At 39.5% G+C, this 72,089-nt stretch overlaps 1 protein-coding gene across 1 annotated transcript; it reads left to right on the forward strand.

Annotated features, from left to right (window-relative positions):
- Positions 1 to 27,503: 27,503 nt before the first annotated feature.
- On the forward strand, positions 27,504 to 58,237 carry LOC149187985 (uncharacterized). Its single transcript, XM_089411529.1, has 8 exons — positions 27,504 to 28,022; positions 54,486 to 54,539; positions 54,649 to 54,883; positions 55,140 to 55,231; positions 55,335 to 55,398; positions 57,519 to 57,635; positions 57,766 to 57,840; positions 57,945 to 58,237. The coding sequence occupies exons 1-8, from the start codon at positions 27,580 to 27,582 to the stop codon at positions 58,215 to 58,217; spliced, it is 1,353 nt and encodes a 450-aa protein (XP_089267655.1). The 5' UTR covers positions 27,504 to 27,579; the 3' UTR covers positions 58,218 to 58,237.
- Positions 58,238 to 72,089: the final 13,852 nt, after the last annotated feature.

Raw genomic sequence — 72,089 nt, forward strand, 5'->3', positions numbered from 1 at the left:
GGGGTTTAAGATTGTAATGAGTGTTTACTTAAAGAGTTTTTTCCAATCCATCGACTTCTTCACCCATCCCAGGGCTTCAGTTTAGATTTAATTTGGGGATTGAGGTGATTAACTATCCAATTGTTCACATACAGTGCTAACATGAGTATTATCATAGTACTTTATCCTAGAAGCACTAGACTATGATAATGACATATCAAAGATTGAATAAGAGAAAGGATGGAAGGGTTAGGTTCTGTTATCACTCAGGTTGTCCTTAAAGCTCCTTAAAGGATACGGCCGAGGTAACCACAAACCAATCTTTGGACTGCAGGTCCTAGCCTACTAGCAGTTAGAGAGGGCTCTCTCTTTATGATTTAGCTTTGTTGATGGTGATTTTAGGCTAGTTATTGAGTTCAAGGGGTTTTGTTTGATTTTGGTGGGATGGATGAGGCTTCCAAATAGAGAGGTAAGTATAGTGTGAGAGTTTCAAACCATTGGGCGTGGAGTCAGGGAGTGGGACTGCTGGTGCATTTTCTTGGTCACAAGAGGAATATGGAGCAAGATAGCTACACATGAAACAATTTTCAAGCTAAATGGAGATGGATTGAATGCTAAGAAAAGAGAGGCAATTAAGAATCTCTCTTTCAGCTTAACAGAGGGAGGGTGAATGAGCTCTATCTAGGAGCAATAAAGAATCCCTAGATAACCGTCAAACATGAATGAAACAGAGCAAATACGAGCCATGAGGAATTCATATTTATGCCTGAATCAGAAGAAAACATATAGAAGTCACAGAAACTGAGCATAGAGTGCAGCCACGCAAATTCTAAGCTAATCTTTCTTTCTGTAACTTAGATGGTGATATGTGGATGATAAAAACATGTATGAATTTAAACAGAGATAAGAGACACTTATTGGATTATGTTGCAGCACAAGAATTCCATATTCATTCTTCAGAACAGTAACAACACATCGGACAGTCCATCCTCCAATCTTTTCAGCAGTCTTTGATTAAAGAAAACATATCAGATACACAGAGTGAGTCTCTCCTGGGGCAACTCAACCAACCAACCCTTTAAACCATGAATTCGGGTCGTTTATATAGGGAAAATATCTAACAATATTCATTACAGAAGATCTTAAACAGATATGAGGGAAATGAGTTTTTTAATCTAATCTTGTCGTGGAATTAATACAAGAAGATATCTAAGTGTGGCGCTGGGCAGCTACCTCAAAAATATGATTTGAAATTTGTCCTTATGGCTCTGTGCGGTTCATTCAGCCATAATTGTGCTTTGGGCTTTGATCCCCTACTCTTGAGTGGCTTTGATGTGTATTAACTGTGATCTGAGAGCCTTTAAATGGCTGTACCGCTTTCTTTGACTTTGTTTGGGGGCTTTTAATGTTCACCCGCTTCAAACTGATACTCTTTGATTTAATCCGGGCTTCATCTTTCCTCTGATACTCTTTGACACTTGAATCGGGCCATTTTCTCTCCCTCGGCGTGTTTGAAACTGTCAAATCGCCCCTTTTCTGCCCTTTCGAGGCAAGAATGGCTGCTGCAAATGATTTACGTGGCTTCTGGAATGCTACTGGTGCTGGTCGATTTGAATAGGAATCATAAATGAAGAAATCCTATTAAAACTGCGAATTTTCGGGCCTCTTGGAAGCCGAACGATATGAGGCTTTCCATTTTGGTCATTTTTCCTTAGCGATGGCGCTAATCGCGCATCGAAAACTGCCTCAGATTTTCATTCCGGGCTCTCTTTGCTGCGATTTGCACCCTTCGCGCCTTCCTTTAGTGATGATGTCGGCATGACGTCAGTATGACGTCAGCAGGGGGTCCCAGTACGGTAGTGACGTGGCAGGGTGATGTGGCAGGGTGACGTGGCAGTACGGCGGGGTTTTAACTCGGAGATCGGCAATCGGCAAGGACAGAGGGCAATGGTTTTTATATATATGATGCGATGGGAGCGATCGCCGATTTCGGAAAGGCGACATGGCATGCGGCTGTGTGATAATGGAAAATATTGTGAAAATGAATGGATCACGATGCGATATGCTTTCGGATGCGATAGCAATATCGCATCGGCGAACGAGAGGGGGCGTATGTATATAGGTAAAAAAACCTTGCGACTGCCGATCGCGAAATCGCATCGGCGAAGTGATATCGGGAGAGTATAAAGGGGCGGGCCGATGAATGAATGTTGTGACCTCTGACAGCGATATCGCGTCGGAGGAGAGGAAGACTTATCGGAGGAGAGTTAATGAGATCGGAAAGGCCGTTTACAGCTTTGGAAGGGATCTTGCTGCATTGGAGTGAGTCTGATGGCATTTGAAGGGGGTTTTTGTGTTTTGGAAGGAGTCCAAACATCTTAGGAAGATGGTTTTTTGAGTGAAATGAGGGTTCTTACTAAGTTTCAAGTAAACTTAGTAATTCCCAAGCGATACTTATGGTTATATTTCGACCAGAGGAAGGGATAAGTATATAGGGGAATTTATTAACATAGCGTTAGTCGGGGGAGGGGAAAAATATGAGTTACATAATAAAGTTAGCAGTTAATATGGAATGTGATGAGAGAGCACTAAGTATGCAAATCTTAGGCTATTAAGGGGAAAATGACTCGTATAAGAAATATAAGAATCCTTAAGCAAGGCAGATCTTTACTTAGGCAATGATATGGCAAATGATGAAACCTAAGAGAAATCAAGCAGATCTTGACCTCTTTGGGGAGCTTAGTAAATGATTTGGGGAATAAGAAGAAAGGGGAGTTAGTCATGTCTCGCTTGAAGTCCTCCAAGGGAAAATTGCATTGCATTTGTGATCTTAAAAGGTATAACACTTGGAAGCATGAAATGGATGACACAGCTTGATTCTGCAACCACAAAACTACTTACCCAGCCTACTTGCCTAACATTTTCTCTTCTTTTGGTTTGGGTGCACTTGAACTAGCATACCCAGCTTTTCATTCTTTTCTTCTTGCTGTCCTCCTATCTACATCTACACTTATTTCATCCAGGGGCTCAGATTAAGCAGTTGAGCACCCTTGTTTCTCTACCTATCTATAAATCTGCCAAGATTAAGCTGTTTGGACAGATGCTGATTCTCTATATTCTACAACAGGAAATTGAAACCTAGGGAGGCCAAGATTAAGTTGTTTGGCCCTCCCTTAACTGAAAAAACTTATCAAAAATGGAACAACTCATCAAAAAGGAACATAGCAGTGGCATTTAGACTAGCACACTCTCATGGGCAATTCTCTGGCCTTTGTAGCAAATATGGAACGTTGCAGCATGCAGAGTATGACATATTTGGCATGTAAAAATGTCGATCATGAAAGATGAATACCTGCTGCAGCAGGAGGCTAACAGTGGCTCCACTTGGGGATGGATTTTCCTTGTGAAAAGCCAAGAACAACAGGTCAGACTGCCTTGATCTTCTATTGTTGCTGTGGACTGAAAAATGTCTTTGTGCTGGCTACTAAAGTGTGAAACTTTGAAATATGAGCAGCACTTTCCCTCAACTGAATCACTGCGAATATGAAGCACTGCCTGCTTTCTTCTGCGTGCTTGATATTACATACACTTTTGCTTGAGAACTGCCTTTTGAAATAAACACAAAAAGGGAACAAACTGGAGCAACTACTCTTAATTTTGTTTTTGAACAGGCTGTAGATGTAACACTAAAAACGCTCCTCTGTTTTGATATTATTGACTGAAGAGCTGGAAACCTGAATGCAGCATTTTTAATTGAATTCGTTGTTATAAACAATAGTGCTGCCCCTTTACCATTGAGTACATTTAAAATATATCTAAACCTGCCTTGCGCACCCTTTGAAGTAACTTGATAACCGGGAGCAAATTTGAGGTGCTTCTCTTTGAAATTAACTTCAAACGAATAGAGGCTTCGAATGTTGCGCTCCTTTGGCTCTTTTCTTCAGAACTGTGCTCTTTTCCCAAAATCAACGCAAAGACAGAGCTTTGAAATGGAGGACTTGCGCTACTCTGTCTCCATACTATGCTGCGTGGCTACTAGCAATCGAATTGCTTATGAAAAATAAAAGGAAAGCTCTGATATATACAAACACTAATGTACAGATATATACAGGGGCACCGTATCCCTTAAAAGGGGTCTCGATAATGTTTCAACATTCGGCCATTTACGGGGCCGTCTTCCACTGTGCTGTTATCTATAGTTTTGAGAAAATACGTGTTATTGCCTTGCACAACACTGATAACAAATGGGCCTTTCCAAAGAAAATCAAATTTTGCATGCTTTCCCTTGTCTTCTCTTCGTGAGTCCCACCTTAACACTTTATCGCCAATAAAGAAATCCTCAGCTTTAGTCCTTTTGTCAAATGCTTTCTTTAGCCTTTCTTGCACAATTTGAGCTCTGTCATACACATGCTCTCTGGTTTGCTGGAGATGAATGGTCTGATTTATTCTTCTTTGAATATTATTTGGTTCTGCTTGGATCTCTTGTAACAACTTGATGATAGGAATGCTCATGGAAGATGGAAATATGGCCTCCATGCCATATACCAGCTCATAAGGGCTCATCCCAATGGATTTCTTTGTTGAAAGTCTGTCTGCCCACAGGGCATTTGTGAGCTTTCTATGCCAGTTCTTCTTGTTTTCTTCTAAGATCTTCTTGATAATATTGATCAGACTCTTGTTGGATGATTTTGCTAGGCCATTACCTTGAGGGTAATAGGCTGTAGAGTGGCCTAAGGTGATATGAAATTTACGTCAAAAATTGATCATCTTTTTGGATTTGAAAGCAGCAGCGTTGTTAGTGATTATCTTCTCAGAGCAGCCAAATCTGGAAAGGATATTGCACTCAAGGAATTGGATAATTGTGGAGTAATTGGCTTGCCTACATGGGATGGCCTCAATCCACTTGGTGAAATAGTCGGTGGCTGTTAAAATCCACTTATGTTGGCCTGAGGAAGAGGGATGGATTTCTCCAATGAAGTCGAGACCCCATTGTTGAAAAGGCTTTTCGGTTGAAATGGGCTTAAGAGGCAAAGGCAACAGCTTTCTTTTGCCCTCAAAGATTTGCCATTTATGGCACGAGGTAGTAAACTTCTTTATATCTGCAAACAACGAGGGCCAATAGAAACCAGCCCTTAGAATTTTATCAGCAGTGGACTTCCAATATAGATGTCCTCCACAGTCCCCTGCATGGAATTCTTTCATGACATTGTTAGTCTCATTCATGGTTAAAAAATTGAGCAATATGACTTCATGATTTTCCCAAAATAATGCAGTATCTATGACACAAAGCTTTGAAGCCTTCATCTTTAAAAATCTTTTCTTGGTTCTAGACAATCCTGGGGGAGCAAACAGGTTTAACAATACAAAGCATATATCAGCATACCATGGAGATTGCAAAAAGGTTTCACTAATCTGTGGAGTCGCCAGCTCTTGTTCATTGTCCAGTTGGTTAATGTCTAAGGCTTGAAAGTTTGTTTCGGACATCAATTTGGCTAAACCTTGTCCCTTTATCAGCTTGGTTGGTTTTATTTCAATGTCATACTCAAGGATACTAGCAATCCACTTGCCTCTTTTGCCCTCTAATCCCTCTTGGGTTAATATGTCTTTTACAACAACATTTGGGACATAGGCAATCACATGTGAATATAAAATGTAAACTCGAAAATCTTTGATTGCTTTAACAAGGGCATAGGCCTGCTTTTCCATGATTTGGTATTTGAAGGGAGCATCTCTTAAGGCTCAGCTAAAAAATGCAATTGGCTTTTCAGCTCCTTGATCATCCTTTTGCAAAAGGACAGCAGCTATGGTGTGCTCAGATGCAAATGAGAATATGATGAAGTCCCTATCAAATTGAGGACTTGTGAGGACAGGGGCTTGGGTTAAGGCAGATTTGATACTCTCAAAGGCTTGTTTGGTTTCAAGAGACCATCTTACCTTGGCATCCTTTTTTAACATGTTGCTTAACAGCCTTGTCAGTTCAGCTAGATTTGGGATAAATCTCCTTAGGAAATTGATCTTTCCTAGGAATGCTTGCAATTCTTTTATATTCCTTGGATATGGGATTTGCAAAATGGCCTAGATCCTTTCAGGATCTATTCTAATCCCATCTTTTGAGATGATATGGCATAGTAGTTTACCTTCTTCAAGGCCAAAGAGAGACTTCTTGGGGTTCAAGGAAATGCCGTATTTCCTACATGCCATGAATATTTGCCTCAAATGTTTTAGGTGCTCTTGATCAGATTTGGAGAAAGGGGTTAAGTCATCGAGGTAGAAAACTAGGAAATCATGTATTTCCTTGGCAAATGCAATATCCATTGTCCTTTGAAAGGTAGCACCAGCGTTTTTAAGTCCGAAAGGCATTTTCACATACTTAAATGTTCCCCATGGTGTGGTAAAGGTTGTCTTGTCTTGGTCATCCGGGTGAACCAGTATTTGATTGAAACTTGAAAATCCATCTAGCAAAGAGATTCTTGATGACCCCACTACTCTTTGTAGGATGTGGTCCATTTTTGGCAATGGGTAGTGGTCTTTTAGGGAGACTTGGTTTAAATTTCTTAGATCTACACATAGCCTAATCTCACCTGTCTTCTTTCTTGTGGGAACAAGATTGGATACCCATTCAGAAAATCTGATGGGTGTTATGATACCTGCTTCAAACATCCTTTTCACTTCCTTTTCAATCAAAGGAAGGAGTACGAGATTGATTCTTCTAAGTTTCTGTTTGAAGGGCTTTTGATTTGGTTTCAAGGGAATGGTGTGTTGGATCACTGAGGTGTCATAGGACTTCAAATCCTCATAACTCCAAGCAAATACATCTTGGAATTCTTTGAACAAATCAACATATTTGGGCTTTTTATCAGTTGGCAAAGATTTAGATAGTTTGATCATTTTGGGCTTCTCTGCTATCCCAATGTTATGTTCTTCTATAGCAGTGTTTAGGGGCTGTATTTTTGGCTTTTTGGGAACATCATTAGCATCAAACATATCTTCTAATGGAGTAAGGCCAGCAGGGAGAAAGTTATCCTTTAGATCGATGATCTCGGCCTCTATTTTGGCTATTTCCTCCAAATGCATCTGTTTCAGCTCTTCTATGTTTGCATTGTCAAAAACAGTTGGGTTCAACATTTGTTTGGCTGTTACAGCTGTTACAGCTTGTTGACTTTCATTTGTTTGTTGTTGTTCATCCGTCATGGTATCCATGTCAATGTTAGTATTTGAAAACTCATCCTCGAGAGTGAGGAAATTGTTAATTTGTTTATCGCTTTCAAACACTTGCCAATCTTTAACATTATTTGGGATAGCAAGCCTATGTTTTATCTTGGCTGTGAAATGGTGATTTGGCTCAAAGGGAAGCTTGCATGTAATAGCAAAAGTGGCTAGACTATGTGCGTGAATGTTATGATCTCTTGAGATCTTGGCAAGCGTGGATTCAGTGAATGTATTGAGTATATTAGTGGCAGCAGTCCTATAGGCCCTCATTCTATTGTCATTAGTAACAAAGTTGCCTTTCATTTGTTGGATTACTAGGTCAGAGTCACCTAGAATAAACACTTTGGCAGCTCCTAAAGCTCTGAGCAGCTTAAGGCCTAAAAGGAGTGCCTCATACTCGGCCATGTTGTTGGTGCATTTGAAATTTAGTCTATATGCATGACCTTGTGCATGATTGTTATGTGTGTTGTGAATCCATATTCCAGCCCCTGCTCCTAACTTGTTTACTGAATCATCAAACTCTAAATACCATGTGATTTCTTGCTTGTGGTTAGTATTGAGAGTTTCAGTCATTTTAGGATTGGGCGAACCTGAGTCTCATGTTTGGCAAGGTTCTTCTTGTGTGCTGGTTGCATTGGCTATTGTGACAGTCTCATGGGTATGTGCAACCGATTCTTCATTGATGTGTGCTTGTTGTTCTAAAGCCAACGGCTTGACATCAGTTAAAGGACGGCTATCATTATTAAACAAAATAAATGAATCCATATCAGTATGGATCGAGTAGATGGGGAAGTTTTGTGGCTCATCCTCGCTACTCACCATATATTTCATGAGTGTTTCTCTATATAGTCTTTTTGGTTGCCCAAAGACTGATATAGTGGCGTAAGAGAGGTCTAATTGAAGCGATCCTTGGAGTTTTGCTCCCCAAGATCTTGATAGGAGCATGCCGTATTTTGGTGGAATGTCAGCAACCACCACATCCATGAGGATTGTCTTGTTAGGATATTGGACTAAGGAGACACACAAGTCTTTGATTAAGCCTAAACACTTGACTTGACTTGAGTCAAAGGAGAATAAATCTTTGTATGGCCTGGTTATGTCAAGGTTTAGTCTTTCCATTACCGCCTTTGGCATAAGATTGTGCGATGCACCTGAGTCAAACATTGCGTTATGTAAAATTTTATCATGGATATGCAAACTGATATAAAATGGCAAAACTGCTCCATTGACTGTTTTTCCATTGACTTCTGGGCCAAAGAGTAGCTCTAGGGTATCATCTAAAACATTTACATCATCCTTAACCTCTGGAATTTGTAACGATCTTTGTATTTGCTGCCTATAAACATCATGCTTGGCAAGCTCTGAGAGGGGGATGGATATCTTAAGTTTTCCAATCTCTGCCTCTAAATTAAATGGCTTTTCCAGTGGAGTCTTGGTGTTGATGATGGAAGATTTCTCTTTTTCATTGGAATTATCAGCGATTTGCTCAGTTATGGGCAGGCTTTTTGGAACGCTGTGCACGTCTTCCTTTGAGGCAAAAGGCACGACAGGCTGTTTTTTAGAAGGTTGTTCGATAGTTATATCATCTATGGTTACGGGCTGTGGGTTTGGGACAGATTGTTCAACGTGTTCTGTTATAACAGCCTTGCCTTTGATTTTATCGGGATGTTGTTTTTCCTTTGGTTTGATGGGCTTGGGCACATCAATCGTTCTGGTTCTTAGCTTATATTGCTTGTTTAGCTCATAAACGGCTGGGTCATAGGCTTGTTCAAAGTCGAAAGATTCTTGGGTTTGAGTTTGGCATTGATGCATGTTATCGTTATTTTGGTCTTCTTTAGTTAAGAAGACGTGTTGCTCGTTCTTCAAACCCATTAGGTTTATGTGAGTGTCTTCCATGGGCTCATTAGCTGTTGATGTCTCAGCGTAATTTTCTTGGAAAGGAGGCCTTATTTCACGGTCTGGGCTCGCCCTTCCGGCATTTGGGTTTTGATTCCTTCTGAAGTTCGGGTTCCTAACAGCGTTGGTTTGCTGCCCGTCCCAAGATGATTTTTTCTCAACATTGTCCACTCTGTCTACTAGCCTATGCATGCCATTGATAAGGGCATCCAGCTTTTGGTCTATGGCTGAGGGTTCTTCCTTAAAGGTTGTTCTCCTCTCTGTTCTGGCTCTGTTTCTTTTGGCAATTAAATTTTCCTCCAAAGTGACCGCCACATTTTGCATTTCAGCAAGGCTGTTAGGGGCTCTTTATTTTAACTGGTAGGCCATATCTGGGTCGAAACCATCAGGGAATTTATACAAGGAAAGGTCAGGTGGAGGTCTTAAGTTCTGTGGTATTGCATTGTAGACATTATTGAATTTTGCACAATAGTCCAAAACAGTTTCTTGAGGGCCTCTTTTAATTGTATCGTATTCGGCTAGTATGTGCAAGGGGTCTTTCTTTTTCTCCCATCTGTTGATAAATGACTGGTACAAGGCTTTTGGGTCTGCTATGGAATTAGCTGGGAGTGCTCTAAACCAAGTCCTGACATCGCCTGTCAAACTTTGGACAAAAATCTTCATTCTCACCCCATCATCATCAATCTCATAGCTTTCAAAGTAATCCTGCATTTTCTTTGTATGCTGAAGGGCTGTGCAGGCACTTGTGCCATCAAAATATGTTATTTTAGTCTGGTAATCCTGAGGCATAGCCCCGAGGTTAGCAGGCAGCTGTAGGGGTGCATATCTATTAGCCATATTAACAGGTGTGAGTGGAACAGCTGGAACAACTGGGATAACAGGAGTAGTGGTAGTAGTGTGCGTAGTGAACGAAGGTGTGGAAAAGGTGCTTGGAGAGGTGGATAAAGAACAAGGGGAACTAGGAGTTGAACGAAATAAAACTTTGACAGGGGTGGGAACACCGCTTGGCCGAACTATGTCAGGACTAGAATCAGCAAAGTCTTCTTTTCGCTCTAATTTCCTGAGGTTTCTTGGGATTAAATTCGGATTTTCAAAAACAGCTGGTGGATTTGGGTCTGGGTTTGACCTGGTATTATGTATTTTCTTCTTAGGAGCCAGCTTCTAACTTGTTTTTTGGGGATTTTTCTAAGAAAAGTGGGTTAGAAAGAAACTTTTGGAGGTCAGATTCTTTCCCAGTGGAGCTTTCCAACTTGATTTGTGAAATTATCTGAAGAAGTCCCCAGTGGAGTCGCCATTATGTTATCACTCAGGTTGTCCTTAAAGCTCCTTAAAGGATACGGCCGAGGTAACCACAAACCAATCTTTGGACTGCAGGTCCTAGCCTACCAACAGTCAGAGAGGGCTCTCTCTTTATGATTTAGCTTTGTTGATGGTGATTTTAGGCTAGTTATTGAGTTCAAGGGGTTTTGTTTGATTTTGGTGGGATGGATGAGGCTTCCAAATAGAGAGGTAAGTATAGTGTGAGAGTTTCAAACCATTGGGCGTGGAGTCAGGGAGTGGAACTGCTGGTGCGTTTTCTTGGTCACAAGAGGAATATGGAGCAAGATAGCTACACATGAAACAATTTTCAAGCTAAATGGAGATGGATTGAACACTAAGAAAAGAGAGGCAATTAAGAATCTCTCTTTCAGCTTAACAGAGGGAAGGTGAATGAGCTCTATCTAGGAGCAATAAAGAATCCCTAGATAACTGTCAAACATGAATGAAACAGAGCAAATACGAGCCATGAGGAATTCATATTTATGCCTGAATCAGAAGAAAACATATAGAAGTCACAGAAACTGAGCATAGAGTGCAGCCACGCAAATTCTAAGCTAATCTTTCTTTTTGTAACTTAGATGGTGATATGTGGATGATAAAAACATGTATGAATTTAAACAGAGATAAGAGACACTTATTGGATTATGTTGCAGCACAAGAATTCCATATTCATTCTTCAGAACAGTAACAACACATCGGACAGTCCATCCTCCAAGCTTTTCAATAGTCTTTGATTAAAGAAAACATATCAGATACACAGAGCGAGTCTCTCCTGGGGAAACTCAACCAACCAACCCTTTAAACCATGAATTCGGGTTGTTTATATAGGGAAAATATCTAACAATATTCATTACAGCATATCTTAAACAGATCTGAGGGAAATGAGTTTTTTTAATCTAATCTTGTCGTGGAATTAATGCAAGAAGATATCTAGGTGCCGCGCTAGGCAGCTGCCTCAAAAATGTGATTTGAAATCTGTCCTTATAGCTCTGTGCGGTTCATTCAGCCATAACTGTGCTTTGGGCTTTGATCCCCTACTCTTGAGTGGCTTTGATGTGTATTAACTGTGATCTGAGAGCCTTTAAATGGTTGTATCGCTTTCTTTGACTTTGTTTGGGGGCTTTTAATGTTCACTCGCTTTGAACTGATACTCTTTGATTTAATCTGGGCTTCATCTTTGCTCTGATACTCTTTGACACTTGAATCGGGCCATTTTCTCTCCCTCTGCGTGTTTGAAACTGTCAAATCGCCCCTTTTCTGCCCTTTCGAGGCAAGAATGGCTGCTGCAAATTCTTTCTGTGGCTTCTGGAATGCTACTGGCGCTGGCCGATTTGAATAGGAATCATAAATGAAGAAATCCTGTTAAAACTGCAAATTTTCGGGCCTCTTGGAAGCCGAACGATATGAGGCTTTCCATTTTGGTCATTTTTCCTTAGCGATGCGCGATTAGCACTAAGCGCTAATCGCGCATCGAAAACTGCCTCAGATTTTCATTCCGGGCTCTCTTTGCTGCGATTTGCGCCCTTCGCGCCTTCCTTTAGTGATGACGTCGGCATGACGTCAGTATGACGTCAGCAGGGGGTCCCAGTACGGTAGTGACGTGGCAGGGTGACGTGGCAGTACGGTGGGGTTTTAACTCGGAGATCGGCAATCGGCAAGGACAGAGGGCAATGGTTTTTATATATATGATGCGATGGGAGCGATCGCCGATTTCGGAAAGGCGACATGGCATGCGGCTGTGTGATAATGGAAAATATTGCGAAAATGAATGGATCACGATGCGATAGCAATATCGCATCGGCGGACGAGAGGGGGCGTATGTATATAGGTAAAAAACCTTGCGACTGCCGATCGCAAAATCGCATTGGCGAAGCGATATCGGGAGAGTATAAAGGGGCGGGCCGATGAATGAATGTTGCGACCTCTGACAACGATATCGCGTCGGAGGAGAGGAAGACTTATCGGAGGAGAGTTAATGAGATCGGAAAGGCCGTTTATAGCTTTGGAAGGGATCTTGCTGCATCGGAGTGAGTCCGATGGCATTTGAAGGGGGGTTTTGTGTTTTGGAAGGAGTCCAAACATCTTAGGAAGATGGTTTTTTGAGTGAAATGAGGGTTCTTACTAAGTTTCAAGTAAACTTAGTAATTCCCAAGCGATACTTATGGTTATATTTCGACCAGAGGAAGGGATAAGTATATAGGGGAATTTATTAACATAGTGTTAGTCGGGGGATAGGAAAAAGATAAGGAGTTACATAATAAAGTTAACAGTTAATATGAAATGTGATGAGAGAGCGCTAAGTATGCAAATCTTAGGCTATTAAGGGGAAAATGACTCGTATAAGAAATATAAGCATCCTTAAGCAAGGCAGATCTTTACTTAGGCAATGATATGGCAAATGATGAAACCTAAGAGAAATCAAGCAGATCTTGACCTCTTTGGGGAGCTTAGTAAATGATTTGGGGAATAAGAAGAAGGGGGAGTTAGTCATGTCTCGCTTGAAGTCCTCCAAGGGAAAATTGCATCGCATTTGTGATATGAAAATGTATAACACTTGGAGCATGAAATGGATCACACAACTTGATTCTGCAACCACAAAACTACTTACCCAGCCTACTTGCCTAACATTTTCTCTTCTTTTGGTTTGGGTGCACTTGAACTAGCATACCCAGCTTTTCATTCTTTTCTTCTTACTGTCCTCCTATCTACATCTACACTTATTTCATCCAGGGGCTCAAATTAAGCAGTTGAGCAGCCTTGTTTCTCTACCTATCTATAAATCTACCAAGGTTAAGCTATTTGGATAGATGCTGATTCTCTACATTCTACAACAAGAAATTGAAACCTAGGGAGGCCAAGATTAAGTTGTTTGGCCCTCCCTTAACTGAAAATTTTTATCAAAAATGGAACAACTCATCAAAAAGGAACATAGCAGTGGCATTTAGACTAGCACACTCTCATGGGCAATTCTCTGGCCTTTGTAGCAAATATGGAACGTTGCAGCATGCAGAGTATGACATATTTGGCATGTAAAAATGTCGATCATGAAAGATGAATACCTGTTGCAACAGGAGGCTAACAGGTTCTAGAACCATACCCTCTGGCTGATGAGCGGGTTCACTGCCAGCCTCTTCTACTGGAACTGTTCTGTTCACTTCCTCCTATTTCTGATGCATGTCGATAGGATGATCTTCCTCCTGTACTTCCATTTTATCCATTGGGTCCTCCTGAATCCTGTCAACTTCCATCTGATCCTCACCCGAGCCCAGAGTCACTTTGTTCCATTTGTTCTCCTCATCTGCTCCTTCCCCACCCCCCTTTCTCTACCTCCTTCTTCGCCTAAATACCAGGGGGCATTCCTTTGCCAGGTTTATGTATTTATGACATCTGTGACATCTAAAGGGCAGGTGTTCGTAATCTAGCATCTGGGTGTAGGGGAAATCCTTATATTGAAAATTAATTTCTTCCACTAATCCTTCCAGGGTGTTTAAACTTACCAGTATTCTAGCCATCCCTTGATCTCTGGTTTTCAAGAATGACATATCAGTGTCCAATGAATCGGCCCAGATGGTTCCCAATTGCCTTGAAAACATAATCGAACCACAAAAACGATGGTAGCCTAGGCATTCAAACCCACATAGGAGATTCATCCACCTTTTCTCGTTGTGCATCAAACAAATGGTTCCATCTTCTGAAGAAGATCAGGTGTCTCCCGAAACTCCAATTCCTTCCCAGAACCCATTCCACAGTTTCAATATTCTCGAATTTTATCATAAACCATCTTTTTGCAAAAGATGTGACCACAAAAGACTTATCTGGCGCCTCCTGCTAGTTTTTCACTGTCCATTCTTGAATATAGTTGGTTGAATATTTCTTCCCTCTTGCTCGGCCAACCAGGGTTAATTATGAGACCTCCATGGCCTCATCGATTTGTACATCCATCCCAAGGATCAAATTTGCGACTACTTATGTCCTCTTTATTATCTTGTGTTTTTTCCTCTTTTCCCCGGTCTGTCGATGCCGAACCCCTTCCCCCTGTCCTGTGTGGTTTCTTCCACATTGAATGCAGCTTCTGGGACCATTCCAGAATGCCCCTCCTTCCTGAAAATTCTAAGTCCGTCGAATAACCTTTCCTTCCTCTTGGACTATTTCCCCAACCCCTAGAAAAGTGTCCCTTCCTCCTGTTAATCCTTCCGCCTCTGGGTAGCCCTCCCTTCCTTCCTCAGGCGATTGTTATTCCCTCCACCAAGCTTCTTAGACCCTTCCTTCCCTGATTCTACCGCCTTCCAGACTCCTGTATGTTCCTTTCCTTGTCCTAGTAGCCCTGCTATACCCGCCGAAACATGTGAGCATTCCAAAAAAAATTCTCTGCTTCCCACATTTAGAGGGCTTCTGCATGAACAAATATTGTTCAGTCAAAGCCCTTTCCCTCCCTCTTTCGGCTTCGAATCTTCCACTAGGAAAGAACGCAGGCCTTCCTGCCCCTTAAATCCACAACTAATGACTATGCCCTCTAAACCCCCGAAGTAAAAATCTTTAGGCGAGAGGTACAATGTTACTTACTTGAAAAACTGTGTTTTCCATCACACAATGCATAGAAGGTAAAGATGTTTGCCTCCCTTGCAGCTCCTATCCCTCCCAGTTCTCCAAATAGGTCAGGCCTAGGCTCTCCTCCAGAAGTCTTAGGATTTTCTCTGTTTCTGATCCGCACCCGCCCCACCTTTCTTCCTTCCTAGTTGTCCAGCTGGACGATACCTCTCTATGTTTTAATTCGTTACCTCCAGCACCTAGACCGAAAAAAATTCCTCAGGATCGAGATCCAGATCAATCGCTTCTCTTTATTTGACCATCTTCCACCCTATAGATTGTTGTTAACATGTTACCACAGAAACCGGTTGCCTGATCTTCAGCCATGGGCGCGTGTTGAAGGATGGAGATGGCAGTGCAGTGTAATAATGAAATGTTCTTTGTTACTATGTTCGCCATCCTCTGGTCTCCCCTAAGTTTCGTTGGCATGGTTCCCGAGACATCAACCTCTGTGCATGGCGACCTCCACTTGCCTTTCCATTCCTGACAGAAACGTACCTCCCTGCACCAGCTGTGATCGCCTCACAATATCATTTTTGTATTATTTAACTCATACTTATTATTAAAACGAGTTAAATTTAAACCAATACAATAACAAATAAAGAACCAAAATATCACCAAAATGTTATATCATTATTACTAGAAAAGAGTTCCCTTGCCCCTTTAAGGGGGAACTTCCGAAAGAGCAAATCCCCAACTACAAGTAACTTCACAAACCTTATTTTACATTTCTTGATCCTCATCTTTAGAAAGAGAAATTTCTAATTTAAAATGGCAAGAGTTGCTATAAATATTAAATTTTATTTGCTTGAAAATCTCATAACTTTAGTAAAAATTAAATTTTATAAAAATAAACATTTTTAAAGTTTTAAGTTATATTAAATCTAAATTAATTATAAAAAAAAATACTTAAGTTTTTTAAATTTAGCAACAGATTGAATTTTATAAATCAATAATGAATTGGTTAAATTGTATTTTTAAATAATTTATTATTATTATTATTTGATATTAAAAATTGAATGAGTTACACATTTTCGTCTTATTAAGAACTAACTAAATTATTTTACCTTTAATTATTTTTTCCTTGTGAATATTGAAATATTTTATTAATTAAGTTAGATTGAATATCATTGAACTATCTAAGCAATAGAATATTATTTATTGTAATTTTACAATCATAGTTTCGACCATACTAAACTTTGTAATTTATAAAAATATCTTTGCATTTTTTTTAAAGTAAGTTGTTTTGCATGCAATTATATATATATAATTTTGATATATGTTCACCAATACATAATCTATAATAAATATTATTTCATAAACATAAATATCATATTGATAACCATCTAAAAAACATAAACATCATCTAAGATACACATTTGAATTCACTACCATCATCTAATTATATACACCTCTAGCACATATAAACGTCATTAGCTAGCACACAAATCTAATAATCTAATAGGGCATCATCATCATGATCACATCTAATAAAACACAAACATTGTAATCTAACATCATCACCACACACATCCTCAAATTAATATACATCTCATGTCAAATAATTGTTATCACATACACATCTATCTGCAAGCACATTAATTGAACATATTTAACATGATCAAAAAATATACACATCAACACCAACACCAACATATAAATTAAGTACATAAACATGAACTAAAAAATGCCATCTATATATATATATAGACAAGTTAAACAACTACAATCAAATATAGTAGAAGACAATGGATGGTCAACTACTGCCTCAACGCCTATCGAACTTTGAGGTGGAGGAAGAGGTGGCTGGTCCATAGCATAAGACGATGGATGGTCAACTACTGCCTCAATGCAATCTGGTGAACTCTGAAGTGGAGGAGAAGGTGACCAGTCTTCTCTATCGAGAGAAACATAAGGCATGTCCTCTAGCTCTGACATCTCATGATCAGGTGACTGACGACCATGATCCGATGGGGTAATACTACCAAAAGCATCATGATCACCACCCTCATCATCATGATCATGATCACCACTCTCATCATCTTGATCATGATCACTGCCCTCATCATCATGATCACCACCCTCATCTGACGTATCTATCGTTGCATGCCGTACATCCCTCATCGCTGCTAGTACCCTACTAGCTTTGACGATATAATGCATAAGAGACATCATCTCATGTGGACAGTCCCTGTAGAGATCCACAAACCTAGGATCTGCACTGATATCTCGAGCTCTCGCAGGGTGGACTCCCTCCTCAACTAAAACTCTAACCAATTTGTCATAGTAGTCCATCTGAAATCGCAGACCAACCCTACGGCCCTGGACGCCCACGCCTCCCTGAGGATGTGCCTCACCCTCTTGGGCCTCGCCCATCTCCTCATCTCCTCCATCCGGTGGGGGAGGAGGCATGTCCCCATCAAATGTGCCGATGTCTACAAAATATATAGTACACAACAATAATTAGACAATTTCATTAAACAATTTAATAAAACAAATTAAAGAATGTGCTAGAATAAATTTTATTCTAATTAATTAAAACAATAAAATGAAACTAGATTAATTTAAAGAAAACACTAATATTACCTCTATCATCTGGAGGCTTAGTTGGCTTGAAGAGGATGTTGAGTCACTGTCTCCAATCAATCCCCATGTATGAAAATGCCAATGCGAGAAACACATGGTCATCCTCACTGGCCAATAGTGTCTGTGCCTTGACAGAAATCTTGGTCAGATACTTCGACAGGCCCCTCTTGGGCATCATCTGCCCCCACATGCGCATCTGAACCTCAATGATCAACCTAGGATGGCAACGATCAAACGTAGGCCTTGTCTCTAGAAACCTCTAAAAAAATAAACAAAAAAACTCTAAAGTGAAAGGGAAGGTCACCCTCCCATGTCTCAAAATACATCTATCTAAATCCATACAAAACTGCCTAAAAAAATGGCAGACCATCTGATACATCGTTGTGCCTAAATCAAAGAATCAACATAATACAAAAGTGGGCAACTAATGCACTACCCGTCACTACTAGAGTGTGAATGGTGGTGACTAATAATGAGAGGCACCTAACCTCTTGTGCAACAAAAGAAGAAATTCATAGTTGTCCACCATGCATCTAAAAATCTGTTGTACATACTGCATGAGTGTAGGTAAGTGGAGTCTCAGTTGCAAACCCATGGGGGACATCATGAAATTGGCGAAAAGCATCCCCTCTCTTGGATAGGCCAGTGATAAAGTATTTGTCTTCCTCAAAGGGCATATACCACGCCCTAGGATTGACACAGAAACCCTGCTCCTGGGCACTTCAACGACGGATCAAATGTACCAATAAGACATAGTGCACCTTTAGGGATGTAGCCTCCTCATAGTACCTGAGGAGTCCTACATTCCTTAAGAGTGCTCGGGTTGCTATAGTAATAGGGTGAGAGTATAAATCCCTCCCCCTCTCCTTAGCCTCCCATGGTCATACCATATTGTATAGTTATGAAATTTTCTCCTACTCTTGCTGCTGCTCCATCTGCTGATGTCTTTACTACATGATTGACCTATAAAATACATAAGCTTCATACATAAAATATAAGTTTTTGTTTTTGTTTTTTGTTTTTTGTTTTTTGTTTTTTGTTTTTTGTTTTTTTTTGTTTTGTTTTGTTTTGTTTTTTTGTTTTGTTTTTTTTTTTGTTTTGTTTTGTTTTGTTTTGTTTTTTTTTTTAATGAAAAATGTATTTATAAATATGGAGACATAAATTTCAATTAAAAAAAGAGTCATCGGTGTGCCCAAACCACAGTCATGCACCAGCTCAAGTGCATTGTTAATCACAACTTCACCAACATTAGTGCATACATAGTATGATACACCGTTGTTGGTTCACAAATTTAAATTTTCATTGTGGTGTGTCACACTTCTGCACCAGTGCGCACGTGTAACCTTTTCGCACTGGTATGGAACGTTCAGGTTATCGAACACACCAATCTATAGCTATAATTTTAAATATTAACTTTGCGGTGCGTTTAGTAAATATAAATGCACGGGCATAATGTAGTGATGTAAATTTTTTACCTTTCCCAAATTGTTTTCGTTTACGAAATGCACTAGAACAACAACTATGCGTTATGTTCACGCACCGAACTATGGTGCACCCTTTAAGTTTATAGTGTGCACCGCTATCGGTGCAAGCCGAACATATCAAGCACACCATGCAAGTAATTTTTTTTTTCAAAAACAATGAAAATTTTAAGTGAATTTGCAATTATAATCTGCTAAAAAATCAAATTAGAGAGAAACATAGACATTACCTACACATTTGGTTGTCGGGGAGGCATTGTTGACACATAACAGAGAAAAAACAAAATTTACCACAGTTTGAAAAAATTGGAAAGTCAAGCAGTGAGCAGGGTACAGAAGGATGGTGAGCAAGAGAAGCACCAACGTTAGGGAACTTTCATGAGGCAAGAGTGGCACCAGTGCTTCAGAGCTCTCCAGCATTGTAGATGGTAAAAATGAAATTTAGGATCGGGAGGGTTTTTTTTATTTAACCCTCCTCTGGTGCCTTACTATAACTGCATCGGTGTGGAAGATATCCAAGAGCACCACAATTTTTTTTTTTAAATTAAAAAATCTATATCGACACTTTTGTTAAGACGTCTCGTGGCATTTTAGTACATTTACCACACAGGTGCATCATTAGAAAATAACACCACATTTGTTGAAATTTAAAAACTATAATGGTGCTTCTTCTTGGTATACACCAGGGCATTTTACTACATGGAGGGCACCAATGTTGCAGGTGTATATAACATCAACAATTTTTAAAGGTAACATTTTTCCAGTGCTATCGATTATTCAAGCATTAGTGTGTTGCGTTATTTAGCATACCGTGTTTTTTTATTTTATAAAAATAAATTTTCCACGGTGCACCATGTTCTATGCAACACTGATGCTTGTATGGATAGTAAAGCACCAATGTGTTTGTAGATTGTAGACGCACCATCCATAACACATCTGCTTGCCCACCTCTGCTACAAACAGATTTTTGGGCTATTTTTATAGGGGCTTCCGCAAAAACTTCCACTACAAGGACTTTTCCTTGTAGTGTGAGAGCATTAAAAACAAAAACGAGAAAAAAAATGCTTATAAATGACAAAAAGCAGAGTTTAGTCATACCTCAAAAATTTATAAATAGGCATTTTGGTCCTCATTTACACCATGTTGAGTTGGTGAGATCATTTGGAGTGAAAATATAGGTAAAGCTTCCGAAGGTTATTAGGGGCAATCGAGGAAACCATTTGACTTCCCGTCAGTTCCACGTAAGAACAATGATCTCTCTCTTTCATTTAATGCCTTAATTTTAAATTTTCACTGGTAGTTTTTGATTTTTAGACTCAACCTAGATGGCCAGGTTGGGCAACATAGGTGCCTAGCTTAAAGGGGCGCATTAGCACGCTCTGCCAGAAAAGGATGGAGTTTTAGCACACCCTGTGGGGTAAAAAGAGCCCGCGTTGTCCGTCTAGGTGCAAAGAAGAAAGAAAATTCCTTCATTGGTAGGTTTATGTGACCAACAAAAACTAATCCATGGTTTGAATTCTGTAGGAATGCGCTGATAAAAATGAGCCTCTAAAGGGAAAGAACTCATGACTGAGAGGAATTTCAAATGTTAAATGATCCAACATGTTTGGCTGCTCTGGGATGATGTGGTTTACTAAATCATGTAAGACTTGATCTAATAAAATCCCAAGAGGATCTCTTGGCATGGATAATCCAGCGGTGGGATGAACATCAAGGTGTGTTCAGGATTGGGGACCATGAAATCTCAATTGAGCGAGATGATATCTATTTCCTCATTGGCGTGTCGTGTAGAGGTGCACAAGCAAATTTGACAGGAGGGAGAGCAGATCTGAGAACTACCATGGATTTGATCATCAGCCATTAGGATGGGTGGAAGCAAAACCATTGAGGTCTATTCCGTGGATGATAGTTTGACTGGCAGGGGCTAAGAGCCAACACGTGGCCACGAAATCTCAGACACTATTGGCGTTGGATTTCCTACAACCACAGGTGTTTAACTAGTGTGAGAGTGTCCTTTGGTGAGTGAAGGCAAAATTGACAACTTGCAAGACTCGAGCCCAAAAAGAGTTTGGGTATGGCACACTGATCATATCCTTCATGCTAGAGAGAGTTCCCATTCTGAGACCAAGGGTGAGTCTGGATATATTAGGTCCAATGGAGCCCAGGAAAGATAGGTGTGAAACCTTAGTACCTCAAACAAGAGGTGGACTTATTAGACACTATTTTGACGATGACTTCTTTAACTGGCTACAAGGGCAGATTCCCATGATTAAGGACTTCCCATATGCTGGTATGAACTATTTAGGGGATCCAGAGTTTATTTTTCCACCTAAAACACAGTGGGGGACAATACTAAGAAGGCAAATAAGTGACACAAGTATTTAGTACTTTTGAATTTTATGCAAATTTTTTTATTAGGGTGAAAACAATCTGACACGAGTTCTAGCATGACATAGATGTGGCACTTGTTCATCCTGCTATTATACCTTGGCATGTGAGGCATGATGAGCAGCTACCTAGGGCTAGAGCAAAAACAGGGGCCGCGACAGCCGCCAAAGAGGGAGATGACACACAAAGTCTCCGCAAGGTTGCTAGGAAACTCTAAGGTCTTAACATGGGTGTGTTACCTATTCCCATGAGAGAGATAGCAATCCACTTACAATGACACACAATGGGTGTACCCGATATATTTTTGGCACCTCTTAAGAGGTTAGCGAGGGTTATGATTGGTTACAATGAGTAGTAGGCTGAGCAGGAGTAGAGGATAGATGTTAGCCATAGTGTGTCAGTGGCAGACTCAACAAAGCATTTTTGTATGAAACACCCAAGTTTTGGGGTTTTTTTGGATGTCCAAGACTAGAAAACAATATATACACACACACACACATACATCTCTTTTGGCGATTTTTGGTTTATTTAATGTTTTTATGTAAAATTTTCAATGAAAATGTACATGCATGCATGCAACTAAAAAGAATGTGCAAGATGCCAATATAATGCATAGTTTTCTAATGAATCAACTAATGTATTAGATTCTCTTGGAATGTGTTCATAATTAAGAAACTCAAAATGACATTCCAAAAGCATAACTATTAAAAAATGTCGTAATAAAATCGGATTACGAATGTGATAATGATTGTTTAAATGAATAACAACCAACAGGGAGTCTAACCTGAACACTAAATTTCAAATGTCGAGAGAAATAGCCTTTGTAAGGAATTCGATGATAGAAATATACTTAGCAATATTGTTGGTCGCACGACCAAAGAATATTCCTCCATAATTAAGTAGCTTTGAATCAGGTATGTAAAGTACCTAAGCAGTTGATGCAATGTGCCATGTGTGATGACTGACACCATTCGCATATGCGACGTATGGTAAGAGTGAAGTGGACATCTGTGCAAAAAGGAACATGCATGAGACAGACAGTCAAATATAGATAAAAGCAATCAAGCACATCAAAAAGAAACAAAACTTATATACATAAAATTACAAAGCATACACTTAGTGCAACACTAGGCATAATACTTTTTTAGATAGAGCCCATTGCGGGGCTCAGCGAGTGGGATTCCATCACAGTCCTAAAGTTCATAGGATCCCTTAGAAAGAACCTTAGTGACAATATAGGGATCAATCCACAATGGTTGAAGCGTTCCTTCCCCCAAGAGGTCGTGGTTTTGGTCATAAACTAAAACAAGACCGCCCTCTTGGTAAGAACGAGGCTTAACTCGTTTGTCATATTGCGCTTTGACTCGGTGTTTATGCGCTTCGACAACTATGCAACATCTTGACGAGTCTCATCCAAATGATGTAGTGATAACAAGCGTTCCTCTTCGGTAGCAGTGTAAAGTAGGATTTCAACAATGAGTTTTAGTGATGGGATCCAGTAATCGATTGGAAGAGCTACTTCCAGGACAAAAATGACCTGAAATGGTGTGAAGCTTGTAGTAGTTTTGATTGATGTTAGATATGCCCAAAGCACAAAATATAACATTCTATGCCAGCGAGTTTTGTGATTTCCTACTAATCGGTGAATCATGGTCTTGAGGATGGCATTGACAACTTCAACCTGGCCATTAACATGTGGATAGTAGGAAGATGAGTGATCTTGGCAAAAACCAAGCATAGAAGTTAAGTCAGACATCATGTGATTCTGAAAGTGGGAACCATGGTCTGTAATGATTGTGTGGGGCACACTGAAGTGACAGATGACCTGATTAAACAGGAATAATGCGATAGTCTCACCATCAGCCCTATAAGTAGGCATGGATTCAACCCATTTCATGAAGCAGTCAACAACGGCAACGATGTAACCATGACCATCAACTAAAGTGGGGTTACATGTGATGAAGTTTATTCCCCATTTAGAGAAAGTACCAACATCAACTACTGGGTGCAGGGGGAACACACATTTTCTATGTATAAATTTGACAAGGGTGACACTGCTAGACTACAATGATACAATATTTAAGCAAAGTCGGCCAGTAGTATCCTACACGCAAGATTTTTTGACAAGTAGCCATGATTGAAAGGTGACCACCACATGACCTAGCATGGTAATCATTAATAACGTGTTCCGCTTTGAGATGGGTGAGACAATGTCGAAGAACTGAGTCATCACCACGATGGTATAAGGTATTGTTTAGCACTAAGTAGTGCTTAGCTTGGTGGCGGATGCAATGACGATCGTCTTTTGATAGATTTGGGCGGAATCGCTCAATCTGAAGATACACAAGGATACCTCCATACGTAAGGATATATCTGATAGTTCGATGAAGAAGACTTTATACAAGGAGAGAGTATCTATACATCTTTTCCAAAACCAAACAGTCCATTAGTACAAAATAAGAGATTAGTGACTACACGACTAAACACGTTAGTCACCACAATTATTTCAAGTTAATTACTACTAAATTTGAGCAATTTTAAGTGACCCAACTAAAAATGACTAACTTAAATGACTAATTTAGTCTAGGGATAATATATATGACTAGATAATAAGTTACCCAACTAAAAGTGACTAAAATGACTAATTTAGTCTAGGATTAAAATACAACACTAGATAATAGTGACATGAATATTGATCCTCCACTTTTGATCTGAATCAGATCTATCTCGGCTCCTTGCCCATGACTTTTATAAGCCTCTAAACAGACTCAATATTCTGCCTTAATTATGTCATAAACAGGCCTTCAAAATTTGTTTCGGAGTTGACATATTTATTCTCAAAACTAGCCTCATATTGAGCCAAAATAATCTCTATTGTAGCCTTGAATCTTTCCCTTAGAATATGCCAAAGTTAGCTTTAAAAGGTGCCTTGAGATATGTCTTGGATCATCCCTTTAAGCCAACAAATAAATGCCTCACACTTTGTCTCAGGTCTGCTCGGAAACTGCCTCAAGATGGGCTTTTGTTCAAGATGAAAAATGCTTCAGATCGCTTTAGAAATAGACCACAAAAACTCATTGTATATGCCACAAAATTCCCATAGAATAGGGTCAAAATAAACTTCAAGAAGGGTCGAGATTGGCCTCAGAGAAATCTGAATTTGTGCCTTTGGAATAGGCCTTAGGAAAGGTCTTCAAGAGGTCAAAATAGCTCAGAGATTGGCCTTAGAATGGGGGCTGAAATTTGGCCTTAGAAGTAACCAAAATTCCTCAAAGAAGGGCCTCAAAACAAACCTAAAGGTTGCCTCAGAATGATCATTTTTGTCCAACAAAGACCACCACATCAAAAATAAAATGATTAAGCTTAAATACCCCTTAAAGAATCCAAACTTCTTCAAATGATCACTTTTGCTCTGGCCTCAGACGAAATAAACAACATATTGCTTCAAAAGGCTTGAGAATTGATGCCTTTAGGAGGGCAGCAAATGCCCTATATATTAGACGAAGGGCCATAATAGGGGATCGGGGGGGGGGGGGGGGGGGGGGGGGGGGGGGGATGACTTTCCCTAAAAGTCATGGAGTTGACTTATAAGCTCAAACTAAAATCATAAATTCAAATTTATTATAACCCGACCTTAATCCTTCATATGAAGCCAATTTTATGATGAGAAAATGTCTCCTTTTGAGGCTGATATGGTCAACATAATTTATCCAAGATTTCTTAAATATTAGTCCCAAGTTTTGACCAATAATAAGGATGCCTTTACCATCTCATTTGGGGCACCATAACCACACATTCGAGGCTTCATTTTTGAGAAGGAATATCTCCTCAACAATGAGGAGTTATGTGGCGTGCTACCTACCATTAGAAACAACATGACAAGTACAATCAGATGATGATGGTCTCACTTGCAAATTTACTGATCTTCCCATTCATTTACCTCAACAAATGCAAGGCTTCTTCTAGTTGCTACTTGAGTTGACATTAATGACAACCAAATTCCAACAACACCTTTTGCTGCCAGCGCTTTTGCAAAAATAGGTAGACATTTTAATCCCCATCCACCATAAGACCCTCCTCATACTTATACACAATGAGACAACATTAAAATGCTTTAATTAATCATAACTTTTTCTTAGCTTCCAATTGCTTTATAAAGTTGATATTGAAATATTTTAATTAAGGTGAACATCTAAATATATTTTTGTTATTTTTTTTTTAAATATATCTTGTCAATTCCATTTTTTTTAACAAGAACCAAGGATAACTATTATATTAAAAGACACTGAGCTAAAGCTTAGTTCAGATACATGATTTACATAAGTAAGTTGAAACCAATGTACATGGTTGGATTGGAGTATGTATCAACGATCATTTATGGAATTATGATATTGAAGATTTTGAACAAAATGCTACAATATATACAGTCACTTCCACATATGCATTTGGCAATACTAACCTAACAAAATCAAAATTTACAAAGCATCAAAATGTTACCTTAAACCATTAGGAGTTGTTCCTCCGCTTTGATTTCCGAGTCTCCTAATTAACCATTAAGGAAGGGGGACATGCCCCTTTTATTCCAGCCACCAAAGCTCACCTTGATTTAGTCTTGACCCAAATTAACCATATGATCAACATTAGAGTTGTTTGATTTGAGAACATAGAGACATTTCTTCTTGGGGATAGACATATACAAATGATAAAATTGCTGAAAATCTGACTTAACTTTGTATCTAAGGGAAGAGATCCTTAATATAAATGGTGAATTATATTCAAGGAATCATAAAAAACAATCACCTCCTAAATTCCCAGATTCATAATTTGCCTCAAACCTTGACATAAGGCAAAGGTTTCAACAACATTGTTGGAAGTGTGACCTAAACCCCAGACATACCTATGTTCTTGTTGATTCTCTGGGCAAAAAATCCCCCTCCTCCTACCCCTTTGTGAATTCCATATTAAAAATTAAAGAAATGACAAAATTTCTTAGTAATAGGATGTAAAAGAGCAAAGTTAGCATTGAAATATTTTAATTAAGGTGGATATAATTTTTATTTATTATTATTATTTTTTAAATATATCTTATCAACCCCATATTAAACATGGAAGGAATTTCACAGTTCAAAATGAATGTAAAACGTAAAAATATCTATGGACATGATAATAATCTTTTTACTTCTAAAATATCCATGGATATGATAATAATCTTTTTACTTCTATTAGTTTTATATATTGAATGAAATTTAATTATGACTATTTTTTATTATTTAAAATACATTTTTTTAATATATTAATAAATTGAGAGCACTAAAAAAACCCTCAGAAACTTGAGATATACATATTTAACAACTAGAATGGTTGTTCCAATTTTTTTTAATCAAATTTAAATAAAAATAATATATATATATATAATCAAATTTTTTAATTATTATTATTTTTTTAATTGTTAAGTTAACTCCTTATGAGGACATAAAAAAACCCTCATTTATATCAAACATTATATTATTAATTCCTTTGCTTATATGAAAAATTCAAAATTTAAGAGGAATAAACCCAAATTTTTAATGCAACATTCAAGTTTATATTAACCCCCAAATGAATTACATCTCCTTCATAATAATCCATATTCAAAATCAATATATAATAAAACAATATTTTATTTTAAAATTTATTATTTAATAATTAAAATTAAATAATAATCTCATTTAATTATAAATCTAATTTAAATTTTTATAATTTAAATGGTTAATTTAACTCGTGTATTCAAGTCATTAGAAATTTAATCCCCAAATATATCTTACAAGCCCAACTTTAAAAACAAATATAATTTAAATAGTTAAAAATTAAATAATAATATCACCGTAGATCTAATTCAAATGCTTAAAAATTAAGCGAAAGTTTCAAATTGATGAGTCTAATAATCCTTATATGACTCCACACTTTTTCAAATTCGAGGAGTACGTGTCACGTGTGATACACCCGGTATCCACAACGCTTCGTTTATTTATATTTAAATTTGAATTTGAAAATAACATATAGCCGTTGTAAGTTACGGATAATAAGAGGGGGAAGGAAGGGGAGCATTGAGGAAATCCCAAACAGAGGAGGTTAGAATTTTGATAGCAGAACAATGGAGACTTCACCAAAGTCTGCAATGCAATCAGTTGACATCGTGACGCAAATACTTCGTAAGATCGACTCCCCGCGAGACCTGAGATCGGCTTCTGCCGTTTGCAGAACATGGAGATCGGCAGCCAACGATCCGTCACAGCTGCGCTCCTGGACGCTTGACGACCCCCTGACAACCGCGGAGGGTGCCAAGGTGTCCGTCATTCCCATGCTGCCGAAGACCCCTCAGCCCCGTCACTGGATAAACCCCGCGGTTGATTCGCCTTTGGCGTCCTTCAAGACCCCCAGGAGCCTAAGGCCTCTTTCGTTTCCCTCAATTTCCGAGGCCGTGGAGTCCGGCAGCGGAGACGGGGAGTCACCGCGCACGCCGTCGCCCCTGCAGCAGCCGCCTGCACAGACCGGGAACTTCAAGCTCGCGGTTACTCACAAAATGGTGATGGGCAGGTTAGGTTTTAATTGGGTTTACAGAAAACCCATTTTTGAGTTTTTTTTTTTAGTTTTTCTGAGAATTTGTGTTCTTCTAGTTGAAATTCGTTGAATTTCTTACTTTTATGGTGCATTTTGTTTTACTACTAAAGGTAGGTAAACTATCATATACTCTGCAGAGAGGGATCAGAAATTCCAGGTATGATAAATAGATTCAGGGTTAGGGAACATAAACTTGAGGCAGGCTTAAAATCCCTTGTTGCGAAGGAGCTATGCTAGCTTATACTTATACTTTTAGTTTCTTAATGTAATACTTCTTTGTTTTGCCTGAGTTTGGGACTTTTTTCCTATGTATCCCACTAACGGACTCTATTCGCATCTACCGGGATAGGGAAAGGGTCGGAGTTCATGTAACTATAATCCTGGACATGTTGCTTTGGGGAATCACAGTTAAGTTGCAAGAGCACCATCCACTTGGAATTGTACCTAGGCCTGGAAAGCGCCCACTTGTTTACTGCTGACCAAAGATCAACCAACATATACATAATACAAAGAGATACATGAATACACACACACACACGAAGTAACGGATCTGCCCCTTGGGTTGTAGATCTTGTATTTAATATTTTATCGGTTTCGGTTTTTTGAATTTTTTTAGTAAGCCCACCTTAAGAGAATACCTTATTGTTATGCACATGTTACCTATTCTAACAAATTACACACATTTGGTATGCTTTTCTTTATATCCATATCATTTTTTAAGATATCTATTATTTATAAATTACAAAAATCTTTCAAGTCTATACCCATAAGGTTACTTGATTTGGTCTTTTGGCTCTGGCCGTCCCTAAAATTTGCTCTGTTTCTTTCAAGATCTGTAAACTTGCTGGGATGATCTGCCTCTATAGGATTACAATATATTAGTCCCTATACATCTAAATCCGAAGAAACTTCTCACTGTAGCAGCGTTTCTGCTGACTTACGCAAAGTTTTAGAAAATCATCCCTTGAAAAGAGGATGGGGTTCTGCCAAAAAGGAGCTGTTGTTTTACTGGCACTAAGAGGGTTTATTGTCTGAGGGGTAGAATTCTGGCCTTACTTGCCTTAAAGAATACCTTATTGTTATGCATCTGCTACCCATTCTAACAGTTAAAAGTATTGGTATACTTTTCTTTATATCCATTTCATTTTATTTTAGATATCTATTATGTATAAATTACATTTTTTTTTTATGTCTATACCCAAAACTTGACTTGATTTGGTCTTTTGGCTCTGGCTGTCCTCAAAATTTTGCTCTGTTTCTTTTAAGATCTGTAAACTTGCTGAGATGATCTGCCTCAATAGGATTACAATATATTATCCCCTATACATCCAACTCTGAAGAAACTTCTCATTGTAGAAGCGTTTCTGCTGCTGACTTAGGCAAAGGTTTAGAAAATCATCCTTTGAAACGAGTATGGGATTCTGCGAAAAATGGGCTGTTGTTTAACTGGCACTAAGAGGGCTTGTTGTATGAGGGGTAGAATTCTGATGATTGCATGTTGCTGAGCTGAGTGCTAAAATAGCTAGTCATCCCCCTTTTTTCTTCTTCCCATTCTATGTCTGCTGAATTTCATGAGTTTCCCTTGTTGTGGGATGGACTTTGAGGTGTGAAATCTTCCTCCACGTAGGTCTTGAGAGTGGGCTAGCTGCCAATGTTGGTTCAAAATTTTCAAAATTTCTTCTACATACATCCAACTCCAGATAAACTCTCCCATGTAGCAGTGTATCTGCTGATTTAGGTAGGGTTTTGAAAATTGTCCTTTTAAAAGAGGTCGGAGTTCCACAAAAAGTGGGGTATTGTTTTATTGTTTCTAAGAGGGCTTGTTGTCTAAGGGGTAAAATTATGATGATTGCATGTTGCTGAGTTGGGGGTTATCATAGCCAATTATCTCTCTTATTGCTTCTTACAATTCCATGCGTTCAACTTTCTTAGTTCAATGCTCTATTGAAATTTGAATCGCAGTTGTCTATAAGGCGACTTTGGTGGGTTTTTCCGGTCAAAATCCGGCAGCAATTTATTGGAATCGCAAGTTTGATAGCTAGTTTCTGCACAATCAAAGCGTCCCAGGGGTTTTTCAGGGTGCTGAATCCAAATATGCAGTTAAAAATACAAATCAAGATTTAACCTCAATTTTTTCCGCCGGATTCCGTCACCGGAATCTCCAAAAAGTCGCATTATAGACAACTCCATTTGAATCTATAAGTTGTCCTTGTTGTGGGCTGGAGTTTGAGTTGAAAGTTTTCCGATAGGTCTTGAGAGAGGGATAGTTCGCAGTGTTGGCTCAAAACTTCCTCCATATACATTCAACCAAGTGTTAAAAAATTCTCTTGAAAGAGGATGGAGTTCCACAAAAAGTACGGTGTTGTTTTACTGGTAAAAGGGGGCTAATTGTATGAGGGGTAGAATTCCAATGAATACATCTGGTTGAGTTGTGCGTTTGTGTAGCTAGTGATCTCTTGATTGATTCCTTCCATTCCATGTCCTTGAATTACCTAATTGAGTGTCTTGCTAAATCACGTTGCCCTTGTTGTTGGACTTTGAAGTGAAGGTTTTAGTTGGCTTTGATAGTGGGCGAGTTAGCATTTTTGGTCTAAAGCTTCCTCCATAGTGTGGGGCTTATGATGCAGAGGCATGATAGTTAAGGCATTCGATAGTGGGATGAATAGTAAAGTTGGCAAGGTCCACGAACAACTATCTCAACCAAACTAACTAATCACTAGTAAGTCCACATGTGAAGTGCTCCAACTCTAAGGTGGCACATGTCAAACTCCAAGGCAAGGATGTCCATCAAATAAGGGTTCCAAGGTGAGCATGCTCAATAAGACCAATGTCCAACACTCTCCTTCAAGGTATCCAATATTCCTATTCTACCTCCTAGGCCATGTGCTCCTTCTAGTCCATCGCACCTTGATGAATGCCTTTCAACTCAAGTGTCCTCAAGTCAATCATACGTTCCTTAGGGCTAAATACCCTCCATCTATGTTCTCCTCCTAAGCAAGCCACCATGCCCTCTATGTCTCTCATGAAGAATTTCACCATGTCACACAGGATACCTACCTCCCAAGGGAGTGTGCCACATAAGCATCAAGTTAGGGTCTAGCAATCCAGGAGTAAGCTATCTCCAATATGCATCTTCACCACGATACAACCAAGGGTTTAGAAAGGGATTGCACGATGCACTCCACGTCACATGAAGCAACCCCCAAGTGTGGTGTAATTATTTTTGGAGTAACCCCAAAAGCTAAAACTTTCTTCACTGCACTAATAAAGGAGGGAGAGCTCTTTGCTAGGTTTTGAAATTAAAACTAACTCATTGAACAAGAAAGGAAGGTACATGATCTAAGGAAAGGGAACACACAATAGGAAACCAAGGAAGGAGAGGAACCCTATGTAATGCACTTGAATGCATTGGTATTTGCTTGGAAAACATGCTTAGGAATGCTATCTCCTAACATTTGCAATGAAATAAGCAACACAAACAACCAAACATGAATAGAAAGGTAAACCTTAATTGCAAGTATGATGACCCTAGGGCTCTTAATAAGAAGACACCTTCCTCATTTATTGACAACACCATAGATAAGATAATTTTATTACCGTCCTATAGATGACCACGAATAAGTCACTGGGATTGCTAACTACAATAGTGCCAATACATTGTGGTTGTGCAAAGGGCCACTATTGTATAGAAGGCAAAAAGAATATCCAATCTAAGATTTAAAATATAATAACTAGGGAAGAGAATGTTGTTGGAGAAACTAGAGTGATGTTTGAATTGTAAGGGCTAAAATCAAATCAAATTTCCTTTGAGGGATGTCTTGGAAGAAAATACTACTCCTAAGGCCACCCCCCTGTTGGAAATAATACTGAGAGGGGGGGTGAATCAGTATTATCTAGCAATTTAACAAATCTTCCTTATTTGATCTTTTGAATTATTCTTGCATATCAGTACCATAAAATAATGAGCATGAACAAATAAAATAGACAGTCACACCAAAGAACACAAGATGTAAGGTGGAAACCCAATGTGGGAGAAAACCACCTGCTGCAATATGTCTCTATCTTCTTTCAATTCAGAAATTCTTTTACAATGATTTTGTACTGGTGCAGTCCTTTACCAGTACGCAGGCTGCAACCTGCAGAGAGCTACAACTCTCTCTCGTTTTCCAGTCTCTCCTGGAAGGGAGCTACAACCCCCAACTTCTTTTCATGAAGAATCAAATGATCAACAAGTATACAACAGTTACAGTCCACTACAGTTATCAGATCAGTAATCACAGAACTAACCCAGAACACCTTATGAACAGAAAAATACAGTCAACAGATCATCTTAAGACAGGGACGCAATTTTTCTTTCTGTGGCCTGCGACTGGACGCAGTTTACCTTTTGATGCTCTGCGTGCCGACGCACTGTTCCTTTAAACTGCTCTGCGTACCGGCGCACCCAACAATACTATCGCGCCGCGTCTTTTGCTTCAGAGACGCATCCAATAATACTATCGCGCCGCGTCTTTCGCTTCAGAGACGCACCTGAGCCCTTACTGTACTGCGTCTCGGCGCACTTGCCCTTCACTGAACCTGCGTCCCTTCAGATATAAAAGATATGAAGACTTCAGAACTAGCCCAAACAGTCAGATCTGCAGATCTGATCATGCGCCATAGAGATCACAGTCCATTAGAAGATTTGCCCTCATAGATCTGGACTAGATCTCACCAAAAGATATTCAACCAAAGACAATGCTTAATCCAAATGAACTCCTTTGCTTTATATAGGCAAGCTTCTCCCCAAAACATGGAACAATACCACGAGCCGACACCATAGAAACACAAAACCGTCGGCTAGATACCACACAAGAAACCCCCACGTGCTTTTCTCTGTCTTGAAATGTGTGCACTGGGTGGACGCACCCCCTGAACAGCTGGCCTGCGTCCCTGGACGCGGGTTCTGCATGGTATACCTGCGGGGACGCACTTTCTGAACAGATTGCCTGCGTCCTTCTTAAAAATAGAGAGCTGATCATCAAGAATAGTGATCTACCACCTGAATGGGTTGCCATCAAGGACAACACCTGAATCATAATGCCAACAATCTCCCCCTTTGGACTTGATGGCAACCTCATGGTCTTCAGCTTCATTCTCCCCCTTTGACATCAAGGGCAAAGGGTATGCTCCCCCTACGCTCATGCTCCTCCAGATCTGCAAATAACCAGAAATCCACCATGAAAGAGATAGAGACATATTGCAGCTATTTCCAAGATCTCCTTCTTCATAATGCCAACAATGCATTATGTGCTCCCCCTGAGCCTATACCACCAATAAGAAGATGTTCAGCAATAAGATGATGCATCAACAATCCCCAGCTTTTGCCTGAGGTATTCAAAAGTGTCCCTGGGCAACGGTTTGGTGAAAATATCAGCAACTTGTTCCTTAGAAGGAACATACTCCAACTTGACCTTCTGTTCAAGTACTTGTTCCCGGAGAAAATGGTACTTGATTGGTATGTGCTTGGTTTTTGAATGCATAACCGGATTCTTTGAGATGCTGATTGCACTTGTGTTGTCACATAAGATAGGGATTGGAGGTGTACAAGTGATTTGATAATCCTGCAAAGTCTGCATCATCCAAAGGAGTTGGGTGCAACAAGATGCAGCAGCAACATATTCCGCTTCAGCTGTAGACAAGGCAATTGAACTCTGTTTCTTGCTGAACCAAGATACCAGTCTGGAACCCATAAAGAACGCACCACCACTCGTGCTTTTCCTGTCATCCACGCTTCCGGCCCAATCTGCATCTGTATAAGCATGAAGAGTGAGATCTGTATCTCTAGGATACCATAAGCCATAATTTTGAGTCCCTTGAAGATATTTGAAAATTCTCTTCACTGCCTGAAGATGAGTCTCCTTCGGATTTGCCTGAAATCTTCCAACTATTCCAACTGCATGCATGATGTCTGGTCGGGTACCTGTCAAATATAGTAAACTTCCAATCATAGATCTGTAGGTTGGTTGATGTACTGCTGCAGATTCATCATTTGCACTGAGACTACATCCTGTGACCATGGGTGTACATACTGGTTTTGCATCTTCCATGCCATATTTCTTCAAAATCTGCTTGAGATACTTGGTTTGAGATAAAAGGATTCCTCCTTCCTTTTGTTGGATTTGCAAGCCAAGGAAGTATGTCAGTTCTCCTAGTAAGGACATTTCAAATTCTTTCTGCATGACCGAGGCAAAGCTTTGACTCATAGCTTCTTCATTGCTGCCAAAAATAATGTCATCTACATACACAACAAGTATTAGCAATTTGTCATTTTCAACTTTTATATACAGGTTGCTATCTGCTGAACCTTTTGAAAAACCTTGTTGATGAAGATATTTGTCCAACCGGTAGTACCAAGCCCTTGGAGCTTGTTTGAGACCATAGAGAGCCTTTTTTAATCGGCATACAAGATTTGGATTATTTCCAAGAGTGAACCCATCTGGCTGTTCAATGTATACTTCTTCATCCAAGTCTCCATTCAGAAAGGCTGATTTCACATCCATTTGAAATACTTTGAAGTTCTGAAAACTTGAGAGAGCAAGGAACATTCGGATGGCCTCAAGTCTTGCAACAGGAGCAAAAGTTTCTTCATAGTCTATTCCTTCTTGCTGCGCATACCCTTTACAAACAAGTCTGGCTTTGTTTCTAATTACTTCTCCATTTTCATTCAATTTATATTTGAAGACCCATTTTGTTCCAATAACATTCTTATCTTTTGGTCTAGGAACCAGCTCCCAAGTGTTGTTCTTTTCGATTTGCTCAAGTTCTTCATCCATTGCTTTCACCCAACATTCATCTTTGCATGCCTCTTTCACATTTTGTGGTTCAGTAGAGGAGAGTAATGCCAAATAGCTTGAAGCTTCTGCAATTGTTCTTCTAGTTTGTATACCTGCTTCTTTCTGTCCCATGATCTGAGATTCTGGATGGTTCTTCTGAACATATCTGGATGGAGTCTTTTCTTCTATTCTTGTTCGTTCTTCTGTGTCTTCGTGAGGTTCTTCTTGAGATTCTTCTTGAGGTTCTTCTTCTTCATCATTCTGTCTTTGAGGGTAGCTTTCATCTTCTTCGATGTCTTCACGATGTATTTGCCTAGGAATGTATCCCTTCTCATCAACCACTACATCAATGCTGTCAACAATTCTGCCAAGTCTTTTATTGTAGCATTTGTATGCTTTGCTATGTGGAGAATAGCCAAGAAGAATGCCTTCATCTGCTCTAGGATCAAGTTTGCCAAGCTGCTCCTCAGTATTCTTGATATAGCATTTGCTCCCAAAGATTTTGAAGTGTTTTACCGAAGGAGTTTTACCACTCTAGAGCTCATGAGGAGTTTGAGTGCTGTTCACCCGGACATTTGTCTTGTTGAGAATAATAACCGCAGCATGTGCAGCTTCACCCCAGAAAGTTGCGGGAGTTCCTGATTCATCAAGCATAGCACGAGCCATTTGTTGGATTGTTCTGTTCATTCTTTCAACAACTCCATTTTGCTGAGGAGTTCTAGCTGTAGAGAATTCTCTCCTTATCCCATGTTCATCACAGAAATCGAAAAATTCATTTGAAGTAAATTCCCCACCTCTGTCAGATCTGAGGCACTTAATTTTGTGACCTGATTCATTTTCAACCAAGGCTTTGAAGGATTTGAATTTTTCGAATGCTTCATCTTTGTGCTTCATAAGTCCTAACCAAACAAACCTGGAGAAATCGTCAATAAATAATATCAAGTATTCCTCTCCTCTAGGTGTTCTTTTCCTGAATGGTCCACATACATCTGTATGTACTAGCTCAAGAGGCATGCTAGCTGATCCTTCTTTCTCTGGAAAGTTAGTCCTGGTTTGTTTTCCAAACTGACATGATCTGCATATGGTGTTGTCAGGAATTTTGATATCTGGAAGATCGCGAACTGCTTGATATTTGCATGCTTTCCTTATTTGTGAGAAGCTTAGATGGCCCAACCTTCGATGCCATAACCAGTGCTCTTCATCCTTGCTTAGATAGCATTGTTGTTGTCCTTCTTCAAATATGTATAGATTATTTGGAGTTCTTTTCCCTTTGAGAACTGTTTTACCTGTATCAAGATCACGAACAAGACATCCATTTGATCTGAATATAACCTCGGTTCTTTGATCACACATCTGGCTGACACTTAGTAGATTATGCTTCAATCCATCAACATACAAAACATTTCCAGCCTTAACATCTTCTTTTAAAGGAGCAATACCTTTTCCTTTTATAGTTGCAGGAGTATCATTTCCAAAAGAGACTTTCTTTCCCTTTTCTAAAATAGAATAAGACTCAAGTTTTTCTTTATCACCTGTCATATGCTTCGAACATCCACTGTCAATGTACCATAGATTTTCCTGTCCTTCTGCATAAAATGCTATCCCACATCTTTCTGTTTGAGGTTCCTTTATTCTCCATGTTTTGGTGCCTGAGGCTTGTTCCTTTTTCCGCTCTTGTTCCTTTCTTTCCTGAAACCTGCTTCTGCATTCAAAGTCTTCATGACCAAAATTATTGCAAATAGAACATTCAACTTCATTTTCAAGAGCCGAAAAGTTGTTATATGTCCTTTTTGTAATCCCTGTCATATTTCTTTGTTTTTGAGCTTCCCTAGTCATGATTGTTTTATACGCAACACATTGAGCTGCTTTGTGACCAAAGTTATGGCAAGAAAAGCATTGTCCATTGAAGAAGCTTCTGCGGTTATTGAATCTACTAGCCAACTGATTGTAATTTCTATTTTCATCTATTCTTGAACCAAACTGGGAAGATTTTACCTGTGGCTGGTTGTGGCTTTTGTTCACCCTTAAGCTGGATTGCCCCTGATAGTTTCTGTTTGAAGTTTGTCCCTGCTTTACCTGATGATCTTCATTGTGCTTTTGCTCATTTCTTCTTGCTGCATCAAGATAACTTTTTGAAGTGGATGCTTGAGAAGTTTCTCCATTATAGCCCAGACCTGTCTTATTTAGTGGAGACCGTTGCACACTGATAATCTCATCCAAAGTTTTAGATCCTTTGACAAACTTGAGATTAATAGCTTTTGCTTTCTCAATTTCTTTTCTAAGACCAACAATTTCACCTTCTAATTTTTCAAGATGTTTTTCCTTTTCATCAATTTGAAATTGTAGAGTATTAATGATCATGTTCTTTTCTTCTATACATCTCTTGAGTCTAGTAATTTCATCATAAAGGTTATCCACATCTACAGCATCCTCATAATCATCATCTTCAAATGCCATTAACAACCTATATTTATTACCTTGTTCATCTTCATCACTGTTTGATAAGCCATCACTATCTTCATGGGTGTAGTAACTTTTCTTATTTGCACTTTGTTTCTTGTTCCATCTAGCTGGTTCCTTTCCTTTATCCTTATAAGGACATTTCGCAGCATAATGACCTACTCTTCCACAAGCAAAGCATTTGAAAGGTAGCTTACCTCTGAACCTTCCAGAACCCCTTTGAAGATTTCTGACAAAATTTGATTCTTCTTCCTCTTCTTCTGGAACATGGCTTGCTTCATAGTGATCTTCTTTGCCTGATGTCTTAAAAGCAGCCTCCCTTCTGTCTGATGGACCTCCCTTTCTCATTTCATAAGCAGTTAGAATTCCATGTAGCTGAGACATAGTGAGAACACAGAGATTTTCTTTTTCTTCTATTGCAGATACTTTAGATTCAAACTTGGGGGATAATGATCTTAGAATCTTTTGAACTACTATAGGCTCTTTTATTTCTTCACCCAAATTTTTCATACAATTAACAATCTCATCTACCCGAAGAAAATAATTAGCCACACTTTCATCATTATACATCTTGAGAGTCTCATATTGAATCCTGAGAGTTTGAAGTTTAGCTTGTTTTACCTGTTCATCTCCTTCATAGCTCGTGATCATTTTGTCCCATATTTCTTTTGCTGATTTGAAGTGCATTACCTTCATGAATTCTGTTTGGGATATACTTCCTAATAGAGTACTGACTGCTTTTGCATTTGTTTCAAAATCCGGCAGCAATTTATTGGAATCGCAAGTTTGATAGCTAGTTTCTGCACAATCAAAGCGTCCCAGGGGTTTTTCAGGGTGCTGAATCCAAATATGCAGTTAAAAATACAAATCAAGATTTAACCTCAATTTTTTCCGCCGGATTCCGTCACCGGAATCTCCAAAAAGTCGCATTATAGACAACTCCATTTGAATCTATAAGTTGTCCTTGTTGTGGGCTGGAGTTTGAGTTGAAAGTTTTCCGATAGGTCTTGAGAGAGGGATAGTTCGCAGTGTTGGCTCAAAACTTCCTCCATATACATTCAACCAAGTGTTAAAAAATTCTCTTGAAAGAGGATGGAGTTCCACAAAAAGTACGGTGTTGTTTTACTGGTAAAAGGGGGCTAATTGTATGAGGGGTAGAATTCCAATGAATACATCTGGTTGAGTTGTGCGTTTGTGTAGCTAGTGATCTCTTGATTGATTCCTTCCATTCCATGTCCTTGAATTACCTAATTGAGTGTCTTGCTAAATCACGTTGCCCTTGTTGTTGGACTTTGAAGTGAAGGTTTTAGTTGGCTTTGATAGTGGGCGAGTTAGCATTTTTGGTCTAAAGCTTCCTCCATAGTGTGGGGCTTATGATGCAGAGGCATGATAGTTAAGGCATTCGATAGTGGGATGAATAGTAAAGTTGGCAAGGTCCACGAACAACTATCTCAACCAAACTAACTAATCACTAGTAAGTCCACATGTGAAGTGCTCCAACTCTAAGGTGGCACATGTCAAACTCCAAGGCAAGGATGTCCATCAAATAAGGGTTCCAAGGTGAGCATGCTCAATAAGACCAATGTCCAACACTCTCCTTCAAGGTATCCAATATTCCTATTCTACCTCCTAGGCCATGTGCTCCTTCTAGTCCATCGCACCTTGATGAATGCCCTTCAACTCAAGTGCCCTCAAGTCAATCATACGTTCCTTAGGGCTAAATACCCTCCATCTATGTTCTCCTCCTAAGCAAGCCACCATGCCCTCTATGTCTCTCATGAAGAATTTCACCATGTCACACAGGATACCTACCTCCCAAGGGAGTGTGCCACATAAGCATCAAGTTAGGGTCTAGCAATCCAGGAGTAAGCTATCTCCAATATGCATCTTCACCACGATACAACCAAGGGTTTAGAAAGGGATTGCATGATGCACTCCATGTCACATGAAGCAACCCCCAAGTATGGTGTAATTATTTTTGGAGTAACCCCAAAAGCTAAAACTTTCTTCACTGCACTAATAAAGGAGGGAGAGCTCTTTGCTAGGTTTTGAAATTAAAACTAACTCATTGGACAAGAAAGGAAGGTACATGATCTAAGGAAAGGGAACACACAATAGGAAACCAAGGAAGGAGAGGAACCCTATGTAATGCACTTGAATGCATTGGTATTTGCTTGGAAAACATGCTTAGGAATGCTATCTCCTAACATTTGCAATGAAATAAGCAACACAAACAACCAAACATGAATAGAAAGGTAAACCTTAATTGCAAGTATGATGACCCTAGGGCTCTTAATAAGAAGACACCTTCCTCATTTATTGACAACACCATAGATAAGATAATTTTATTACCGTCCTATAGATGACCACGAATAAGTCACTGGGATTGCTAACTACAATAGTGCCAATACATTGTGGTTGTGCAAAGGGCCACTATTGTATAGAAGGCAAAAAGAATATCCAATCTAAGATTTAAAATATAATAACTAGGGAAGAGAATGTTGTTGGAGAAACTAGAGTGATGTTTGAATTGTAAGGGCTAAAATCAAATCAAATTTCCTTTGAGGGATGTCTTCGAAGAAAATACTACTCCTAAGGCCACCCCCCGTTGGAAATAATACTGAGAGGGGGGGTGAATCAGTATTATCTAGCAATTTAACAAATCTTCCTTATTTGATCTTTTGAATTATTCTTGCATATCAGTACCATAAAATAATGAGCATGAACAAAGAAAATAGACAGTCACACCAAAGAACACAAGATGTAAGGTGGAAACCCAATGTGGGAGAAAACCACCTGCTGCAATATGTCTCTATCTTCTTTCAATTCAGAAATTCTTTTACAATGATTTTGTACTGGTGCAGTCCTTTACCAGTACGCAGGCTGCAACCTGCAGAGAGCTACAACTCTCTCTCGTTTTCCAGTCTCTCCTGGAAGGGAGCTACAACCCCCAACTTCTTTTCATGAAGAATCAAATGATCAACAAGTATACAACAGTTACAGTCCACTACAGTTATCAGATCAGTAATCACAGAACTAACCCAGAACACCTTATGAACAGAAAAATACAGTCAACAGATCATCTTAAGACAGGGACGCAATTTTTCTTTCTGTGGCTTGCGACTGGACGCAGTTTACCTTTTGATGCTCTGCGTGCCGACGCACTGTTCCTTTAAACTGCTCTGCGTACCGGCGCACCCAACAATACTATCGCGCCGCGTCTTTTGCTTCAGAGACGCATCCAATAATACTATCGCGCCGCGTCTTTCGCTTCAGAGACGCACCTGAGCCCTTACTGTACTGCGTCTCGGCGCACTTGCCCTTCACTGAACCTGCGTCCCTTCAGATATAAAAGATATGAAGACTTCAGAACTAGCCCAAACAGTCAGATCTGCAGATCTGATCATGCGCCATAGAGATCACAGTCCATTAGAAGATTTGCCCTCATAGATCTGGATTAGATCTCACCAAAAGATATTCAACCAAAGACAATGCTTAATCCAAATGAACTCCTTTGCTTTATATAGGCAAGCTTCTCCCCAAAACATGGAACAATACCACGAGCCGACACCATAGAAACACAAAACCGTCGGCTAGATACCACACAAGAAACCCCCACGTGCTTTTCTCTGTCTTGAAATGTGTGCACTGGGTGGACGCACCCCCTGAACGGCTGGCCTGCGTCCCTGGACGTGGGTTCTGCATGGTATACCTGCGGGGACGCACTTTCTGAACAGATTGCCTGCGTCCTTCTTAAAAATAGAGAGCTGATCATCAAGAATAGTGATCTACCACCTGAATGGGTTGCCATCAAGGACAACACCTGAATCATAATGCCAACACCCCCTCTGTATATGTGTCTCTTGTACCATCTAAGGCGAAAGGGAATAAGTTTGTGATAGCATTATCCCACAACATTGGGAAGAGAGTTGATCTATGGTGTGTCTTGCTTGAGAGTAACCTATCATTTTTGTTTGGGAGATGGGAGGGTGAGCCTTGTCTTAGGATCTAAGGGTCTTGTTCAAGGGAGGTAGGAGACCCCTTTAAGGTCTCACAAGTATGGACCTTGTTGGAAATGTTCTCCTAACTGCTAGATTTGTGGTTCCCTTGTTTGTTGGTAGCACCAGAAAAGGGATGTAATTGTCTACATAGTGTGCATCTAAGCCGGTGGCCTAATGTCTTGAAGAACAGAGGCCTAGTGCCTCCTTCATGAACAAGGCTAGATGCCATTGTTTTGGGTATCAAGAAAGGTGGAGAGTTCTTAGACTCTTTATAAAGGCAGTAGAATTGCTGTTGTATCGTGTATTGTGAAAAACCGGTTACCCGATTCCTACTGTAGCAAACTGATTATATTTCACCTACTTGTTAAATTAATATCCACTCGATGTGTTTTCCAAATGCCCATCGAGCCTCCTCTTATGATCCTTCTGTTGAGAACCAACAACCGAGATTAGATCCTAATCAATGGCTCAAATCTAGAAGTTTCACCTACAGTCAGATTAACACCTTTTAATTATTTTAATTTCCTAAGTTTAGACTTAGGTACCCATTAAAAATAATTAATTATTTTAATAAAACTTACTCCGAGTGGAATTTCCGAAAACGATTTCTTGGTATTGTGGAATACATGTGTCCAAGCCTCCTTGCAAATTTTGAGGCTTAGAGTACATCTGATGCTACCAGAAATCAACACTCCCTCTTAGCAAGGAATGTGCTCTAGTAAATGCAACCTGTTGTAGCATCACTCTGATTCTGTGACATCTCCCTATGTGTTGCTGATGTTTGACACCACTGTCCATCAACTATTGCACACACGCTGCATTTGTACTGCTGCAGGCACTGCCAACACTGCATCTCTACTGCAACTCCCTCTCAAATTCTGCATCCGTTCTGCTGCTGGCGCTGGCACTGCCACTGCTAACATTGCATCTGCACTGCGACCTTCTCCAACTACTGCATCAACAACGGAAAAGCATCCAAAATTACTGAACTGGTGCTTAGCATGATGCATTTGTTGCTAGAGTTCTAACTGTTGCTAGTCTTTGCCTTGACCCTCTGAAACCTATGCGTTGTTGCTGACTCTGCTCTGTGCCAACTGTACTGCTGCCAACTCTAGCTCTGCACTACTCAGTCTCTAGCGCTCCTAGCCACTTCAGATGTCACTCCGACACTTCTCTGCATCAACTGACCTGATCCTTCTTGCTACTGCTGATCTGGGCTCTTGTAGCAAGGTATTCATCCAAGAGGTGGACTCCTCAAGGATCTTGCCCAACTGCAGCTCTTTCGAACTACAGTTCTATATCACCCCACCTCTAGGTGATGATGGCAAACTCCTCCTCGATCTGTGCGGATGCAGCCTTCGGATCATGCTTCTCGTCCTTGTCCTTTTTGAGAGGACACAGTGTAGCATAGTGACCAAGTTCACCACACCGGAAGCACTTGATCTTCGAAATGTCCTTCTTCTTCTGCTGCTCCTGTTGCCCCTTAGATGCGAGGGCTGCATTCTCATCCTCCTCCTTGGGCTTCGACCCACTGCTGCTATAGCCATCAAGTTTGCACTTGACCAAGTCTCTCCTCATCTCTTCTTGCTAAAGAGTGGCCCACATTCCTTCCCAGTTTGGCAATTTCTCCCTACCCAGGATACTCTGGACAAATACTTGCCACTCTTGTGAAACTGAGTTCAGGGCCAGCCTCACCATCTTGGTAGGTTGAGGTGTTGACCCCACAACTGCCAACTCGTCTCGGGTCTCCTGAAGCTTTGCAAGGAACAGATCAATGCGTTCCCCCTTCTGCATCTGTGTGGATCTCATCTTCTGCTCCAAGTACATCTTCCGCTGCTCGGAAGATCCTTGATATAGTGTGGACAAGGCATCCCACATCTCCTTGGCAGTCCCTCTGCTCGACCTTCGCCATTTCTCCCTTGTACTTTTGGAGCGGATTTGGATCCTCGAGCTTAGCTACCACACTATCGACGTAGATCTTGAGAAAATGTTCTTGGCAGTCCCTTTGCCTGAGATGTGACATACTACATGATCCTTCACTCTGTCGAGGATAATCCGCTCGACCTTCGCCATTTCTCCCTTGTAATTTTTGAGCGGATTTGGATCCGCGGGCTCAGCTACTACACTATCGACGTAGATCTTGAGAAAATGTTCATCCAAAAGGCATGACATCCTCGCTTTCTAGATCACATAGTTGGATCCACCATCCAATTGATATTGATCTCGCAATCCACTGACTGCCATCTCTGCCAATGGAAAAAGTCGAATGACCTCCTCTCTCCTCTGCGCTGCTACTGGGCTAGCCTACACACTCCACGCTAGAGTTAGTAGATCTGCTACCCCTTGCTGTTGCTCAGCAAATGAGAATTCAAATTCCTTGGCTAGGAATTATCTGAGGAAGAAATTCCCTCAAGTGTGTCTCCTTCTCTCCCAGTGACGCTATTCTGCCAGCAACTGTTGCAAAATATTTGTGTCCCAGTTGAAGATCTGCTCTACAAGGAAAAGTACGCTGCTCTAGAGATCGAATTTCTCTGTCGACTCACTTAGAGAAATTGATTTCTCCTCAAAACTTTGACCTTCTAACCTAAGGACTGTGTTGCCTGCAGGGTTTCGAATTGCTGCCTTTGCAGTAATTTCAAACTCCTCTTCCTTTCTACTTCTGAGCTCTTCTGCTCACAATTTGTGCTCTGATACCATGTGAAAAATCGGTTGTTGAAATTTGGTACCGGAGGACAGGTGGTTCCCTTAGGCTTTGATCTTTGGCCTAGGGAAAAGTGTCCAAAAGAATTTAATTTTTCTCCTAAAGTGACTTTATAATTTTATAAAGTTAAATCTAATTTAAAAGTGACTTTAAGTGATAAAGTTATTAAGTCTAATTTTAAAGTGACTTTTATAAAGTCAATGAAAAATTAGAAAGGAAAAGTGACTTTGGAAATAAATGACTAAGTGGGTCTTTATTAAAGTGGGGTGAATTAAAAAATAGAAAGTGAGATTTAAATGAGCATTTAATCTCAACCATTGATCTAAATCTATTTCAGCCATTGGATTTAGAGATCACCCAAAAGTCACTTGGATCACCCAAAAGTCACTTGGAGTTATATTAAAGGAGGAAAAGGAGGAAAAGGTCATTCATTCTTTCATGAGCAGATTGGGAGAAGGAGAGCAAGAGAGCAAGAGAGATTTCTGAGCAGGAAGGAGAAGGAGACAGCAGCTTGGCACACATTCCAAGGCAGCAGTTGAGCAGATTTGTACAGCTAATTCAGCACATAGTGAAAGGCAGATTTTTGCACAAAAATCGAGGCGCAGTTTGCTGATTTTTCTGCACACAAAACGGAGGTCGTACAGCATTTATTGCTGTCCTGTTTGCTGTAATTTCCAGATTGCTGTGAGGCACGGGAAAGGAGATAAGTTGTAAATTTGCTTGCTGATTTTTGCTGAATAATTCTCACTGTAAAAAGACAAATTTCAGAAATAAAGAAGAGCTCTCAAACTGGTTTTCCCCAAGAGTTGTAGGGGGTTTTTCCAGGGTCAAGTTGACCAAAAATATCAGTGTTTTAATGTGTTTTAATGGCTGTTTTTAATTGCTGATTTTTAATTCTGCAATTTCCAGCATTCTGAAAAATTTCCAGAATTTGTGTTTTCAGCAATATTTATTTTTTCAGTCTGTTAAATGTATGGTTATGGGAATGGACATTTAACTACATGGGAGAAATAAGGAGAAACTGAAAACCGGGGTGGGAAAACAGAAATTTTTACATGGTATCAGAGCTTGAGTGCTGAAGGGCAGTTTGGGACAGCCAAAAGGAAAAATTGCAGTTGCTGATTTTTCACTCAGAAAATTCCAGCAAGCTGATTTTTTCATAAACAACAGTTTTATCTTTACTACAACAGTGCTATTTTTCAGTTTTAGGACAGCAGGATGTCATTGGGATTGAGGGTGGAGGATAGGTTGGATGGGCATACAAATTACAGCGTTTGGAAGGAGAGAATGCAGAGTATCTTTGAGGAGGCAGAAGTCTGGGATATCATGGTGCATACCGCACAGAACCCTGTTGTTGTGCCCACTGATGTTACTCAGTTGGCTGAGTATAAAAAGAAGAACAATAAGGGTAAGAGGCTGATTCTAGACGGAATCAAAGACCATTGCATTCCTCATGTGAGAGGAAAGAGCAATGCCCATGAGATGTGGACAGCATTGTCCAATCTCTACCAGAGTACCAATGAGAACCGGAAGATGGTCCTGAAGGAGAAGCTAAAGAACATTAAGATGGGTAATGATAGTGCAGCTGGATATCTCACAAAGATTACTAATGTGAGAGATGAGTTGGCAGCGATTGGAGAGGCCATTCCACCCACTGAGTTGGTGCGGATTGCAGTGAATGGCCTCCCCCGTTCATGGTTGAACTTTGCTGATGGGGTTTGTGCACGTGAGACCCTTCCCACATGGGAGAGGTTTTGGGATGATTGTATTCAGACAGAGATCAGGAAAGGGCAACTTGGGGCAGCCAAGCCAGTTGAGCAGGATGAGGACGTAGCACTGGTGGCAGGAGGCAAGAAAGGCAAAGGGAAGAAGCAGGCTTCCACAAGCGGTGGTGGAGGCAAAGGCAAAGGTAAAGGTAAACAGGGGAACACACAGAAGGACTATTCCAAGGTGAAGTGTTGGAATTGTCAAAAGATGGGACACTATGCAGTTGTGTGTCCGGAGAAGAAGAAGAAGAAGGGGAAGAACCAGGACGTGGCAGCTTCAGCAGAGATTGAGGACTTTGCTGGTCGTTTTGACCGAGAGTTTGCGTTCACTACATGTGAGTCCTCTAGTGCAGGATCACCTGCCAAACAGGTTCAGAGGGAGCATGCTTTTCCCTCGATTAGCGGAGCATCTACAGGTATCTGGTATGTGGACAGTGGGGCTTCACGTCACATGACAGGAGTCCGTGAGTACTTCTCAGAGCTTTCAGAGAGTGGTATTGATATTGAGGTAGTACTCGGTGATGACAGAGTTGTTAGAGCAGACGGGGTGGGGACAGTGACATTTCAGAGGGAGTCCAAACCTCCCTTGAAAGTGTCAGAGGTTCTTTATGTGCCAGGGATGAGGAAGAACCTCATATCCGTCTCAGCTTTGGAGGACAGAGGATATGAGGTACTGTTCAGGGGAGGACAAGTGTTGATGTATCCCAGGGGCGATCCAGCTGATTCAGCTAGAGTGATAGGTGTACGCCATGCAAAGGTGTACAAGTTTGCATTTCAGCCCCTTTTGGCATTAAGCAGTAGTACCGACAGCAGAGCTAGCAATTCTGAGCTGTGTGAGATTTGGCACCGCAGGATGGGACATATGTATCATGGAGCCTTGAGGACATTGCGGGAGATCACTACAGGTGTGCCAGATTTCAGTACTGATCACTTTGATACTTGCAGAGGTTGTGCGATGGGCAAGTTTGCCAAATCCCCTTTTCCCAGCAGTGACAGCAGAGCGACGGGGATACTTGATTTGATTCATTCCGATGTGAGCGGTCGGATGTCTCATGTTTCCTTGAGTGGATATGAGTACTATGTTTTATTCATTGATGATCACTCCAGGAGGACCTGGATTTATTTTTTGAAGACCAAGAGTGAGGTCTTCAAGCGGTTTCAGGAGTTCAGAGCTCTTGTGGAGACTCAGACAGGTCGAAAGATCAAGTCCTTGAGGTCGGACAATGGAGGAGAGTACACCCTTGGAGAGTTTGTTGACTATTGTGCGGAGGCAGGCATTAGGAGGGAGTTCACTGTTCCTTACAACCCCCAGCAGAACGGGGTTGCGGAGAGGAAGAACAGATCCATCATAGAGGCTGCCAAAGCCATGATACATGATCAGGGGTTGCCATTGTTCTTGTGGGCAGAGGCCTGCAACACAGCTGTTTACTTGCAGAACAGGAGTCCGCATCGTGCTTTGGGGCACATGACTCCGGAGGAGGCTTTCTCTGGGAAGAAGCCTGATATTGGTCATCTTCACATCTTTGGATGCATTACATACTCCTATATACCCAAAGAGAAGAGGACCAAACTAGAGCCCACCGCAGAGAAGGGTATCTTTGTGGGCTACAGTGAGACCTCAAAGGCCTTTCGGATTTACATTCCTGCACAGAGGAGAGTTGTTGTCAGACGGGATGTGAAGTTCGAGGAGGACAGGGCCTTTAGGAGGTCACGGGAGTTAGAGTATCTGGATCAGCCAGACCCTCAGCAGCAGTTGAGTCAGTCGCAAGGATCCAGTGGGCAGGGATCAGGAGGATCCGGAGGTACATCTATGAGGATGTCAGGTCCATCAGTGAGCAGTGGCTCATCGAGCCAGAGGGGTGGTGCTCCGGGCAGCATGCAGAGCAGTTCACAGAGCAGTTCACTAGGGAGTCCACTGATGGACAGTTCACACGGTACCTCAGCTTCTACAGGTTCAGGTGCAGGCAGGAGGACAGCAGACAGACAGTCAGGAGTTCAGGCTACTGATGATGATGAGGAGGAGGAGTTTCATTCTCCGGTGGAAGAAGTGCGCTCAGGGAAGAGGAAGCCCAAGTGGCTTCAGGACACCTTGAGAGATGCCACATCTGTTGCTGAGCCGAAGAGGCCGGTCAGAGAGAGTAGACCACCTGAGAGGTTTTGTAGTTATATGGCGATGGTTACCAGCATCCTTGACTCTGAGCCTTCTAGCTATGAGGAGGCAGCTAGCCAGCAGGTCTGGAGAGAGGCCATGCAGGAGGAGTATTCTTCTATCATGAAGAATGATGTTTGGGAGGTGGTGCCGAGGCCTAAGGGCAAATCCGTGGTTACTTCCAGATGGCTTTACAAGGTAAAGCATGCTGCAGATGGCAGCATTGAGAAATTCAAAGCGAGGTTTGTGGCTAGAGGGTTCTCCCAGGTAGAGGGAGTTGATTATGAGGAGACCTTCGCTCCCGTGGCTCGATATACTTCGATCCTCTCCATTATATCGATAGCAGCAGAGATGGGTTGGAAGATCCACCAGATGGATGTGAAGACCGCATTTCTCAATGGCTTCATACAGGAGGAGGTGTACATTGAGCAGCCACAGGGCTTTGAGGTGCATGGGAAGGAGTCCCATGTGTGCAGATTGAAGAAGGCCCTTTATGGCCTGAAGCAAGCTCCCAGAGCTTGGTACTCCAGGATAGATGCATACTTGCAGGGGATGGGTTTCACAAAGAGTGAGGCAGATCCGAACCTTTACTTTATTGTGATTGGTGAGGAGCCTCTCATTCTGGTGCTGTATGTGGATGACTTGATCATTACAGGTGCAGAGAGACTCATAGAGCACTGCAAGAGAGATCTTGCGGCGGAGTTTGAGATGAAGGACATCGGCTTGATGCATTACTTTTTGGGTTTGGAGGTGTGGCAGGAGGAGGGGCATTTCTTCCTGGGGCAGGGGAAGTATATTGTGGACATCCTTAGCAGATTCCACATGGAGGATTGTAGACCCATGTCGACACCGATGATCACCAACTGGAAGAAGCTTCATGCTTCGGATTCCGAGTTGGTGGATCCCACATTGTACAGGCAGCTGATTGGTTCCTTGATGTATTTGGTCAACACTAGACCAGATATCTGTTTTGCAGTCAACACGATGAGTCAGTTTATGTGTGAGCCTAGGAAGGTTCACTGGGTGGCTGCAAAACACATTTTGCGGTACTTGCAGGGGACAGTGGATTATGGTCTGGACTACAGGCAGGGAGATGGAGTGAGATTGGCAGGATACACTGATTCTGATTGGGCAGGTTGTGCTTCTGATAGGAAGAGCACTTCAGGGTGTTGTTTTGGGTTGGGTTCAGCAGTAGTGTCATGGTTCAGCCGGAAGCAGCAGTCAGTAGCACTGAGTTCAGCGGAAGCAGAGTATATGGCAGCCAGTCTAGCTAGTTGTGAGGCTATCTGGCTTCGCAAGATGTTGTTTGGCTTATTTGGTCAGCCGTTGAGACCTTCAGTGATTTACTGTGATAATCAGAGTTGCATTAAACTCACGGAGAATCCAGTATTTCATGACAGGTCAAAGCATATCGGGATCAGATATCATTTCATCAGAGACTATGTTCAGAAGGGAGCTGTGAAGCTTGAGTATATTTCCACTGATGAGCAGGTTGCAGATATCCTTACCAAAGCCTTACCACGGGGCAAGCATGTCTACTTCAGAGACAAGATGGGTGTGGTGAGGAACACCTTCCTCGGTAAGAGGGAGTGTTGAAATTTGGTACCGGAGGACAGGTGGTTCCCTTAGGCTTTGATCTTTGGCCTAGGGAAAAGTGTCCAAAAGAATTTAATTTTTCTCCTAAAGTGACTTTATAATTTTATAAAGTTAAATCTAATTTAAAAGTGACTTTAAGTGATAAAGTTATTAAGTCTAATTTTAAAGTGACTTTTATAAAGTCAATGAAAAATTAGAAAGGAAAAGTGACTTTGGAAATAAATGACTAAGTGGGTCTTTATTAAAGTGGGGTGAATTAAAAAATAGAAAGTGAGATTTAAATGAGCATTTAATCTCAACCATTGATCTAAATCTATTTCAGCCATTGGATTTAGAGATCACCCAAAAGTCACTTGGATCACCCAAAAGTCACTTGGAGTTATATTAAAGGAGGAAAAGGAGGAAAAGGTCATTCATTCTTTCATGCGCAGATTGGGAGAAGGAGAGCAAGAGAGCAAGAGAGATTTCTGAGCAGGAAGGAGAAGGAGACAGCAGCTTGGCACACATTCCAAGGCAGCAGTTGAGCAGATTTGTACAGCTAATTCAGCACATAGTGAAAGGCAGATTTTTGCACAAAAATCGAGGCGCAGTTTGCTGATTTTTCTGCACACAAAACGGAGGTCGTACAGCATTTATTGCTGTCCTGTTTGCTGTAATTTCCAGATTGCTGTGAGGCACGGGAAAGGAGATAAGTTGTAAATTTGCTTGCTGATTTTTGCTGAATAATTCTCACTGTAAAAAGACAAATTTCAGAAATAAAGAAGAGCTCTCAAACTGGTTTTCCCCAAGAGTTGTAGGGGGTTTTTCCAGGGTCAAGTTGACCAAAAATATCAGTGTTTTAATGTGTTTTAATGGCTGTTTTTAATTGCTGATTTTTAATTCTGCAATTTCCAGCATTCTGAAAAATTTCCAGAATTTGTGTTTTCAGCAATATTTATTTTTTCAGTCTGTTAAATGTATGGTTATGGGAATGGGCATTTAACTACATGGGAGAAATAAGGAGAAACTGAAAACCGGGGTGGGAAAACAGAAATTTTTACATCGGTTACTCGATTCCTACTGCAACAAATTGATTATATTTCGCCTACTGGTTAAATTAATTGAACAAGTTACTTGCAGTTTTCTACGACAAATACTGAAATACATACACTATAGCCTACACCAAATAAAACTGTAGAATCTAAATACAACACAAGGGAGAAATAAACGTCACACACATCTACGCAGTTATTTTTGGACAAATGTCCTCAGGAAAACCCAATGTGGAAAAATTGGTGCAGCAACTGAGGGTTTTATTATTATGTAGTAGTAATTTTGAATACAATTTGTTGGATGCCCAACTGGATATTTGATACAGAGAGAAATTGGACAAAACGAAATAGTGAGATGATCTCTGTCTCTGATCTGCTAGAAGTGAGCCTTTGCGTCCCTTCTGCGCAGAACTGTGTCAATCCCACACAGTTTCTCCGTCATTTCTGTTGGGGGCTGCGTTGCTCTTCCTTCTGACCCTCTGTTGGCTGGAAACTTTAGTGCTCAGCCTCCCGGTCTCACACCTCGACTCTCGTCTTTTGAAACTCAATTTCCTCAGCAAGAATTCGATCTCCCTATATACTCTGTGTTGCCATTGTGTCAGCTCTGCGTGGCCCAACGTCAACCTCTCTAGACGTCATTTTGCCCTCTTTGCCTTGTACTCTCTGGCCCAGGAAAACTTCCCTCCGAATACTATCCTTGCCCCTCATTGCAAGAGATCACTTCGAATTCTTCTTGTGGCAACTGCTTGCTTTAGAAATTCGATCTTTTGATCTCCATCGATGTGTTTTCCAATCAAGCCTCCTCTTATAATGCTTTTGTTGAGAACCAACAGCCCAAATTATATCCTAATCAATGGCTCAAATCATTTTGGCTTGATCCTAGTCTTCTTTTAGAAGTTTCACCCATAGTTAGATTAATACTCTTTAATTATTTTAATTTCCTAAGTTTAGATGTAGGCATACATTAAAAATAATTAATTATTTTAATAAAATTGTCTCCAGGTGGAGTTTCCCAAAATGATTTCTGGGTACATGTGGAATACATGTGTCCAAGCCTCCCTGCAAATTTTGAGGCTTAGAGCACATTCAATGCTACCAGAAATCAACATGTATATGTCATGGTAAATCTCGTCCTCTCGTGGAAGCTAATTTTCGACCTCAACCCAAACTATTTGAACCCATTTGAATTTTGAAATTAAACCAAACAGATTCTAAGCATGTGCATCTAGTGTTGTAGTGTATACAAGGATTGAATGATGAGGCTGTCTCGAAGCACCTGCAAGTTCTTTGCATAAAATGTCATCTTGGTTGCTGATCTCCTTATCGGTCGAGCCTAGTAACCATCTTCAATAATCTAGTTCATCTCTTGTAGGAGACATCCTAAGGCATTCAAAAAATACTTGATGGGCTTCCCATAAGCTTGTCCAAAGTGATATCCTTTGAGTAGTAAGCAAGATACATATAATGGTTTCAACTTTCTATCAACTATCGAGACAATAAACCCCCAAATGTGGTGTAGAAGTGAGACTAGTCTAAAACTAGTCTTGATCTGAAGTGGATTGGTGACAATCTTAGACTTTATATTGGTGCGGAAAATTATCCTCTTACTCTTGATGATATGGAAGTGCACGAGGGTTTGTATAGCATTCATCTTGGCTTAGTTCAACTCAAGCAGGCTACACCCCCATACCTTTGAACCCTAATGAAATGAGGGTTGAATGATGAATGCATGAAATCCAATTTGGACGATATGTCTTGGAAATGGTTATAGAAAGCTAGCCACCTGAGTAGAAAAAGGGATCCATGCCCCTTATTCAACCCAAAATTAGGCCTTGGACACTGGAACCCCATGTATGTATAAGATGTGGTGATCTCAAGATTGATAAGATAGGGCTTGTACTTGGGAGATGAGGAGGTAGATTTGGTGATAATAGGGGTGGGAGCTAAGGGTTACGTCTTAAATTGTGGAAGAGATGTATCATATTTTTAAGAGGTCAAATCAAGTGAGGAGGAAAAGGGAAGTGTGTAGTTCACATCTTATCAAGTGTGTAGCCCTATCTGATCAATATACACTTATTGTGGTGAAGGAGGTCATAGCAAAGAAGGATGTGGTGGAGATGTTGGTGGTGGATTTTACTTTTACTGTCATACCAATGATTCATAGGATAGGGCTTTGACTTGGAAGATGAGGGGAGGTAGATTTGTGATATTAGGGTGGGAGCTAAGGGTTGCATCTCAAATCGTCGAAAAGTGTTTCATATTTGTAATGGGTGGAGTTATAAGGGAAGCAAGAGTGATGAAGGAAAAGAGTTAGATGAGAAGCTTTCATTGGCTAGAAGATAATCAGCTACACTAGCCCCCCCCGTTATGAGAGAAACATGTAATTTCATTGGTGTGAAAATTCGATAACCCAAATCCCTATTGCAACAATTGATTAAATTTCTCCTACTTGTTAATTTTTGAATCGAGTTATTTACAATGTTACACAGTAAACATCGAAATAAAATCTACAACGGCCTTCACAATATAAAATACAACAGAAACAAAATAGTGCACAGGAGAGAAATAAACACACACAATTACATTGATGTTTTTGGACAAATGTCCTCGGAAAAACCCAATGTGGGAAAACCGCTGCAGCAACTGAGGGTCTGATTATTATGCAGTAGTAATTTGAGTACAAATCATTGGATGCCCAAACTGGCTATCCGATACAGAGAATAAATTGGCAAAGAGTTAGTGAGAAAATATCTCACACTGACACTGTAGATCCGACACTAATCTAAGCTCTTGATGAGCTTCCCTACACTATCTTTGCACAATCTCTACGTGGGCTCATGCAGTAACTGCATCACAACTCAAGGGACTGTGTCACCCTCTCCTTTTGATCTTCGCCCACTGGAAATTCGACTCCCTAGCCTTTTGGTTTCACACCCAGACTTTTGGCATTGGATTTCGACTACTCCTTAGCTAAATTCCGGACTCCCTTTGAAGCACTGCCTGCCTTTGTGCTACTTCTTTGGACCTCTCGATACCTTCTCTGCCTTGTAGTCATTGGGACTGGAAAAATCCCCTCCCGTTCTACTATCCCTGCCCCTTAGCACTACTACTCTTGAGAATTCGATCTCTAGATCTCACTATCTCTCGTTGGAGCGCCAATGACCAAGATTAAAACACAATCAAAGGCTAATATTAACTGGGTGTTGATCCTCGCCTTTATCTAGAAGATTCGCACCAGATTTAATTAATACTATTTAAATTAATCACATTTCCTAAGTTTAGACTAGTAATGCATTAAAAATGATCAATTATTTTAATTAAACCATCTCTAGGTGGAATTTTCCCAAACGATTTTTGGGTCTTGGAGAATGCATGCGTCTTAGCCTCTCTGCAAAATCTCGAGGTTAGAGAACATCCGATGCTACAGAAATCAACAATTTGATGCTCCGAGGCAAGGGAGATGAGCAATATGCGGAGTATTAAACACGGCATCCAATTGGTTTGCTACAGAAATTTAAAGCTTTCAACTCTTTATTGGTTTTGGTGCAAACAGATGAGCAATATGCAGAGTATTAAACGCGGCATTGACAGAATCAAAATATTTATCCCTCTCTTAAGCTAATTAAATCTAAATTTTGTCTCCCATGTCCATAAGGAAATTTATTGCATAAGATAAAAGGAACATGAAGGCTGAAGATTTCATTTTACAAGCCACACAAATGGATTTTAATTTAGCTTGCTCAACTTATGTTTCCACATGGAAAATTTTGGAATATTAAACTAACTCTTCTAGAAATTATTAAATGCACATATCGTTAATTTGTATTTTGTTGATGACAAAAATTATGAGATTGAATATTTCTGATCCCTTATCATTATTTACATTCTGCAACATTCTGATTACGTTGTATTGTGTGCAGATTCTTGGGTGATGTTGACATATGCTCATCCCATCTCAGTGATGAATGTCTACAGTAAGTTATTTTTCCTATTGGTAGCATTTTTCCTTATGGTTGAGGACAACAGGTTCCCTTTATCCACCGGATTTTACATGCCTTCTATTCATTATTTTGATGGTTGCAGAATTATTACAAGAAATTGTCCACGGCTTCATACACTCAGACTGCTGCACATTTGTGGTGCTCAACAAGCACCACCTACTGATGCCTTTCTCTATCCGAACAGAGCTGAGATGGAGCCTTTTAAAAATGGAAGTTACCTTCCTACATCATGTTTGTGCAGCTCCCTCTCTGAAAAAGGATTTCTGGACATTGGCAGGCATTGTCCAGACCTTATGTCAGTCACACTTGTCTTCCAGGTTTACCTTCACTTTAAATCTCGTGGTTATTATTTTTGTTGTAATTTCATAATTGCATCACTGGCTTTTACCAGTGGTGATGTTGATAAGCCAGTGAATTGGGTATTTGGTTAGCAGCATAACAAAGTCAGATTTTAGTTTTTTAGGTTTCAGACTTTCAGTTTTAGTGTGAAGCTCCATTTTTCTTTTCCTTTTCATTCATTTGGGCAGACATTTCAGGTTGTCTGACACACTTTTCTTCATTGACAATGAATAGCATATTGTCTTGAGAGAGGTGTTCCAAGATATCTTGGCGGAACTGGGAAAACTTATAAAGCTGCATACTCTTTCCATTGAGCTCCGCATGCCGTAAGGGATTCTTTTCCCTTTTACTCAAACATTAGGCCATAGTGACATCTCAAATGAGGTTTGATCTTTCTCTGCATAACTTGTCATGCCAATCTTGATGCAGCTTATTTGTACATTCTGTCAAGTCAGAGGTCATATGGGAAAGTTATCTTCGGTGCACAGATAAGGTTGGTTTCTTCTTAATCTGAAGTTTTCTTATATATCATTTTATGTTAAATACATGTAATATTATATATCATATGTTTGGAGAAGAGCTTTGTGGGAAGGGAGTTGCATGTTGTGTTTTCTATCTGTTTGTGTGCATGTCCTGTGTGACATATTTGGAAATATTTTAGATAAGATAATTACATTAATGTCCAAAAAATGACCACATAGGTCAATGGGACTGCTAAGTACATTAGTGTCAATGCATTGTGGGAATTCAAGGGCCACTCCTATATACAAAGACAAAAAACAGATTTAATCTAAGTAAACTCTAATAGCTAGAAAAGAAAGTGCTGCTGGACTACTAAGGGCCAAAAAAAATGCATTGGGGAAAGGGAAGATGCCTCGGTGTCCCCTGGGCCTGTCACCTGAAGAGGAGGAAACACTACTCTCCTGTGGGTCATTTCTACTGTCTGAGGCTGAAAAGAAAAAAAATGTAATAAAAGACTGCCTTGAAGTGCTGGAAAAACTGGTCCATGGCATGTCTCTCTGTCTCAAGGGAGTGGCCAGCTGGTACATCTGGGAGTGGAGGACTGCCTGCTGGAAGGGAGAGCCCTGTCCTGAGAGAATGTTACCATATTTGAGAAGATCATAGAGAAGAGTCGAAGACTTGTTTCTGATGGCATTGGAAAGGAATACCTCATTCAATACGGCTCCCATGGGAGAGCCTTTTTGATTGGCATTGTGAGATTACAACTTCTCTTCCCAATTAAATTAGTCATGCATAACAATTTCTTTCTAAATTTGCACTATCTTTGTAAGACCTGGACTGGACTTTCCTTTATATCATGCAATTTTGTTCACAATCAAGTAAAATTCTATGTTCATTTCTACCATACAGAAGAAGATTTTCACATGACATTTAATTTAACATACGCTAAATAAACATTCCCTCATACCTCTCCCGGTTGATGTCAATCCTCGGACATTATCAATCCCTGGCTGAAACTTTTATCCAAGTTTTGAGCTCCTGCTTCGCTTCCTGAAACTGATCGATTCCACCCAGCCAATTTAGGATAAGCCTCTCCGGCTCCCAGACCAAGAGGACTTTGAGATCGAAGTCTTCTAGTCTCTGTGCCCAAAACTCCAAGAGCAGTGCCTAATTTTCACAGGTCAAATATTCAAGGTCCTGACCCCAGGGCTCGTTTCCAAATCTCGCACAACTCTCAATGTCTATCTCCCCAAATTCTCAAGTTTCCTCATCCAATTTTTTGTGCAAAAAGTCCCCCTCCTTTCCAATTTTAGATTTTGTTTTATAGGGGAGGTTTCATCCCTCTGAAGAAACCCCCCTCCCCGTCACACGGTCCAATCCCCTTCAATCTTATCCAAAAAAAATTGTATAATATTCCTTGAGGGGTTGGTTATCTTTTTAAATTAAATATATAAGAAGAAAACAAGTTGTGACTTGTCAGTTCAACTGACTTGAGTCAATGGAGGGTCTTCTATAATTCTTTCAATTTCTCCTTTTAATTGAAATTATGTCAATGAAATACATGTTGATTTTATTGTATTAATTTGATAATTAGGGTATTGATTAATGCATTCAATAATTAATTTATTTTCTATACACTTAGACATCTTATACAATCAAATTGGTATGTATACTAGTGCAATGCATGCGTATGTAGCTAGCATATGCATGCTAATAATCATATTCCATTGGTAACTCAAGATGGGTTATTACAATCTTGACTATCAAGGTTTCCTGTTTTAAATTTGTTCAATGTCACGTCTTTGGAACAGGCCAAATGAATCTTATATTGATAACTTGAAAAGTTACATGATGAATATTGGTAAGATCAGCGACTATAAACTCGGACGTTGATATGATCTTGATGGCAAAGATATGATAGAAAAATTAAAGAGCTTTGTGCAGCTAATATAGCTTTAAAAAAGAATGTAGTTGAAATATACATGGCTTGAAAGGTATACTGTATATTGTGGAATTTCGTTTGTCTGTTCCCGGCAGGAAAGTGTGCATATGAAGAATGGTTTTCTTGATCTTTTGGTAAGATTGTTATTCATTCATAGTGGCTCTTCTATTTTATTGAGCATGAAATTACTTTACTTTTATGGATTACAGGAAATTCTTGCACTACTTGAAGCTGGGCCACCACCTTTGCAGGCATTAGCTCTTAACCGATGTGATCTAACTGAAGTATCTATAAATGCATTGACAAAAGCTTGCCCTAATATTGAGGTATGTTTTGCTACAATGATCAATCAGCTATAGTCAGCTCTTTGAGCATTACCTGTATTTTTTACAAAGCAAAGCCGATGTATGGGGTGGTTTTTTTGTTAATGAGAAATCTTGCATGTGCTTGAGGCAGGCTATTGATTTGTATGGTCGTTTCCAAGTTCCTAAAGATCAAGGTCTTCTTTCTGGTGTTCCTCTGGGTTTGAAGGTTAGTGTTGTCTATTTGCACAGTCAAAAATGATTTATTTGTCAATACATTCATGTTGTTAATTCATTTCATGATCTCACGGGGTTTTTGCCTCATGGATGTAGGACTTGACATCTCTTTCAGCTGCAGCATTTGGTGTTATTCATGATCTTGAAGAATGCCAATTTGCAGCTTGGAATTTACATTCTTTGAAGCGTTTACGATTGGAATCTAGGGAACCTCTTTCAATGCAGCATCTTGAGAGTTTGCAGTGTTCATGCCCTCAGCTGGAAAGCCTTCACCTGATTTGGAACGGTTACAGTGGACCAAGGGAAGCACAAATTTATCCCTTTACACATGAAGGCATCATGGACTATGTTCGATATGTTTTTGTATAGATGCTGCATTATAAAGGGGTTGAATTATTATGTGAGATGGGCATTTTAAATCAATGTCCAGGATGGACTATGTTAGATCTGTTTTTTACAGATGCTGCATTGTAAAGGGGGTGAAATTCAGGTTGCAATTATTATGTAAGTTGGGCAATTTAAATCAATGTCCTGGATGATTGGGAAAAATTCATTCTCCTGCAGTGTATAGTATGTCATTTTTATGGAAACACGGTTGTTAACAGGTTTTGTGGATGGTTGATATTATTGGGCCTTTCTTGCTCAGATTCACTCTTGTGCACATGGCATTGTAGGCAATTCTAGCAATGAGTAAGACAAGTCATTAGAATTGGGATACTTTGAAGGTTTCGTTTGGTAGTTAAAAGTATGTTTGGTTCTCATTCAATTCACTAAGTAGTGAACAACATTTTATCTATTTGAACATTATTCAAAAGGTGACATCATCTTTTGATATGCGGGCATTGGCATTTTAAAGGGGTTGAAATTCAAAGATGCAATTATTATTTGAGATGGGTGGCGGGTGTTTTATTTCAATGTCCTGGATGATTGGGAAAAGATTATTACCCCGTAGGGTATGTATGTTGGCAATAGGGAATATCTCAAATTCTGGGAATATCTCAAAATCTGGCGGTCAGGAGAGAGGGCATCTTTATGTTGATTGCAAATTTTGGGAATATTTCAAAATTTGGTGGTCAGGAGAGAGGTCAATTGTTTGACCTCTTTCCTGACCGTCAGATTCCTTGATATTCCTGTAATCTGCAAACTACATAAGTTCAGAACTGGCAATACAGTTATTAGAAACATGGTTATTAGTGGGTTTTCTGGGGTTAATATTAAAGAGTTTCTGGGAATATCTCAAAATCTGATGGTCAGGAGAGAGGTTAATTGTTTGACCTCTCTCCTGACCGTCAGATTCCTGGATATTCTTGGAATCTGCAATCTACATAAGTTCAGATCTGGCAATACAGTTATTAGAAACATGGTTATTAGCAGGTTTTCTAGGGTGTTAATATTAAAGAGTTTCTGGGAATATCTCAAAATCTGACGATTAAGAGAGGTCAATTGTTTGACCCCTCTCTCCTGACCGTCAGATTCCTGGATATTCTTGGAATCTGCAATCTACATAAGGTCAGAACTGGCAATACAGTTATTAAAAACATGGTTATTAGCAGGTTTTCTGGGGGTTTAATATTAAAGAGAGCTAATTTTAAAGGGAGTTGTCTATTGAGGCGGAGGAATTGCCCGGACGGCTAAAAGTGGCCGGAATCCGGGCAAAAATAATTCAAAAAATCTTGTAGAGGCAGTGTTTGAATCGTGTTTTTGATGGTGGAAATGGATTCAACACCATCAAAAACGTCTAGGACACCTAAAATTTTGAAGTTTAATAACTATAACTTGGATTTACAAAAATCCTTGCCAGATTTTCTCTAAATATGATCGGAATTTCCATAACTTTCCGGGCAACTTCTCTGCCTCGTTAGACTAAGGCATTTTAAAGGGGTTGAAATTCAAGGATGCAATTATTATTTGAGATGGATGGAGGGCGTTTTATATCAATGCCCTGAATGATTGGGAAAACATTATTATCTCGTTGTGTATGTATGTTGGCAATGTGGGTATTAGAAACATGGTTATTGACATGTTTTCTGGAGGGTTAATATTATTTGTGTTCAGATTTATTTTTGTAATAGAAGTCACTAGAATTTGGTGGTGGTTTTGTATAATGATTGAATTACGTTTTGTTTTTGTTTTTTTTCTTTTTTTAAGGGAAGGCTTAGTTCCCATCAGAAGCTTTATTGGCCCTCTTTTTTTTAAAACATATATACATCATATCACCCACAAGCTGGCATTTGACACATCCATCACATCATACAAGAAACTTGTTATATGCTGCATCGCAGCTCCACAAAGCAGGATTCGATCGTAGGTGAGGTGCGTGGCAGCCGACTACCCCACGCTTTACTAGTTCACAGTATTACATTTATTCAACAGCTGACATCATAGCTGTCATGTTTAGTTTTAAATAGATTATGCCTCAGTTTTGCAGATTGATGCTGCTTTTCTTTTGCGTGTGGATCCTCAAGTGCTATATCCTAATTTTTGAAAATAGTAAAATCAGTCCATTGGTCTTGATAAGTTAGAGTAACAATATATTAAGCTCAAATTTGTTAAGAGATTAGTTAAAAGTATTAATCTCTGTTTGAACGACCAGACGAAGGTGATATATCTTTTGATATATGTTATTTAGAACTGTGTTTGAAAGCAGCCAACCAGTATTCATGGCTGTCAATGTATGGTTTTTACATTATACTGGAGAGTTTTGCAGTCCATAGCTCTTGATTATTTTTGAGGTGATGTTTGCTGCTATGTTACCAATATGTAATATGGATCATTTCATTATGGATCATTATGTTGATCTGCCCTTAGTGATAATTTTGGATTTGAATCGTATTTTGCAATTGAAAGGTGTGATTTTCATCAAAATCAACCACTGGTAAGATAGTACCATTGGGAAATGTATCTATGCATATTCTAAAACGAGTTGTCTTTAGTGTGATTTTTTGAAAGTTTTTTTGGTTTAATTTCTCTAAAAGGTGGCAGGAATTTATTGAAATCACAAGCTTGATGGGTAACCTCTACACAATTGAAGTGTCCTAGGGGTTTTGCAGGGCGCTGAATCCATATATATAGTAAAAAACCAGCTTAAATAACACAAATCAAGATTTCATGTCAATTTTTTCTGCTGGATTCAGTCACCGGAAAGTCCAAAAAGTTGTATGAAAGACAACTCCATTCTAAAATGCTCATCCTACAATAAGCCATGTGGACATATTGAACATATTGTTGGGTTTTTTTTCCAAGAATTCAATGTTGAAGTCACATACTTGCACTTGGTAGAACAACAATAAAGACATAAATCTTACCCATCACATTTCAAAGTGTAATATAAAAGAAAAGATACTATTTAAGTACTCGTTATTAATTGAGGAAGTGACCAACTCTTTGTCCATTCCCTCTCTTAGCGTTGTATGTGAAATTTGAAGTTATGCAAGTTATCCTTCTTCCTCCCCAATTCATACTCGATGCTTACATGGATGCACTTGCTCAATAATGCCATTCTACCACTAAGGGCATGTTTCATCTAAGCTATTGTTTTGATAAAAATGTACAACCCTTTGGCCTTGACAAGATGTTATAAATAAAATCTCTAGATGATGTTGATGACAATATAGAAAAGCATTCCTGCACAAGGGTATTATGCAATACACTATGTGTGTGTGAGAGAGATAATAATAGCCATCCTTCAATGTGGTATTGACAACATGTGTTACTTGTGTTTATTTTAACATACCAAGGCTTGCATTTCTCAAATGATCTTTAGCCCAAGTTAAATTCAATATGTGCATTGCTAAACCTCTCATACAATTTTATCTATGTCTTGCAAACAAGTGTTTAATGTGGGGTTCATGGTCCTTTTAACACATCATTTTAGTTGGAAGAAGGTCTAGTGTTCTCATGCCATAAATTTTACCCTATTCCCTTAATTGCTCCAATTAACTTCGTATTAGAATGAGGTATCCTAGAAATGAAAAGCCCACAAATTTGTTTGGCTCCCTATGTCAAGCCATGCTCATCTAATATAATACTTTCATATTGTTTTGACATTGCATTCAATGAGATGGGATGTGTGTTTAGCAAATGAAGTTTTCATGTGATCTTACTAACAATTGATTGTGACGAGACATAGTGGGCTGCATTATGGTCCTTACATCATGTTGCCTTACTAATTTAAAAAAAACATCCACAAGATTTCTAATGATATGCTTACTTGTTTATGAACTTTTAACCATTTTAATGCCTAGAATTCTTCCAATAGCATCTTAACAAAGACAAAAATAATTGACATCTAGTTGCATTAAACTTCAGTTCAAGATTTTTTTTAATAATTTTATACAATTGATAACGAATACTTCGATTAGGTAGCTTACCTTTAAGTGATGCTAGACCATTTCATCCACTTGAAGGTTTTTAGGAATTCTTTAGCACACATAATCCAATCTAGGAAGGGGTGATGGACCCATATTTTGGCGTGACCTTTCTGTTGTGGAGTTACAATCTCATAAGGGGATTGGATGACTCGAGTATAGTTTTTGAAATGTTGGACTATCGAACAAAAGGTTGCACCATCGAACTTTTTCATTAAGAGTGTGCATATCTCTTGAATTTCATCCATAAGATAAATAGTTGCAAGAAAATGCATCATCATCTAGTCATCAACAACAATTTATCCTAATGGAATATTCATTGGAAGTTCATTTGTTGTGCTTGAAATTGGATTCTCCTTTTCTAATCATCTACAATTTTCCATGCCCACCCTTTCCTTTTCTCTCATTGACCTTTCCCAAGGGCTATTTTTTCTTCGACCAATTCATTTTTCAAGTACAATGGTTCCATGTTTAAATGGATTGCAATTACAAGGAGACAAAAATTGTCTCCCAATTGCACAAGAAGATGACGATTCTCTTTCCGTTAGAATTATTTTCTAATTACAAAAAAGGACAAGAATTGTCTTCCAATTTTATAGGGAGACAAAAATGCCTTTTAATTACATAACAAGACAAAATTTACTTTCCAAAAACGGTCTTCCAGTTACTCAAGAAGACTAATTGCCTTCAAATAATACAATTTGCCTTCAAATTAAAATAAATTTGTCTTCTAATTAAACAACACTAATACGTGAAAACAAAAAACTTCTTTCCAATTACACTAAAACACATATCAAGTCTTTACTATTACTATTGCTATGTGTATGAATTTGCTAGATTGTTGTGGGATTTTGGGTAAGTGGCAAGCATTAGTGTTGTTTGAAAAGTGACTACTAGAGTGCTCACTCATTATTTATAAAAAAGTGTAAAAAATCTTGTGATTAACATTCACAACCATAAATGCCCCACCTTCTTGCCTTGCCCTTACTCTCATCTTGGTCCTTGCCATATCTAAACCATGGCAAATTGGAGGGTGACGTGCCAATGGAAAAAGGTCTAATTGAGCCTTTTTGTCTTGTAAAGTTATGTGATAGCTATATAGTGCGAAAGCAATAATTGTAAGAAGGATTAATAGAAGGTCCCACCTTCTAAGAAGGTTCCTTCACTTGAAAGTTTCTAACATGTTAGATATAACTATATAAAGATGTAACCATGATATCATGAGATTTATTGTGAAGCATATTCTAATCATAGTAAACATGAATTGTGGAGTGATTCCTTTCATAGAGAATAATTAATGGTGTTAACCTACTTCAAGGGTTTCTCTATATTCTAGTGTTCATTCTTTTGTTGTCTATTGTGTATTCCCAAGTTAATGTCTATTTTCTATTTTTAGATCTATTTAGGACAATATAAGTGGAATCAAAACTCTTTCTTGGGCCAATAAAGGAAAGAATAATTTTCCATTTTTTTTTGCAGATTTCTCAAATTAAAAGGAGTATAGTGACATTCAACTTAATTTCTAAAACTTCAGGTGCAAAGTTTGAAGAAACTAGTTGTATATCTAAGTTCTTCTTGGTAAAGCATTTGAATAAAAAAAATCATCCAAATTGGTGTCTAGGAAGTGAAGTTATCACTAATTTAATATAATTTATTTTATGGTTTTTTCGGTGACAACCATGTGGTTTGCAGATTAGATATCTTTTGATAGTGCCCGGGTTTTAATCGATACAATTATAATGGTTGTATAATTTTTTTCAAAGAAAAAAAATGTTGTAATTTTTATTAAAGATAATAAAAATTCTATTCTGTAAACACACAGAGTATGTATGCAATATAATCTCCAAATATATCTGCCAAGAACATAAATCATCAAAGAGTCCAAAATATAGTAGTGTAGACCGAGGAATCAAAACATAAAATCACTGAGAAAATTGGGAACAAGTCTGGAAACTGTAGCTAGAGTATATACATATATGCTCACATTAAGGAGCCAAAAAGGAGCACTGAAATAAGCTCATATATCAACAGATAAGTAGCAAAAAGAAGAAAAAACACAAAGTAATTATGTAACAACTCCCGCTTGTGATGAAACAAGCACCATCATTGGACCACGAGCATATGAGGAAGAAACACCATCATGAACCTCTTGTACCTGCCAATACCCCTGATCCAAACCTATAATGGCCTTAGACAATCAAGCTCCCCAAATATATGGTGACATGAGTAGTTAAAATAACTTTTTTGATTAACAAGATGATCCAAAATAGGAGACAGGAAAATGTTTCTACAAGCTTGAGTATTGTTAAACCAATTAATCACAACCAAAGAGTCACCAAACAACTGAATGTCTCATTAGGGGAATTTTGAGGTCTAAAATGGGTCTCGTAAGAAAAATGTACAACCAAAATAAACTTTATAAGAACCAATAGGATTCAAGATGATGATGTCAACCATGGGGGATGATTCACCATTTTTGGAGTAAAAAATTAAAAAGATTAAAAAATAATAAAATAATAAAACTATTTTTTCAACTCGTATTTTTAACTTATCTCTCTAAGGTTTTACTCAAATTTTAAGCGGGAGTACTCGTTGGATGAAAAATTTAATTCCTCATCCAAGGAGTACCCATGTTGCATACTTTCGATGAACCCTACTACACGAAAAATAAAAAATACATGAAAAAAACGTTATTGCAATCACGTTTTTCCTGTATTTCTCATTTTTCGTGTAGTAAGGTCTGTCAAAAATATGCAACATGGGTACTCCTTGGATGAGGAATAAAATTATGCATCCAACGAGTGTTTCCGCTCAAAATTTGAGTAAACCCATAAGGAGATAAGTTGAAAATACGAGTTGAAAAGATAGTTTTTTTTTTTTTTTCCTCTAAAATTTGATGATGTAATCTAATCTTATTTTATTATTTCCTCTATTATTTTATAATTTCCTTAGGAGGCCCATTTTAGACCTCAAAACTCCCCTAATGGAAATCCCTAGTTCAATGGAAAAAGAGAGAAGATGACAAGAAGATAATAATTCTACAAAGTTGTTAGATCCTGGCCCAAATCCCAGAGATACATGAAAGTAATGAGTGACTGGGATGTGTAAAGAAAGACCCCCACCACAACGGTCCCTCGAGGCATTGGATACCCCATCCAAAAAAATCCCAAGGAAGAGACTGATCAAGTTTTTTGCTTCAATTACTCTGAAGCTGCGTGCATCTTTTCTTTAGGAAAATGACTTAGAATTGCCATTGCTTCAACAACGATAGACCTAAGAGAGGAGGCATCGTCTTTAATGATTGATCTATTATGCGCAAGCCATATTCCCCAACAAAGAGGTAATGCCTTGTATATGCGGGAAGATGGGAGAGAAAGCCAATGTTGCCATACATCTTCCACTGAAATACAAGTCCATGAGCCAATCAAAGCCTTAACAAATCGACAATGAGACCATATTTGTTGACAAAAAGGACACAAAAGAAAGAGGTGAGTGATCGATTCTTCCTTAGCTTTACATAGGGAGACCAACTTGGACCATAAGAAAAATGGTTGCGGAGGACTTCCCAGGTTGACCTTTCCCATACATAATGCATCACATAAAAATATTTTCCTTTTGCGGATAGGGTGATTTCTAAATAATATTCCACCACCATTTAAGATATATTGGATTGTGTTCAAAATTTATAAATACATAGCCTACCTTATTGGAATATGTGCTCGATGGAGATAAAGACCGCACAAGTTCATCCTCCTTATCAAATATTGTAATATGATCGCAAAGTAATTCTTAGAGGAAATAACTCCATAACTCACTAAAATTGTCAGGAATGTATAGATCGATAGATGATTTCCAACCCTGGCTCCATATTGTAGTATTTGCTGGATTAGCAATGTAAGCCAACCTGGAAATACCACGTTCCCAAAGGAGTTCAATTAGAGGAGGAGGAAGGATATGGTCACGACTACTCCCAAGCCAGGGATTCTGACCAATAATTTTTTTGGCACCAGAGCCCACTTTCCAAGGAAATCCTCTGCGGATTGTCTCAAAGGTATTGATCAAGGCCCTCCAAATGATTAAGATGTTCCCCTTGGGCTTATCAACTCTTCGAGCCCAATCTTCCACAGAGTGGAGAGATGAATTTTGCAGTTATCACAAAATACCATAAACTCTTTGAGGACAGTAAGCGCCATCCACTTTTCACTGCCAGCATAAGAAAACATGAATACATGCTTAAGTCCCCAACCCCCCTGCGTTTTAGGGCATGCAATTTCCCCCCATCCGATCCAAGGTAAAAGAAACTCCTCTTTTTGCATAACCATAGGAATTTGAAGCAAATGAACCTGATGCGCTCAAGGACACCTTTTGGAATCCAGGTCAGAGAAGCCCAATAACCATGAATGGCTTCAAGGACTAAATTTATGAGGACTTTCACCCAACCTTAGAAAACCATCTATGACTCCAAATTTTGATACACTTCTCCACTTTTTTGATTAACTAAAACCAGTCTGTCTTGTGATATGTGTTATGTTTTAGGTGAAACCCCATATATTTAATTCCTTCATCTATCTGAGAGGGGAACATCAACAAAGAATTAGAATTCATTGTAGATCAGTAGCCCCCAAGTTGGAAACAAGAAGAGTGGATTTTTGAAAGTTAATGATCATACCAATAACTTTCCCAAATATAGATAATATATTCTTCAATAAAGCCACTTTCTGAGGGGAATCTTTACTGAAGAAGAGAATATCATCAACAAATAAAAGATGTGATATAGGCAAAGCTCTAGTCACCATACAACCTTGAAATTCACCCCTTTGTTTTGCCTCCACCAGAAGATGAATCAAACCCTTAGCCACCAAAAAGAAAGGAAGGGGTGAAAGTGAACAACCTTGACAAAGACCCCGCTGAGCATGAAAAAAAGGGGAGGCCACTCCGTTTATCAACACTACAAAAGAGATAGTTTGAATGCAACTCATTATCCACATTATAAAATTAATACCAAAGCCCATATGCATGAGGAGGATCTTGAGGTAGATCCATCTGACTCGGTCGTATGCTTTAGATAAGTCAATTTTAAACACCGCTCCTTTCAGGTTCATTGATTTAAAACTATGAAGACCTTCTTGCGCAACTCTAATTGCCTCATGAATTAGACAACCTTCAAAGAAGCCAAATTTCTCCTTTGACACAAAGGCAAAAATAATAGGTTTAAGATGCAAGGCAATCACCTTTGTTATAACTTTATAGATAACATTGCATAAAGAGATGGGATGATAATCTTCAAATGATGTGGGATTTTCCACCTTTGGAATCAATGCAATGAAGGTAGAGTTAAAGGCAAGGAGCATCTGACATTCCCTCACTGAATCTTCGACCCCCGCCAAAAGATCAGAATGAAATGTATCATATAGACTCATTAAAAATTTGATACCCAAACCATTTGGACCAAGACTCATGTCCTTTTGGAAACTGTAAAGGACTTTCTTTAGCTCATCTTCAGTGACCTCAGACATTAAAGACCTATTCCCATCTTCGTTGATAAAAAGAGGAAAAGGGAGAGTAATGTGAATAGTTTTAGCTATAGCAACTTCTTGGGCCATGAAAAGATGTTCGAAGTGACTATTCCCCATGTCAGCTAATGAGGAGAAAGAAGCATCCACTTGACCTACCTGGTCCCTCAGGGACCAAATAATATTGTTCTTTTTAAGCCCTTTGGTGAAGGATTGGAAGAATTTTGTATTATTGTCACCATTCTCAAGCCAAATGGATCTACTTTTTAATCACCAGTTTGCCTCCCTATTTTCTAAAATTTTCTATTTTTGAGACTCAAGACGAGATTTGATCAGGAGCTCAGGACCAAGTGTCGTAAAATGGTCAAAAATGAAAGTACTCAGAACTGATTTGAACCTGAACGACCGGATAGAGCTCGTCTTCTTGATTCCGGCGCCGTAAACGGTTCGAAAAATGGTCTCCGTATGCAGAAGTTATGCCAAAAACAAAATCGCCCAATGACTCTTAATTTTTGAAATTAAAAAAAAATATTCCACAGAATATTCTTTGGAATATTCCTTTTGGGCAGCGAATGGCTGGATGCCACGTGGCAGGCCCGAAAGCCGCCACGTGGCTCAAGTGACATCAGCATGATGTGGGCGCTTATTTTAAAAGTTTTGGGCCTTCACAGGTTTTGAACCCACAACCTCACGTACCCGAATACTCCGCCTTACCAACGCGCTACATGGGTAGGTCTTGTTAGGGAAGCGGAATAAAATTCATTTGAGTTTTAAGGTTGCATTGGGCGGGGCCTAAAGGGGGCCAGCCCCCATCACATATGTCCGCAGCCCCGGAACCGTGGGCCTTACCATAACCGCCAACCGCCATAAACAACGGTCACCGCCCTTTGAAACGTGGTCACATTCCCCAAAGTCCAGGTTAAACAACGGTTAGACTGCCCGTCAACCACAATTTTGGGCGCGCAATCCGAGAAAGACTGCCAGTGTTATAAATGCGTTCACATGCGCTTTAACACCAAACAGTTAAATCCGGCGGTCAGGTCAGGATTTGGCGGAGCTCTCCAAAAATGGTGGAATTGCCAAATTTAGCGGGGTTATTTGGCAGTGAGCCAGTTTTAACTGAAGTTTTTTTAGGGCAGATTGGAGAAACTTTAGGCTAGGAAAGTCCTTTTTGGACGAATTTTTTATTTTATTTTGGGTATCTTCGACCTTCTGAAGCCATTGGCACAGGTTTCACAACCATCTGAGGTCATTTGCAGGTGATTTTGCTTCGTGGAAGTTCCAGGAGCCACCAAGGCCAAATCAGTTTGGGAGTTGCATTGGGAATTGTGCAGCTAGTGAATGTGGAACGAAGGTCATTCCTGAATTTTTTTAGCATTCTGAATCCATTTCTACAGCTCGTTTTGCCTGTTGAGGCATTCTTCTCACTGTTTAGCTTCAGGGAAGCTTTTAGGGCCACCAGGGCCATTTCAGTGCTTGAGCTATTTGAGGGCTATGTTCATCCATTTTTGGTGATTCAAAAGCCTATGTCTGCTATTTTCGACCTTCTGAGTCTAATGGCAGAGGTTTTAGAACCAATTGAGGTCATATTCACCTCAAAATTCTCCATGCAAGTTTAAAGGGCCACCAGGGCCAATTGGGGAAAGTACTGTATAAGGTACAATTTCACTGTTTAGTGTTTGGGAAAGAGCATGTTTAGCTAATTCCTATCTTCTGATTCTGTATTTACAGTCAGATCTGTCTTTCGAGACACTCATATTCTTGTATTAGCCTTTGTAGCATTTTTAATACAAGAGGACAAGCCTAGTTTGAGAGGCTTGGTCCAACAGATGTAGCCCAAAAGGGGTATGTTCTAATTAATTTTTTTTTCACTTTCAACTATGACTTGTGTGTGAGATATGTAAATATTGAAATTATTGGGTTATTGAAATATTTTGTTTTTTTTGGAGAAATTTATATTTCCTTCAAAACATGAGATTAGATAGTGAGGTAGTATTTTATGATTGGTCTGCCACTAGGGAGACCAAACCATATCCAAAAGTGCACTCTTATGAGAGAGGATAAAGATAACAAGTTTTCAAGGAGTTGAAACTAAGACAAAAATGTGGTAATGTTTTTCCTTTCGGGGCCATGAAACCAATTGAAATAATCATAAAACGAGAAAACTAAAGACATAAAAGAAAGGGGAACTAGGAGGTAGGATATGAGTTTGTAGTTGCGACCTAGATTGACTCCTGATTGTTACCTAAAGAGTGGATAGTGGAGGGGGGGATATCAAGGTGCTTCTTGATTCGCTCTAAGGGATGACCCAAATCAATCGTATGCTTGCGTAGATGCTCCATGGAGAGGATGAGATCCTCTCATTGGTCATGACAATTCAGTAAATACATTCCCATGAGAAAATTCATGTGCTAGTATGGGTCCACTATGTGCGTGTATTGATTGAAGCATCCTCATGTGTGGTTTGTGTGAAGCACTCAATTTGTGAACTTTGCGAGCACTTATATGTCCAAGAGAAGGGCTTATTAAGAGATTCCTTCCCTTTCAACTCATGTGAATTCCACCTAAATGGGGCTTGGTGTTAGATCTCAAAAGCATGCAACAACTTTAACCAATATGTGGTGGGATCTAGTACTTCCTCGACTGGCCTGCTTTTAATAGTAAGAAATTCCTCATTGGACTCAAGCTCGTTGATAGGGTTTAGTGGCATCATGGGGGAGGATACTGAGCTAAGGGACAAATAGTCAAGGGAAAAGGAGAGGTTGTGAGTAACTAGATAAGGCCATGTTGCAGAGATGTACTGGGACTCAAATTCAACCGTTGCTGTGAGAGGCGAGGAGGGAAATGTGAGAGAGTGTCAGCGAGGGATGATATCACATAGAACAAAAAATTGGGGAGGAGAATGAGAAACCTTGATGGGAGGTGAGAAAAGAATGTGCAGGTGGAGAGGAAAATGTCAAGGCCAAAGAAGAGAACCAAAATTGGCTAACAAATGCTGATGGGTGATAGATAAATTAAATCCAAAGGAGGAAGAGCATAACTTGTTTGACGAAGAGTACCATCATTCAAATGGATTTGCGCAACAATTAGTACAATTTCACTGCATGGAATGGGATCCAATTGACCAAGACTTTCTATTTGGACATTGTGAGGATGCCAATTGCTAGTAAGATTAGAAAAGTCTATGACTATGGAGTGAGATTTTCTAGCTGAAAAGATGTCCTTTCTATCTTTGACCCCTTGTAATCTGAAGGAAAACTTTATATTTAAATTTGGCATATGCAAGGGCACTTGGAGGGAGAAATTCATATATGGTCTGCCATTTCTTGTGAAGAAGAGTGGTGCTTAGACCTTCAAGTGGTGTTTGTCAAACTTCAGAGGAGGCACGATAAACTAGAGGTCAAGGTGGGTGACCAAAAAGTTGTATTGAATTTCCATTATAGGTATTGTAAATGGCATCATTTTGGCATGCTTTGACTTAGCACTCACACGAGGGAGTGGGTTGATGCCTCGAATGGTGTTAGGTCGAACGAGTTAGATTATATAAGGGTGAGGTCCAGGGGGGAGGGGGTGCACTTGATAAAACAAGGCGCATGAAGTGGATGTATTTGGATTCATCGAGGGCTGTATGACTACTAGGGGGACAAGCTCTCATGTCCCTAAGTTGAATGACCAGGTGGAATGATAACAACCCACCTCCGCCATCTCGCTCTTCTAACTCCCCATCTGAAGAGTGATCATTGAAATATTTTATTTATGGTTAACAATGAAGTATTATTTTTGTTATTACTAGATATATATTTATAAAAAGATAAAGTTATTATAAAATTATTTTATTTGATGTGTAAATTGAAATATATATCTATATATATATATATATATATATATATATATATAGTAAGGTGGACATTTAAATGTTTTACTTATGATATGTTTTGTTATGGGTATTTTTTTCCATTAATTATTTTATCTTTATATATATCATAAAATTATTTCACTAAATGTGGAAATATAAATATTTTATTTATGGCCAACACTGAAATACTTTTTTAATTAATAATATTTTTAAATACCACATATTGAGTTTATGTTGAGTATGGAGGAAATTACATTTTTCCCTCATATAAATAAGGTTTGCAGTCATTACAAGGACATATTCGTTCAATGAACTCAACATGTCACTCGTGGGAATTGAACCTAGTTGGAGAGGGTAACAATATTTCTCGCAACCATCCCAAATACATCTAATTAACTAGCATACTATTAATCTATATAAATATAAAGTGCAAATTAATAAAATATTAAAATGCTATCATATATACAAATAAAAAAATCATTATTTAATTTCAACGCTACTTTAA

The sequence above is a fragment of the Pinus tabuliformis genome, chromosome 3_1 (assembly GCF_031772625.1).
Source record: "Pinus tabuliformis cultivar Carrire ecotype Pingquan chromosome 3_1, CPIR1, whole genome shotgun sequence".
Lineage (NCBI taxonomy): Eukaryota > Viridiplantae > Streptophyta > Pinopsida > Pinales > Pinaceae > Pinus > Pinus tabuliformis.

What these genes read in the sequence shown, in the direction of transcription:
- LOC149187985 (XM_089411529.1), top strand. Translation starts at nt 27,580, where the DNA reads ATGGAGACTTCACCAAAGTCTGCAATGCAATCAGTTGACATCGTGACG. An exon ending in CACAAAATGGTGATGGGCAG is followed by an intron (nt 28,023 to 54,485) that starts GTTAGGTTTTAA and finishes TATTGTGTGCAG; the next exon opens with ATTCTTGGGTGATGTTGACA. An exon ending in ATCTTCGGTGCACAGATAAG is followed by an intron (nt 55,399 to 57,518) that starts GTTGGTTTCTTC and finishes TATGGATTACAG; the next exon opens with GAAATTCTTGCACTACTTGA.